At 32.7% G+C, this 72,089-nt stretch overlaps 1 protein-coding gene across 1 annotated transcript; it reads left to right on the top strand.

The window, feature by feature from the left end:
* Positions 1-14,820: 14,820 nt before the first annotated feature.
* Positions 14,821-50,060, top strand: LOC128171102 (neurogenic locus notch homolog protein 2-like). Its single transcript, XM_052836855.1, has 6 exons — positions 14,821-15,087; positions 17,393-17,447; positions 21,949-22,062; positions 23,185-23,298; positions 36,508-36,735; positions 49,721-50,060. The coding sequence occupies exons 1-6, from the start codon at positions 14,821-14,823 to the stop codon at positions 49,933-49,935; spliced, it is 993 nt and encodes a 330-aa protein (XP_052692815.1). The 3' UTR covers positions 49,936-50,060.
* Positions 50,061-72,089: the final 22,029 nt, after the last annotated feature.

Consider the following 72,089-nt stretch of genomic DNA (forward strand, 5'->3'; position numbering starts at 1 on the left):
CAATGAATCAATAAAGATACAAATGACTTCCCTGAAAAAAAAAATCTGAATTGAATTTAAAATGTAGTTTTCTGCATACTGAAATAAATGTATACACTTCTTTAAAGGTTGTTGATTCCTACTTTCTTTAAAAAAATATGTTAAAAGCTGAAAATCATTTAAAAGAAAAGATGACTGCTGTAATTTTTTAATAAAGCAAGTTCTTCACAAGTTACGTCTTTTTTGGCTTTTTTTAAAAGATATCCCTGTGTAAATATTCGACACCCTTTCACTGTGGCCCGACCTTTCATAAAGTACCATTCCTGTATATCAATTTCAAAAAAATCACCATGAAGCACCATAAGGGTTGCAATTAAAGATTTCATGAATTATAAACGAAACTATTAGGGTTCAATATTGATTGATAAACGCTACTAAAAGTACATCAATCAAAACTTTGCAAAAGCTTTGTTTTACTAAATAAAATAATAATTAGTTCATGTAATTGCACTGATACCTAGAATTTTAAGTAAAACGATCTTGTTTTTTTCGGGGGGGGGGGGAGGGGGGGGGGGTTAAAATAATCATCTCATATAGAGACATTCTCTGTAAATCAATAAAATGAATCAATAAAGATACAGATGACTTCCATGAAAAAAAAATCTGAATTTAATTTAAAATGTAGTTTTCTGCATACTGAAATAATCGATTAAATTCTCTAAAGATTGTTGATTCTTACTTTCTTAAAAAAAATATGTTAAAAGTTGAAATGCATTTAATAGAAAAGTTGACTGCTTTTTTTTTTTTTATAAAGCAGGTACTTTACAAGTTACATCTTTTCTGGCTGATCAGTTTCAGGAAAGAAGATCTTTAAAGATAACCCTGTGTAAAGATTTGACCCCCTTCCATTGTGGAACACTTTTTTTTAAAAAACAGCTTGATTTGAATTACTGCATTTTGCCAGGGCTAACATGAAGTCATTCATAAAACCTTTACGATGTATACTTAAGTGAATAAGGCTTACAATTTTTAATTGATGATTCTGTAAGTTTTACACTTAAACAACATGCAAGAGACCAACCCGTGGCATTTATTTCTATAACTACATAAGTGTCGTTTTTGTAGCAAAAGAGGATGAACGTAATATAGCGTCCCTTTTAAAACGATTTGTAATAGATTCAAACATTGCCGACATTCGATACCTTGGCAATGAAACTGTTTACATTTCGTGGAAATATATCCAAATGAATCAAGGGACTGCAGTAAAAGACTTCTCTGAAATCTAATTTAAAAAATGTATTATTTTTAAAAGATTCATTTCATAAAGTGCCATTCCTGTATGTCAATTGAAAAAAAAATCTCTATGAAGGACCATAAGGGTTGCAATTAAAGATTTCATGAATTATCTACGAAACTATTAGGGTTCAATATTGATTAATATACGCTACTAGGAGTACATCAATGAAAACTTTGCAAAAAGCTTTGTTTTACTAAATAAAATAATAATTAGTTCAGTTAATTGCACTGATACCTAGAATTTTAAGTAAAACGATGTGGTTTGTGGTTTTTTTTTTTGTTTTTTTGTTGTTTTTTTTTGGGCGGGGGGGGGGGGGGTCAATATAATCATCTTATATAGATACATTCTCTGTAAATCAATACAATGAATCAATATAAAGATACAAATGACTTCCCTGAAAAAAAATCTGAATTGAATTTAAAAGGTAGTTTTCTGCATACTGAAATAAATGTATAGAATTCTCCAAAGGTTGTTGATTCCTACTTTCTTTAAAAAAATATGTTAAAAGCTGGAAAGCATTTATAAGAAAAGTTGACTGCTGTATTTTTTTAATAAAGCAAGTTCTTCACAAGTTACATCTTTTTTGACTAATCAGTTTCAGGAAGGAAGATCTTTAAAGATATTCCTGTGTAAATATTCGACACCCTTTCACTGTGGCCCGACCTTACCCCGGGAATCATGATTTGAACAAATTTGAATCTACACTATCTGAGGATACTTCCACAAAAAGTTCAGCTTTTCTGACCAAATTGTTTATGAAACAATATTTTTGAAATATAAAAACACATTTTCAATGATTAATTACCTCACCTAGAAAATTAGTGTGAACCTTAGTTTTAAAAACTTGGATTCATTTAACTAATGATGCTTTGTGCTAAATTTGGTTCAAATCGGTTCAGTGGTTCTGTAGAAAAAGTCCGAAATTAAGAAAAACACCTAAAAACGGACAGACCGATGGACGGCGGAAAAAAGTGATCAGAAAAATTCAGTAGAACTTTCAGCTCAGATTAGCTGAAAACTTCTACGTCGATGTTCTTTTCTTCTAAACTGAGAGTAAAAATAACATGTTTATTAATTACACAAAAAGGTGGTTCATTTTTAATCGTGAGTCTTTGATTTCACCCTTTTTGCGATTTTTGTACTTTCTGATTCTGTTAAGGAGTTCATTAGAATGATGTTGTTGCTGCTGTTCTTAATTGAGTATGAACTAGCATCTCTTGATAATCCGGGAAAATTAAAGTGGAAAATAACAGACCACCGTTACATTTATAACACTTTTTTAAAAAAACAGCCTGATTTAAATTACTGCATTTTGCCAGGGCTATCATGAAGTAATTCATAAAATCTTTACGATCTATACTTAGGTTAATAAGGCTAACAATTTTGAATTGATGATTCGGTAAGTTTTACACTTAAACGACATGCAAGAGACGAACCCGTGGCATTGATTTCTAAACTACATAAGTGTCGTTTTTGTAGCAAAATAGGATGATCGTAATAAAGCCTCCCTTTTAAAATGATTTGTAATAGATTCAAACATTGCCGACATTCGTTACCTTTGCAATGAAACTGTCTACATTTCGTGGAAATATATCCAAATGAATCAAGGGACTGCAGTAAAAGACTTCTCTGAAATCTAATTTAAAAAATGTATTATTTATAAAAGATTCATTTCATAAAGTACCATTCCTGTAGGTCAATTTACAAAAAAAAAGCATGAAGCACCATAAGGGTTGCAATTAAAGATTTCTTGAATTATATACGAAACTATTAGGGTTCAATATTGATTAATATACGCTACTAGGAGTACATCAATCAAAACTTTGCAAAAGCTTTGTTTTACTAAATAAAATAATAATTAGTTCAGTTAATTGCACTGATACCTAGAATTTTAAGTAAAACGATGTGGGTTTTTTTTGGGGGGGGGGGGGGGGGGCGTCAAAATAATCATCCCTTATAGAGAAAGTCTCTGTAAATCAATACAATAATTCAATAAAGATACAAATGACTTCCCTTAAAAAAAATCTAAATTGAAATTAAAAGGTAGTTTTCTGCATACTGAAATAAATGTATAAAATTCTCCAGAGGTTGTTGATTCTTACTTTCTTAAAGAAATATGTTAAAAGCTGGAAAGCATTTAAAAGAAAAGTTGACTGCTGTATTTTTTAATAAAGCAAGTACTTCACAAGTTACATCTTTTTTGGCTGATCAGTTTCAGGAAGGAAGATATTTAAAGATATCCCTGTGTAAAAATTCGGCACCATTCCATTGTGGCCCGACCTTACCCCGGGAATCATGATTTGAACAAACCTGAATCTACACTATCTAAGGATACTTCCACAAAAAGTTCAGCTTTTCTGACCAAATTGTTTTTGAAACAATATTTTTGAAATATAAAATAACATTTTCAATGATTTTTAATTACATCACCTTGCAAATGAGTGTGACCCTTGGGTTTAACAATCTTGGATCTAATTTAACTAATGATGTTTTGTGCTAAATTTGGTTGAAATCGGTTCAGTGGTTCTGTAGAAAAAGTCGAAAATGTAAAACAAAATATAATAAAAACAGACAGACCGATGGGTGACCGAAAAAGGTGATCAGAAAAATTCACTGGAGCTTTCAGCTCATATTAGCTAAAAAAAACTTCTACGGTAATGTTGTTTTCTTCTAAACTGAGAGTGAAGATGAAATGTTTATTATTTACACAAAAAGGGGGTTCATTTTTAATCGTGACTCTTTGATTTACCTTTTTTTCGATTTTTGTATTATCTGACTCTCTTAAGGAGTTCAATAGAATGATGTTGTTGCTGCTGTTTTTAATTGAGTATGAACTAGCATCTCTTGATAATCCGGGAAAATTAAGTGGAAAATAACAGACCACCGTTACATTTAAAAAAAACTTTTTAAAAAAAAAACAGCTTGATTTGAATTACTGCATTTTGCCAGGGCTATCATGAAGTCATTCATAAATCCTTTACGATCTATACTTCGGTAATAAGGCTAACAATTTTTAATTGATGATTTAGTAAGTTTCACACTGAAGTGACATGCAAAAGACTAACCCGTAGCATTGATTTCTTTAACTACAAAAGTGTCGTTTTTGTAGTAAGAGAGGATGATCATAATATAGCGTCCTTTTTAAAAATGATATGAAATAGGTTTAACATTGCCGAAATTCGTTGCCTTGGCAATAAAATTGTTTACATTTCGTGTAAATATATCTAAATGAATCCACGGACTGCAGTAAAAGACTTCTCTGAAATCTAATTTAAAACATCTATTATTTATAAAAGAGTCATTTCATAAAGTATCATTTCTGTAGGTCAATTTAAAAAAAAATCACTATGAAGCACCATAAGGGTTGCAATTAAAGATTTCATGAATTATAAACGAAACTATTAGGGTTCAATATTGATTAATATACGCTACAAGGAGACATCAATCAAAATATTGCAAAAGCTTTGTTTTACTATATAAATAATAATTAGTTCATGTAATTGCACTGATACCTAGAATTTTAACTAAAACTAAAACGATACTGAAATAAATGTATAAATTCTCCAAAGGTTGTTGATTCTTACTTTCTTTAAAAAATATGTTAAAAGCTGGAAAGCAATTAAAAGAAAAGTTGACTGCTGTATTTTTTTAATAAAGCAAGTTCTTCACAAGTTGCATCTTATTTGACTGATCAGTTTCAGGAAGGAAGATCTTTAGAGATATCCCTGTGTAAAAATTCGACACCCTTCCATTGTGGCCTGACCTAACCCCGGGAATCATGATTTGAACAAACTTGAATCTACACTATCTGAGGATACTTCCACAAAAAAGTTCAGCTTTTCTGACCAAATTGTTTATGAAACAATATTTTTGAAATATAAAATAACATTTTCAATGATTTTTTATTGCCTCACCTGGAAAATGAGTGGACCCTTAGTTTTAACAAACTTGGATTCAATTTAACTAATGATGCTTTGTGCTAAATTTGGTTGAAATCGGTTCAGTGGTTCTGTAGAAAAAGTCGAAAATTTAAAAAAAAACAAGAAAAACACCTAAAAAACGGACAGACCGATTGACGGCGGAAAAAAGTGATCAGAAAAATTCACTGGAACTTTCAGCTCAGATTAGCTGAAAACTTCTACGTTGATGTTCTTTTTTTCTAAACTGAGAGTAAAAATAACATGTTTATTAATTACACAAAAAGGGGGTTCATTTTTAATCGTGACTCTTTGATTTACCCTTTTTTCGATTTTTATATTTTCTGACCCTGTTAAGGAGTTCAATAGAATGATGTTGTTGCTGCTGTTCTTAATTAAGCATGAACTAGCATCGCTTGATAATCCGGGAAAACTAAAGTGGAAAATACCAGACTACCGTTACATTTAAAAAACTTTTTTTTAAAACAGCCTGAGTTGAATTACTGCATTTTGCCAGGGCTATCATGAAGTAATTCATAAAATCTTTACGATCTATACTTAGGTTAATAAGGCTAACAATTTTTAATTGATGATTCGGTAAGTTTCACACTGAAACAACATGCAAGAGACCAACCCGTGGCATTGATTTCTAAAATTGCATAAGTGTCTTTTTTTAAGCAAGAGGGGATGATCGTGATAAAGCATCCCTTGTAAAATGATTTGTAATATGTTAAACATTGCCGACATTTGTTACCTTGGCAATAAAATTGTTTACATTTCGTGTAAATATATCTAAATGAATCAAGGGACTGCAAAGACTTCTCTGAAATCTAATTAACAAAAATGTATTATTTATAAAACATTCATTTCATAATATACCTTACCTGTATATCAATTTCAAAAAAATCACCATGAAGCACGATATGGGTTGCAATTAAAGATTTCATGAATTATATACGAAACTATTAGGGTTCAATATTGATTAATGTACGCTACCAGGTGTACATCAATCAAAACTTTGCAAAAGCGTTGTTTTACATATAAAATAATAATTCGTTCCGGTAGTTGCAATGATACTTAGATTTTAAGTAAACGACGTGCTTTTTTTTTTGGGGGGGGGGGGGGGGGGAGAGGGGGGTCAAAAATCGTCTCATATAGAAACATTCTCTGTAAATCAATAAAATGAATCAATAAAGATGCAGATGACTACCAGGACAAAAATCTGTATTAGAATAAAAAGGTACTTTTCTGCAGTATATAACTATCAAGAATAAAATATTTCAAAGTTTGATTATTCTTATTTATTAAAAAATATATGTTAAAAGCTGGAAAACTTTTCAATAAAAATTGACTGTTGTATTTTAATAAAGCAGGTATTTTACAATTAATACAAAGTTAACGTTTTATTATTTTTATAAGTACAGATTACAGCTCGCAAAATAAATAAATAACGTTTTGCTTAGAATTGGAAATATATGATTAAAAACTTTGAAATGGTACCGATAATGAAAATTTCACTTTCAGTTATTTAGAGGTACATTTTTACGAGACAATTTAGCATAACATAATAAAAGCATGTTTAATAAATTCGAGCTTATCGCTAGGCTAAAACCTAAAAAAACCACTAATTAAGGTTAACTTGACCCAAACAATAACCAACATCAATTAATGAAACTAAATGGCAGGCGATCTATTATTGTCTCGTTAATCTGCTCCAATAAATCCTTTCTAACTGTATAGTTTAATGAAAGTTAACCACTTTCCAACTTAACTTCTATTGTCCTAGAACAATGGAAATGTTTATTTATAATCTGCTGCGATGATTATAAAGCGTAAACTGCCCCAATCCAGGTTATAGAGTATAACGTGGGTAGATATTGAGTTTATTTCTTAAATATTGTTTGTTTATTTTTCGTGATATTCGTTTTGATATCAATACTGTGGAATCATTAATTTTCTTGGGGGCGAATTTTCCTGGATTTAGTAATGTAAAGTGAAATTTGCTACTTATCAGAATTGAGACACCTTTACTGTGTGAAGAAGTAGAAAAACTATTAAAAGATGTACCTTTTCAGCCTGAATTAAAAATGTATTCTTTTTCAGATATAAAATGTGCCTCTTGTAAAAATACGACATCATAATTAACATCATTAACCCAGTTGTATAAAATTACTCTTTTTTTATAATCATTACGTCCACGACAGTTCAAAGAAATAAATTTAACAGAAGTCATTTTTGTGTCCGGTTAATAGAGTTAGTAGAGACAGATTAACACGTGTACTTATCGATGCCTTGCTGCCTGGTTTTTACCGACGGAACGCGGCTTCGTTCGTCGTTTGTCCGCAAGACGGTGTAACAGCTTGCCGAACTTGTTCTGACCGGGCCATTTATCTGGAACAGTATGTGCGGATAATTGCTGTGTTGATATATATGAATATATTCGTGATTTTAAGGGGTGGTGCAAGACACATCATACAGCTTACATTAGAGTGGTTCATCTATATTTATATCAGTTAGTCTGTTAACAATTTGATACTTTGTGATATCTCATTTTTTTTGTACATATGTTCTTTAAGCCCTAAATCTTTAGATTTTACAATTATAGATGTCCCTGACAACCCTTGCTTTCAAAAATCGAAGTACTGAGAGTACTGAAAGACGGGGTTTTGAAAGTTTAAATTTGTATATGTCCGCGTTTTTCCTCGAATATGTTCCAAAAATTATGAGTTTGAATAGTTGTCTCAATCTAGTAATTTAAAATTCGGCTTTTTGCAATTACCTGATACTTTCCCTAAATTTTACTAATTCCCGGCCGGGACTGTACTGTTCTTCATAATTGTAGAAAAATGACACAACGGTTTTTTTTATGTAAAATAAGACCCCAAGGAAAATTTTTAAAATTTACAACTAACCAGGAAAATTAAAACATCTATAATTAGGTAGATAAATTAAATCATTAGATCTATTTAATTTTGTGATCCAAGGGAAAATCCACAAGTCGGACGGTATCTGTTATACAAGGTTTATGAAAACTCCGAAAACTCTCAAACTGCTGAATTACCGGACAAAGTTGTACATGATGTTAGAAATATTTCTTTTCACAGTAAGTTTATTCCAAGTACTATAACAATAAAAAGGTTCGTCACGGTAGCCATTTTGATTTTTTAGACCGACTTATCTGTCACGATTTTCTTGCAAAAAAAATTAATACATTCGTTCGCCACTTTTTTGTGTAAACTCCTGCATCTCCTACACGAATTACGATACAAGCGTTCGTTTCATTAAAAATCATACTCCGAATACAGTCAACTGCTTTTAAAATCGTCCAAAATAGAAAATGGAAACCAAAACTGAATGAATCACGTTATATTTTGGGGTAAACCTTTTCTGATTGACAGTGATATATGTCATTAAAAATGAAGCAACATAATAATAAAGACATTAACTGATAAATGTACAGAGATACGTCAGTTAAAGAACTGGTTAGAAAAAGGAAAAGGAAAATGTCCAGATCAGTACTTAGTGCTAATGAAGGAGAGTTGGTTTCATGTCTAGGAAAAAATATTGAATTCACATGGCAGTTATAAGTTTACTGACAATTGAGGAGCAATAATTATTGTATGATAATTGTGAATTGTTAATTTTAGCTTTTAATTCAAAATGATTTGATTTTAAAATTTCTAATATATGCAAACCTCATGCTTTTAACAGCAAAATTAACAAATGTTGTAGGGCATTGTCCTTTCAGGAATCTGTGTCCTTTTAATACACTCTTTTCTATTCAGCGCAAATTTTCAGGCATATCTTGGAAAAAAGGAACTTAGTTTCGAAAGCGATTTCAAACTTTTCGAAGAGCTACAATAAATGATTTTTTAATCAGATTTTTAAAACTACGATAAAAACTTGTAGTTTTTAATCTTCTTAAAATTGAGATAAATTATAAGTACTATTTATTTACATGTACTACCACACGGTAAATTAAAAATTCAAAACATAACAACCATGCACTATCTCTGAATTCACAGGTTTAATATTGATGCGACATATTTACCGATGGGAGAAAGAACAGCTGTTTCTGATGAGAGACATTAAGATATTGATGAAGAATTCTTTTTAATCATCAATATGACTGGTTTTGCCCGTTATAAAGTATAGAAAAAAGTAGAAAAAAATTGGTCTCATAACATTAAAAAAAGATTATATATTCCAACTAAGCCGGACAACATGAGCATTAACATTTACCTTGGTTCTTCAATCGATAAGATTGTATAAATTATTTAATCTATTGGCCACAATAAATGTATAATCTTTAAAGATTTTGCTTACAATGTTCAAAATTTAATTTCAGTTTAATAAATTAAAGAGTCAATGAACGAGAAGGCAAATTCAGATTTTTTTTATTTTCTATGTACAAAATTCCTTTAGAGATGAACAGCAGTCATACCGCAAGTAGACTCGAAGCCAAGGAAACACCTATTTATATGTAAGACATCTGTGTATAACCCGTTCAGATTTTAACCTCGGCTGGCGCATGAAGTTCGGTATTTTTCAGGCGAAAGATTGCTAAAATAGAATTCACAACTTTTCAAAAATGTCACATTGCGTTTGGGAACTTTACTGTCGATTCAACCTTTAACTTCTTCTATTGATTAATGAACTGGTCCACCAACTGAATCGTCGACGGCCATGTGCATTCAGTTACGTAACTCATTCAACAAATCGCTACAACTATTGAACCCGAGCAAGAATATTCTGATCAATAAAGCTAATTGTTTATTTTCTGTATAGAATTTGGTTTATACATAGAGGACCAAAAACGATTTAATGCGTGTTTTTATAGTATATATTTACTAAAATGCATGAAAAGTTTCTGCACAATTTTCTTACGCGTAGACTCAACTCATGTGTTCAACGCGTGCCTTCCGGTTTGAGACTTCGGCTGACAGTAAACTTATATACGGGGTCACGTGACCCCGTCTAAAAATAATTTGGCTTGATGTTGCTTATTGTTTTAAACTTGACATGCATTAGCAGGGATCTTCCTGCGGATGCTTAAATATAGTTTTATTTGGTGCAGTTTTATTGGCAGTGATTTGTTTATATTTGAGAGCTCATGTTTTGAATTGAAAATAATCCTAATCCTCCCTTGACATTAATTGATTTTTCTATTAAAAGAACAGATAAAAAAGATACATCCTGTGCCTTTATCATTGTAGTGCATTTTTATATTATTGTCTATATGACCCTAAAGAAACATGTGATGCTGACGTTTCAATTTTGTTATGGTATGGTTGGTGTAGATATATGTTAGTCTGGGTGAATTGGATTCATATTTCTAAGGAAATCTTTTCCCAAGCAATTCTTTCATTTTTGTTTTTGTTTCCATTGAATTTCTTTTATTATATGTATGCTTATATTTTGAAAACTATTTTATTTTCTCTAATAATAGTCATTGCCGATTTTACATAGCGTAATCTTTCTTTTTATAATCAAAATGTTAGGAGTCAGTCTAGCTTTGTTTAAAAATAAAACCACGCGGCTTTTTTTAAAGCAGCATTTCAGTATTTTCCAGGTCGCCGCATCAATCATCTTGATATTTCATTGTTATGTAACAATATACAGTGTTGCCTTCCAGATGTTCGTTAAATGCAAATGAGAGACAGAGAGAGAGACAGAAAAAGACAGAATGGGAGAGAGAATCAAATCTGGAATAAGACCAATGATGCATACTAGTTCCCAGATCAAGATAGGAGGTTGATCAATAGTCAACACCATACCAACCCGTTTATGGACCCCCTTCCACTGGTCACAGGGGTTGACAAGAGAGCCTTGCTGACCTTTTAACTACTGTCCAGATTGATTTAGTGTATGCAATAAACACAGGAAGCCCTTAAAAAGAAGGTCAGACACAGTACCATGTGACAGAGTCAAACCAAGTTTATATACATGCATTGGTTGATGGGGAAAATTGTTCTCCATAAAAAAAGATTCTGAAAATCCACAAGCAACATTGATCGATTTAACAGTACGCCCATAAAAATGACATCTCAGTAAAGTTTTTGTCTTTCTTTAATTAGTTCGTGGTTTTAAAAGACATGCATCGATATTCATGTAAAAATGCACAAGAACTATCAGTTATTTCAGGAAGTTTTACAGCTGAGAACTCGTATTAGAACCTTTAAAGAGACAGTACAGCTGAAAACACATGGGTGAATAACTTCAGATTTACCTATTGTATAGTTAGGAAATAAGAAATTACGTTGATTGTAATAGTTACGATACATGAAAATCCCTTTCACATACTTAATTAACGTAATTATGAGCTTCCGGAAATTCAAGGGTCGTACAAACCGGAATAATCTTATATCGTTTATTTGTACCACGTGGACTTTGATTGACAGTAATTGACACGTGCTGAAAACTACAAGATCTTCGTCCCACTACGGTCATCATGGAAAACGCGGTTAAAACGATTCCCTAAATGAAACACATCCTTTCTTACTCGATAATTTATAAATGGTTTACCAATTCAGGTTCATTTTAAAAAGAATAGACATATATATGTTAAATAACCCCTCAAGGGGCCTCATTTATAAAAATAGATTTAGGTTGTAGCAACTCCTATGATAAACACGATAAATACATGCTTACAAAATAATAATTCTGGTTATTTTTAAAAATTTGAACAGTTTTTACCTATGAGAAGTAAAAATGACATATTTTTATCAACAAACCTGTCCAGGAGATTCTTCGCGAGCCCTGCATGTGTTTTGTTTACAGTAAATACGCATGCGTAATAGTATAGAAGGCTGAACCCCGAACACGTTGCAATGTATTTATGTGATAGGTTATACGTAATTATTAATTTTAATGACATAATTAGATTTATTGCACGAAGAACTTTGTAATTTTCTGAAAGTTTATACATTCATGAGTAGTACAAAAATACCAAACACGATCGGAAAATTTTTTCAAGTCGGGCTTTTGATAAGATGCGCCGTACTGTCTCTTTAAAGAGTTTGCAATTGAAAGCTTAATGAGATATATTTACACCTACCAAGTAATACTCCATCTATTTCTTACGGAAACTTGTACTTATTCATAGCTCTATAGAAACAGCCAGACTAAAATCTACACGCCCCGTTTATCGATTGGTCGAAATCTACAGCGGCTAAAACTGACAAGAAACTGAGAGGACAGATATCGACACGCCCCGTTTATTGATTATTCCAAATCTTCTACGACCTAAAAACAATCACAGACTGCACGAAATAATCATAACAATGTCACACTGAAAGTCTAACAGAAGATGATTTGGCTGTTAGCTATTAGCTAACGTACTAACCTCCAATAACAGTGTTTTAGTGAATTTTACTTACTTTTTATAATCAATTAGCAAAAAGAAAGGTGGTGATATAAACAAAAAATGCTTTCTTTGATACTTCATTCGGGTTATGAAGGTAGCGATCATTGGAGAAAAAATTACATGACCCGCGATAGGTATTTTTTCTGCAATGTCGCTACATGTACCTCCATATCCTGTTACAGAACACAAAATGTTTTTTTTAAAACACAGATTAATGTATTTTACTTCACTTCGCAATACCTAGACTTGTACTTTTGAAGACACTAAGTCATACGATGGCGATATAAATGTTTAGTAAAACTATTTTTATCGTTCTATTGGATAGCTTAGCGTCGTAGCTCAGTGGTTAAAGTATTGGGCTTTTGAACCGCGAATCATCATTTCGAATCATCCTGAAGCTTTTGCTCATGTTTACTGAAATAAATTATCGAAAATGTAATTTTTCATCAAATATTGCATATTTTTATTTGTCTTAAATATCTTCTTATCTATTATAATATTTATCATAATCAAGTAATTTTCTGCGGATTTGAAAATATTTTAAGGTGTAGTGAGCCACTTTAATATAAACCCACTTGTTTTTGCATAATGCCTTCATTTCAACCTTAGTAACCGGTTAAAAAAATTGTAGTATAAGAATTCTCTGAATGTGTAGTAAAACTCTTTGTTTTCTGTATAAAATATTTATTTCATAAACCACCAATCCCTGTATACCAATTAAATTAAATAACCAATGAAGCATGGAAAGGGTTGGAAGTCAATATGTCCCTGAATGGTAAATGAAGCTATCACGTTTATTTATTAACTATTAACCATTACGTGTACATAAATCAAAATACATCTCACATTTTGCAAACACATTTTTTTTTCTTTATAAAGCAATGATTTTATTACGCAACATTCCATATATATCAAAATTATTAGAGTTTTGCTTTAAAGGGGCTTGGTCAGGATTTGTTTCTTTTTTATTGTTTACAATACTTTAAAAATGTATTTCTAAAGATCAACCAAAGTTTGAGAGTCAGCCGTAAAGTCAAAAGCAAGATACAGAGCTCATTACGGGCCGCCAGAAGGCGGGCCGTTATTTGATACACATTTAGATATTGCAACTGCGTATCTGCGGGATAGTTTTTTTTTAAAGAATTAATAATATGCTTATTTTAATGAATTTAAAGTAAATTTGCATATAGAAATATGTTTTATGCCTTTAAAGAACATCACATATTTTTTGTTTAACTCGTAAATGTAAGTAGGTCATAGGCTGACGTGTTAAGCGCGTTTTTATCGTGACTATAATCTATTCGGAAAATTTCGGAGTTTTTCATTCTTTTTCAAATTGATACACAGGGCATACTGAAGACCTAAAATACTGAAGACCTGGATGACATGAAATTTTTTGAATTCTCATGTTATGCGTCAAATAAAACTTTGTGTGTATATATATATATATATATATATATATATTATATTTCCATGTGAAATGTGGTGGAAAAATATCAGGAAATGACAACCATATCACATATCAATTACTTATGCAAAAATATAAAAGACCTGAAAATTTGAATTGACCTGAAAATTTGACTCAAATGATAATTTATACAACAGTTATATTTTTGCGGCCCATTTGACCCTTGCGTCAATGTGATTTCTTGTAATTATTTGTTAAGTAAAAAAGGCTTGTGCCATGCGCCAGTTAATGTATATCCAACTCAGCAACAAACACACAGGTATTAACGCAGCATTTATTAAACCGGAAAACAGGCGGAGAATGACAGACAAAAATATAAACACAGAACCCTACGGGTCACACTCTGCAAACCCGGAATACATGTTATTTAACATAATGGTGTCACCATTTTTTATCTGTTTCTTTCTCCTATACAAATGTAAAAAGATTTATATTTTCTCAGGAAATAATTCATCAATAACTTAATAAATTTATCTTATAACATGCATCAAAGACTTATGATTGTAACTGCTATGTTTTTCTTGCTTTTAAAATCTAGAGAATAAAATTGATTTTTTAAACCACAAATCAATATTGAATCGGTGTACCATCCCTTCCATATCATGAGTTGTTTATCATCATGTTAATATGAAAATGACAAATGTGTACGGATTGGTTGATCTGGAATAATGATTGATCAAACTTTTGCATAAATTCAATGTTCATGTCAAATATCGTTCAAAACTATGACGAAATAAGAGGTTGCACAATGAACGTCTTTGCAGCGAGTTCATATTTACTTTGTTTTATCTTGATGTATAGTTATGGACAACTGTTACCTTTAACTTCGGACTTTGTCAAGCAAGGCTATGTGTCCGAGAGCATGGATGAAGGTGTTTTTGCTGTACACATCCTGGAAATAAAGTCTCTTGTAGAGTGTGCATTGCGTTGTGGCATGAATTTACTTTGTAACGCTGTGGACTTTTGCTTTCTTGATGGTTTATACACCTGCCGATTCCGTTATGGACATGCTAACCTTTCAAACACCATTACACAGTGTGAGGCTTATGAAAACACAGCTGTAAGTACAATTATATTAAGGGTTTTAGAACATAGATAGATAATTTTTTAGATTAAGTACACCTTACTCACATTATTTGAATTTGGCGGAGTTTGTATCTATATGTTAATAATCTGCTGAAAACTTATTGTCTAAGCCATTAAATTAAAAAAAAATCATTCAACATAAAAATCTTCAGAAATATTTTGAACGTTTTTATTTTAATATATAATTAAGAAATAAAATAATTTCAGTCATAAGAGGAATTAAATCTGAGGAAAGAAATTCTGACTTAATAAAAATCTTCATTTTATTGCAGACCTCTTTCTCAAAAACTTTAAAAAAAGCAAACGTTGGATAGAAAAAAAATGAAATTAGAATTTTCAGCGACAATGCATATCTAAATATGTTTTATTTTTTTTATCTTTATATCTATTTGGTAGTGAAAGAAAAAATGTGCTGAAATTTTTTTTTAAGTATTTATTTTTCCGTGTTAAACATTTTTGAAAGGGAATAGAGAATGGGGAGTGGAAAATTAAAGAATCAGAATGTTCGGTTGGGCCTTGTGTCCATAATAATGAAAATAAGAATGTAACCTGATTTGAAATGTTACTTTTTAAAAATTTTAAAGTACTAAAGGGTATATTGAATTATCATAAATCCTGTTTGATCCTATTGGCGATAAATGTTTTTATTATTATTTTTTTAAAATAAAGCAATCGAATGTTATTAGTTTGTTAAACTCAAATTTATATTTAAACTAAAATTTAGTATACATGTATCATTATTGTTCGTAGAGCGATCGCTAAGTGAATGTAGTCCATACTGGGCTTAACATACTTGAGCTTTGCTTGTAATTCTGGTATTTTAAAAAGGGGGTGGCTCTATATTACAAGCTCATGAACCGCTCCTGAATTTTCATTGTTTGTTTCAAGTTAAAATCGACCAGGGACAATTTCACGTTCTCGGGCCTTTCTGGTAGAGTCATTTATGACTACCGCTATTCGTAAATAATTTTATATATAATAGTATATTCTATTATATATATATATATATATATATATATATATATATATATATATATATATATATATATATATATATATATTTATGAAATAAGGACAACATATTATCTAGGTGTTTCAACTAAACTCAATGATACAAGCTAAAACGGGATCATTAACGTCTCATTTCCTTTTTTGTACTTTCACACAACCACATAAAGATCATAAACCAATTATAAACATTCAAGACTGTCGAACCAGTTCTTAAAACGATAAGAAGCTACGCCATTTTGTATGATTTCTTAATATACCACGAGTTTAAAGTATTTGATGTGTTACATGTATCAGAGCTCTATCGGAAGTTCTGTAAAGGGTCGACGACTGGATCAAGGTTTTTTAATCATGGCGTACAAATTCAATTTGTGATGTTGTCATACGCAAAAATGACATTAACATTAATTATTCGTGATATTTTTTAATCAAGACAGATCTTACACATTTACAACCACATTGTTTGATCTAATGTAATCAATGCTAAGCTATGAAATTTATTCATCATTTGCGCGATACAATTCAGTCATTCGCTTAAGCAGTGGGATCCTATGGAGTTGAAACCCCCTCAAAAAATTGAATGATTACAGCTGAAATGACATCTATTGTGGTGCTAGAATGACAATCTTTTCTTTAAATCGTTCATAGAATTAAATTTGGGGTGTTTGATATATGTTTTGTACAATTAGAAAGCATTTGACAGAGTATTAAGTTGTAGTTTCATACATTTATACTGTGTTAACGACTTTCTCAATCATTATACTTGATTATTAAATCCGACTTTTTGCGTCAGTTGCTGTAGTAGGGACGTTATATGTTTTCAGAACAAAATACACATGATAACAGCATCCTGATATAAAAAGGTGTCTAAACTTGTAGCCACAGCAGGGTGTATCGCGGATGTAGTACAATTGTAGTACAATACATAGGCCAACTACATTATACACTGTAATCTTTCTCCTTTTACTCTCTAAAATCAAGTTTTATAATACTTTAATTTTTTTTTAATTAGACATCCAAACAATATGTAACCAAAACAATTGCTGTCTGCAAAGTTTGTTTACCTGACATGAATCAGTTTTAATATCTAAGCTCAATTTACATGTATATTACAAATAACTGTAATATATCTCAGTGATATATTTGATAACATTTACTTAAAAAAAAAGTGATTAAACGTTTATCTGTCATTGAATTCTGATTAATTAGTTAGTATTTCATTCGTTTATATATTAATGTTTAATGTATTGGCATTGTTTCTATTTTTACAGAGCAAAGACTGCCCGGATGGATTATTCTTAAGAGCTCAAGGAATATGCAAAATCAGTAAGTGGGTGCCACAAAGTAACAACACCATAATAAAAGTGATGTGTTTGTATTCATATAGTTAAGTAACAACACCTTAAAAACAATGTGTCTGTATTTCATATAGTTAAGATATATCTTAGCTCAATAATAAACTATCGGGGTTGCCGTTTCTGGTAAGACGAGGTTTAGCGGTTTATATTAGTGTCAGGTGTATGTATATATAATTTATATTTCACCTCTCTTTCATTTTGATATACCAGTATTATAGAAGCATATTATAGAAATGCCATAGGTGTTAATCTGGTTCTAGCATTTTTTAGTTTATAAGCAAAAAGTCTTAATTTATAAGATTTACCAGTCATACTTTTTTAGCTCACCTGAGCCGAAACTCAACTGAGTTATTCTGATCACATTTTGTCCATCGTTCGTTTGTAAACTTTTTACATTTTGAACTTCATTCTAAAACTGTTTGACCAATTTCAACCAAATTCAAAACAAAGCATTCTTACGGAAAGACAAATATAAGTGCAGAAATAAAAGACCGATCTTTATTCAAAACTCGAAACTATTCTGATCACATTTTGTCCATCGTTCGTCTGTAAACTTTTTACATTTTGAACTTCATTCTAAAACCATTTGGCCAATTTCAACCAAATTTAAAACAAAGCATCCTCAGGGAAAGACAAATATAGATTGCAGAAATAAAAGACCGAGCTATATTCAAAACTCTAAGCTGTAGCAAAAGGGGGGTATATTTTTAAAAACTTCTTCTCAAGAACTACTGAGTCAAATTTAATGTAATTTAGCATAAATACTCCTTATCGAATGGAAAATATAAATTGCAAAAATTATGGTCTAGTTCTGTTTCAAATCTGAGTTATGTGAAAAAAAAGAAAGGGCGTGTTGCCATCAGTTTATAGCTTCAAGTTCGGTATTCATAAGTCTAGCTAAAATGGGTAGGCAAAACCGGGCCAGGGCAAAACAAAAAATGGCAGTTGGCCCGGGGCATACAAATGATTGGCAGTTATTAAGCTGCCAATCTCATTTAAATTTTCAGGAAATTTTAAGAACCAGTATATTTGTTTTCGCTGTATATATTACTGCAAAACAAAGCGTATTTTGGAATTGACGATTGCCGATCTACCCCGGCTTTTTTTTGCCCCGGCCCGGTTTTGCTTATCAATTTTACCAAGACTTGTATTCCATACTTCTAAAACGAGGTTCTTTGTTCAAAGCAACCATGACAATAATGCGAAAATGGTCGATCAGAAAATGATAGATTTGTTTGATATTGTTGTGCAACAGTTTGCGTACGAAAGGAATCTTTGAAACATGCAAAATACATTAGTGTCGATTTTGTCAAGTAAATTGAGGTTAAATAGTATAATGCGTTGACAGTTTTCACATATGACGGTGGTGTTAGCTTTTTTTTTTCGTTCCGTTTTCATTATTTATGATATGTAACCTGGGAACTATCGCCTGTATTTTGTGATTTTTACGTTTCAAATTAAACTTCGGTAAATCAGACAGTTAACTGTTTACCTGCGCAAATTTAAGCAAAATCTCAAGTATTAAAAAGTACTAAACTACAATTCATTCTATCGATAAATCGGTATGATCTTTTGCATAATGGAAGACTAATGCAATATGTTTTGTTGAGATGCCTTGCATTTTCTCCAGTTTTTTTTCAGTTTAAATAGAGATTTTCTCCAGTTTATTCAGTTGAAATAGAGTTTAATATCGCTGACAGAAATATGTAGGTATATACATGTATCTGATTCATTTTGAAAAATTAATTGTTCTCTTTATTTATTATAGTGCATGTTTCTTATGTTTAATTGTTTACAATTTCTATTTACTAACAATATTCGAGTGTTAAGCTTCAAATTATAAGCAAGATGCAGATAATTGCTCACAATTCTATGTTTGTACACAGATCTGAGGCCATTCTTTTTTTACAATTTTAAATGCTGAATAGGAAATACCAAGTTAAAAATCTTAAACTGAATGTAAACAACTCATGTGAACAAAATGACTCAGAATTGTGAGTTCTGTATCTTGCTTATAATTCTACGATTGACGCTAATATGTTGGTTGATCATAAGACATTTTATATGAATTATAGTATATTAAATACTTGTACAAAAAAATTAAAGGATGATATGCTGTATATATAACTTCTCTCTGGGGCCCATCTTTATACAATGAATAATGTAAAATCTACAATAATTTTGATAGTTTTTCAGACACGAGTAAATAAAAACGACACCATTAAAACAGTTTCCATAGTTCTGACATATTTCTGTTGCGGGGATAAAGGAATTATCGTTATTCTTAGGAAAATATTACAGCGAAAAATTATCCTGGTTTGTAACCATTTGTTTTTTATGAAATAGGATGAAAATAATAGATGGGCCTTAGTAAATTAGAGTGATGTGCCTGTCAATACTGTAAAATTGATTTTTAAAATTCTTTTTATGTCACGTGAAAACATTTTTCATTCCAATGTATTCATCAATCAAGTGTGAATAAAGTTATAAAAGTCACACGAGTTTACTCGAGGTAAACAACAGTCATTTAATTATAATAGAGAAGACAAATTAAGGTAATTATCCATACGTCACAAAACAACGTCTGACGTAATTCACGCGTTATTACGTTTTTTCCGTGCCCGATCTAATCGAAACCTAACGCTACGGTGTACATGTGTTTCAAAACAAAAAAATCAAGCTGATCTAGAAATTAATTCAAAACAAATCTATTAAAAATCCTGAAAACTGCAATCAATTAGCCTATTACTCAGCGAAATGAAAATTTGACTGGGTTGTGTCGATTGAGTACTTGTTTTGAAATTATAGACCGCTTACTTTTGTCCTGCATAAACATCAATTCATTACAAGGCTGAACTTACTCCAATTCTTTGAACATTAATCCCTGAAAGTCCATAAACATCCAAAATGAAATCCTGACCGAGATCTATATATATTCCAGTGCATAAATAAGGGAGATAAATACACAAGGGGAAATAATTTGACTTATTTCATCTTTATCCTATATTCACTTAGCAACGAGCATAGATATACTTTCAACAACAAAAAATGTTTTTAGAATGAAAATCATGCGCTGAAGAAAAGTTATTTCATTTTAAGAACAGTCTTTAAAACCATTAAAAAAAGGTTGAATAGAGGTTCTGTCTTAAAGGCATATCAGGTAGTTAGCATTATCCACGCGTGTGACTGCAATTTCTAAATACCGATCTCGATCCATAATACTTACCGATATCCAAAGATACACTCTTTTGCGGTTTAAATAATACATATTAATCAACAGTTTGTTTAAATCATGTTTTCTAATTAACAATAATTTTAACATATTTTTTTAGAATGATGAAATAATAAACCTATGCACAATTTAAATTTTACGGATCTTTTTTCAAAATATATATTTTAATGATTTTTACCCAAAATACGCCCATTGTGATCCTGAAAAGGCCGGTCCCTTGGGTAAATTTATTTCCAGTTGATTAAGGGCGTTAGGGTTTAAATAATATCAAAATTTTAGAGAATTCTGTACGTAAATAAAATTTTAAGAGCTTAAATTCTCTTTGAAAATTTATTTCATTTTATCTCATTTGTATGCGGATTTATCTTTTTTTGATAAATAAGCAAGTGTAACATAAAAATTTTTGATTTGAAATAATAATTCCTTTATTTTACATAGGATATAAGTCAAAAAATGATTTTGTGAAATTCAAATTTCAGGCTTAGGCTTATATTCTCTATGTATGAAAAAGCGCCATTTTCTGCAATCGGTTCTATTTTTAGCAACGACCCTAGCTCTTATAATACCGATGGACCACCCAACAGGGTAAAATTTGATGAGAAGATATCCTCAGATACATGTTTGAAAAATATGAAAAAATTCTGTACGCATTTTATTTATCTAGTGGGGTATGGACCATTACCTTAAATGTTTAAATGTTTTTAATTTGAGGAATTGAGTGAATTGATGTACAATTTTCTTCTTTACATTTATAGGATTTTTAAAAAATGAAATACAATAACTATTATATTATATTTTTTTTAAAAAATGCAATAACTAGTTAGTAGTTGAAGAAGAAATGGTCACATTTGCTCTCGTATATTCTGATCGCTTTATAAAGTGGGGGAGGGGGAGCAGAACAAAATAATGGTGAATATGAAGTTAACGGTGAACCCTTACAAAATGTTAAGTTTTATTTCTTGCGTAGGATTTTCTTATTCTGTGTAAAAATGGTATTCATTGAAGGTACAATGTCAAATATTACGTGTATGCAAAAATAAGTGTAAAATTCCAATACATTACAATATTTTTTGTTTGTTATTTTACCGATGGGCTATATGGCACAATATCTTTTAACGCCCATTGTTTCTCAGGTGAGCGATGTGGCCCCATGGGCCTATTTATTTATTTTTTTAAAAGAGACAAAATGATTATAATGAATCACGTCCAGTTAATTTCAACATTCATACATTTCAAGATACTGATGAGTGCCAGAATGACCCATGTCTTAACGGAGCCACATGTACGAACACATCCGGCTCATTCAACTGTACATGTGACGCCGGATGGACCGGGATAGTTTGTGATGAAGGTAAACGACAATAAAATGCGTAAATTTTCACGTTTGTTTTTTAAAATCAAATGTAAAATAAGCACGTCTATAGTTGTGGAGGCAGCAAATGTTAAAATGTTCCTTCCGTTAAAATAAGGATAATTTTTGAAATCCAACTTAAAACCAAATTCTCCTTTGCAAAATTGTTATACGTTAAAGCTGACATAAATGCATAAAGCATTTGTTCGCCATATTAGTTACGATCGCTCCTCTACTGCCACTGGGGTATCTACAGTAGTTGAGAAAGTTACGGTCGGTTGCTTTCCGATCGAGGCATGGAGGTTGCACGGACTTGTAAATGCATGAACTACACATTGTAGTAAAATGTTTGTGAAAAAGAATAAAGGAAACAACAATCAATAAAATACAAGTTTTATTTATTCTTCAAAAGAATTTTCCAGGTATCAAGGTATCATTTTGCCCAGATTGCGCTCCCTTATGCATATCAAACATGTCTGCCGTTCATACGAATGCATAACGTATGCGTCTTTTTGAAAACCCTGGCGGAACTACATCCAACTCGGTAGCTAGATAATAGTAAATCCATGAAAGTAACACGTAACATCGTTCCATCGATTTCTACAAAAAGCTCAGTTTCTAAAATCCATCCTGTTATTGATATTGCTCGATCTGCAATAGTGTGTGGTTTGCGCATATGCGATGTTTAAGCAGAAACAACACAGGAAGCGGTCTACAATTATCGAGGATTTTTTAAGTATCTGTGCCTTGGTTTCAGTCTGTCTACTTCGTTGTTCGCTTAGATATACCTTGCAAGTTTAGTGGTTGTCATATTATTTTTGTTTAATACGTTTTTCTACACGTTTTTTCTTCCAAGGTTCGGGTGTATGAAATGCCTGAATGCAGTTATATAGGGGGTGTGTATCGATGAGACACAACTAATATGGCGGTAGTCGGAGATAAAAGAGAAATAATGCGTATTTATGAATTCATGTCAGCTTTAAATACGAGGACTATTACATGCATTTTTATGTATTAATTGATGTTGCTGTGTTGTATTTTTTTTATTGTAAGTTTTGATGTTATATTGTTTTTCTAGTATTTATTATGGATGATATAACAGGTAAAAATCATAACTTTTAGATATCAATGAATGTCTTGACAATCCTTGTCAAAACGGAGGAACATGCAGCAACAGCGCTGGATCTTTCACGTGTACATGCGCTGGTGGATTCACAGGGGCACTCTGTAACGAAGGTAAAAATATATTATTCTTCCTCCCTCTATCAATATTAATGTATATTTCTCTTTTCCCTCTATCAATATAAATATGTATGCCTTGCTCCTCTTTTTCTGTGTTTCTTTCCGACTCTCTTAATTTAAGTTGATGTTTATCTACTCTGATTGCTATTTCTGTGTATCTGCCTTCCTCTCTCATGTTTGTCATTATCTCTCTAAATGGATACTTATCTTTCCAGTGTTCGTATTTTTAAATACAAACATGTTATTACATCTTTATCTTTTCTATTTGTATAAAGAAATAAACTGTTATTTGTAGATTCTTTTTGTTGGATATAGTTTCTTTATCATATCAATACAGGGATGTTTGACGTTTATATTCTTTGTAAAGAAGAGGTCAGATCTAATTTTAAAAGGTTTACAAATTCATAAGATTTATTTGATGTTGACGTATTTTTATTTATACCTTATTTTCAAACATTCAAATAAAAGGAACTGTTGTAAAGTACATCAGGTATTTTCAAATTTAGGTCACTTGAGGCACTCTGATTACTTATTAGAATTAGTATTTCACCGTCGCCGTCCGTGTTAATGCGACGCTCGTCGTGCGTAAACATTTGCCCATTTATAACTTCGTAATAAAAATTACTTTGGCCGTTTCCATTAAAATGTGACATGATGCATCATAAATTGTAAATTTTATGACTCTTTGCTACGATTGCCTATGGGCAGGTCCAAATTTGTTATAATTTTTTTACTTTTTCTCTGCGTATATAAGAAAATCTACTGAAAATAATACATTCATATCTCTACCATAATTGTAAATTTCATGTGTTCAAATTTACGGGTTTCACCTCTAGGTCGATGCAAAAATGCTAGTTTAGTATCGTTGCATATAATGTTAAAAACTCTTCTTTTCACGTGTGGACACTGAGTAGAAATTGACTGTATATCAAGAAAGACTACAAAGCTTTTTACATATTTTTTTTTTTACATTTTATGACCTCTGGGTATAGGGTTAATAATCCAAGTCAGGGTAAAATGGTGATGTAGAATGATTTTATACACACATGTATTAAATATTCAAAAAATCGGTTTTTTCTTCTTCTGCTGACACTAAGTAAAAACTGACTGCATATTAAGGAGGCATGGTCACGGAATTGGCCAAAAATTATTTTCTTGATTTTAAAAATTATTTTCTTGATTCAGTAAGGCATTTTTTATAGGCAACCAAATTTAAGTGTCATTCTTTGAGTTATAAGCAAGTTAAAATGCTTACAATTCTTTGCTATGAAAACAAAGCTTTGTTTACATTTTAAACGTTGAAGTGGAAACTCCAGTTTTAGACCAAAAACGAATGTAGTAAACGTTAAGATCTGATTATTTATGATTAAAATTAATAAGAAGATGGAAAAATCAGCTTGACCGGTAAATTGAACTAATGTGAACAGAAACAGGGCAGGAGCCTTGTATACATGACAAAGAATTTTGAGCCCTGTATCTTGCTTATAACTTCATTACCAACTCTCCAATTTTATTTGGTCTTTGGAAATGCATTTAGTAAAATGTTATATAATGTTAAAAAATAATCGTTTTTACTTCTGCCGTCACTACACTGATCCTTATCCACATTATCTTTTCATCTTAGTTTTTGTTAATTTTTCCTTCACACTTTATAAATGAAATTGAATTAAGATATATATAAATGGTACATAAGCATTTTACAAAATTATTGCAATTTTCTCAATGAATATAATGCCATCCAAAAAAAATAATAATAATAATAAAGACGTTGTACATAATGCAACTCGTCTCGGATCCCTTTATCTTTTTGTAGTAGAACTTCTTGGAACAACTGCCAATCATTTCGTTGAATAACTGATCGTATTATTTACACTAGAAGACTAACAAAGTCAGTGTATGTAAAAGGCAGATTTATACTACTAATAAAAAAATCTGGACAATTAAGGGTGTTCAAACATGGGTAGAATCAAAGACCGTTACAGTCCCTGAAACGTTCTACTTTCCCACTTGAATGGATGAACGGTGAGCGCACTCTGAAAGAACGGTGAGCGCACGCTAAACGGAATTTAGTGAGCACTAATGAACGGTCAACGCACGATGGACGATATGTTATTAACGCTCTTTGAAAGCTAGATGAACGATTTTTTTCGGAGTGCCTCGTGGGTTATCCTTATATTGTATTTCGTCGGTAATCAGGAAAGAAATACTAGTAGCTAATAAACTATGTGTACAATGCTGCTACATGTATCTTGAAAGTTGTCAAAACAATCCTATCATATCCTATATCCTGTATCTTACATCTTATCCAGCAAACAAGTAATTGCTTTCCGAAAAGCTTGGCTGACAAAATTATTCAGTGGAGGAATGCATGGATCGATGATGTTATCTTTTAAGAAATGAATTTTAATTTTCGCTGCTGATAATAAATTCATAAACGGAACGTTTAATATTTAAAAAGAAACTTCAATCTTTTTCTTCAATCTAGTGCATGTACATGACTTGAAATTCAATAATTTTATATTATTCTAGGAATGTACATGCGTACTTAGTATATCATTCAAATAACTGCAAGTAAGCATGAAAGCGGAAGATTAAACAATCAAATTTTAAATTGATTTTGTTATATTAAGAGATATTAAGGAAAAAGGAAAGGATATTCAAGCACTTGCAATCTTCAATCGAAAAATCTTGACAAGCAATTAAACAAGAGGCCTATGAGGCCACATCGCTCACCTGAGCAACAATGGGCGTTCAAAAGATATTGTGCCAATGACCCCTCGGTAGAATAACAAAAAATAAATATTCGAATTTTACACTTATTTTTGCGTACACGTAATCTTTGACATTGTACCTTTATGGAATACTATTTTTACCCAAAATAAGAAAATCTTACGCAAGGTATAAAACTAAACAATTGGCAGGGATATACTGTTAACTTCCAATTCCCCATATTTTTGTCCCCCCCCCTTCCTTCCCCACTTTATAAAGCGATCAAAATATAAGATAGCATATATGTACATTTTCTTCCTCAACTACTTACTAGTCATTTTTTTTAATAAAATAAAATAGTTATTGTATTTTAATAAAAAAAAAATCATAGAGGTGTGAAGAAGAAAATTGTACTAAATGCGCTCAATTCCACAAATTAAAAACATTCAAAAATTTAATTTGTCTTCTGCATTATAATTAAATGACTTTAGTCATATTTCCGTCAGCGATATGAAACTCTACATATATTTAAACTGAATAAACTCGAGAAAATGCTGAGCATCTCAACAAAACACATTGCATTAATTCACCATTACGCATAAGACCATGCCGAATTTCCGATAGAATGAATCGTATTTAAGTAATTTGTTTATACATCAGATTTTGCTTAATTTGCGCAGGTAAACAGTTAACAGTCAGATTTACCAGAGTCTCTGTTTGATTTGATACGTAAAATGTACAAATTGCAGGCGATAATTCACAGGCTAATATGCCGTCATATGTAAAAACTGTCAACCCATTGAAATATTTAACCTCAGTTTACTTCACAAAATCGGCACCAATGTTATTTACATGTTTCAAAGATTCCTTCGTACGCGAACTGTTGCACAACAAACAAATTCATCATTGTCAGATCGACCCGTTCATCATATGTCATGGCTGCTTTAAACAAAAAACCTCGTTTTAGAAGTTAGGAATACAAGTCTTGGTAAAATGTTGTAGGCAGACTCGGCCCGGGGCAAAATAAAAGCCGGGGCAGATCGGCAATCGTCAATTCCAAAATACGCATTGTTTTGCAGCAATATTTACAGCAAATTCAAATATACTGGTCTGTAACATATCCTGAAAATGTTAATGAGATTGGCAGATTAATTATTGCTGATCTTTTGTTTTTGACCCGGCCCGGTTTTGCCTACACATTTTACCAAGACTCATGAATTACCGAACCCGAAGCTATAACTGATTGAAACACGCCTCTCCTTTTATATTATTTTCGTAAAAACTCAGATTTGAAATAGAATTATCCAATAATTTTTGAAATTTATATTTTCCTTTCCATAAGGATTTTTATGGAAAATTACATTGAATTTGACGTAGTAGTTCTTGAGAAGAAGATTTTTAAAAATTCACCCCCTATTTCTACAGTTTCGAGGTTTTCTCCGCTTTGAATTTAGATCTGTCTTTTTTTTTTTTTTGCATTTTATATTTGCCTTCCCATTACATGTAGAATGCTTTGTGCCAAATTTAGTTGAAATTGGTCGAGCGGCTTTAGAGAAGAAGTTCAAAATGTAAAAAGTGTACAGACGGACGGACAGACAGACGGACGAACAGATGGACGACGGACAAAATGTGACAAGATTAGCTCACTTGAGCTTTCAGCTCAGGTGAGCTTAAACAGGAGGAAATTCTCAAAATCATGAAGGAAAATTCTAATCCGTGGTGAGGGAACGGGGTTGAAGGAGGCGGGTAGTTTTCATTATAACTTCAATTCAATTCAATTAAAATCCCTTATTATCAGTGTCGTATATTACATGCTCCGACAAAAGTGGAGAATATGGTGCACCTATGACACTTCCTTTTTTTCTAATCAGTCAAGTTAAGAAAAGTGTATGCTGCGAAAAAAGTGTGGGAGGTAGCCCGCCCACTCACCCCCGATGCTGCGTGCTCTGGGGTATTCTCATGATCCCCATTTGAACTAGTTATGAATGAGAAATATTGTGGCGGGAAGCCTTGTTTAACCATTCAAGCAGCTGTTGAGATGGATGAACTCATCCACTGGCATAGATCCATTTGGAGGTGATCAACTGATTTTTTTTTTGTCCCCCACCGCAACGCGAAGCGGGGACATAGAAATACCGGACGTCCGTCCATGTGTCCGTGCGTCCGTCCGTCACACTTTTTTGTAATGTATACATGTATTTATATATTTTTAAATATCGAAATGATGTTGTTGTGCAAGTGAAAGATAGGTAATAAAACAATCTAAAACTGTAAAAAAAAAAAGTTTTATAATAATTAATAGTTAATTAAAGCATAAAGTTTTGTTAAAATGGAAAGGTGTTGTAGAGAGAGTAAGGGTATACTACTACTAGCATGTTTACGTTTTTGTAATGATGATTTTTTTCTTCCGAAATTGGATTTCTAAAAGTATTGAACAGGGTGGGTCAGATGAATTTGATCGTATATGAACTAGTAGAGTTTTAATTATAAAATATTTTAAAATATACATGTACTGTATTGACGATATTTTACAAAATTAAGTAGCTGCTTTATGGTAAACAGTTCATGTTCACAAGTGGCTATGAAGTTGTATTATAATAGCTCTCCGGAAAATTTTTATCAAAAATCTTCAATAAGTGAGTCTTTATTGAACTGACATTCAGGACGTCATACTCTTATCCCGTAAAAATTGCTTGAAATAAAAAAAAAATGCCAATTTTCACCAGCATGATAATCTTTTTTCCCTATGTATTGCCGACAATGCAAAATGAATAATTTTTAAAAATAATTCATATACATTTTAATATCACGACAGTTAACCTTAACTTTGGAATATTTTTTTTTTAAAGGGGGGTTTGCTTCTTATTTCTCATATTAATCAAAATCTCAAAACCAATGTCTTTAAATATTTTGTTTTTCTTATCGATTACTTTGCAACTAAGTTATTTAATTGACTAGTTGGCCGACTCTGTGTAATTTTTCGCGGTGGAGGGGTCTTTTCCCACCTTTGTGGTAGCGATTAGAAGCTTTTGGAGATATTTTCTTAATTCAACCTAGCTCTAGACTTTAACAATTTGTTGCATGTTTTTATATCTATATGCATGTATATTCAAGCAAAGTCATTATATGTAGTTTTTTTTCCAGTTCTTAAAAGATATCTGAAGCCGATCGAACTCTTCCCTCGCATCTTTTATACATTCTCTTGTTAAAATGTACACCAAGCTCATAATTTATTTTTCCGAAAAATAATACTTCCCAAGAAAGGTTGTTATCCAGAGATAATACCATTATAAGCCTACCTAAAATATATATATATATATATATATATATATATATATATATATATATATATATATGTATATGTATATATATATATATATATATATATATATATATATATATATATATATATATATATATATATATATTTCTTATTTATTCCGTCCCCATTACGGCAGGCCTTTACCTGCAGCTAGCCTTTTCTATCGTTGACGCCACTGTTTCCAAATATGGTCATGTCAATATTCGACAAACTTGTAGATTGAGCATATGTAGGAAAAATTCGATTGAAGGCCTGCGGGGTTAACTATTGTGTTTTATAGGTTACACGATCAAAATTACACTCATTCATACTCATGCTCACACACCAACATGATTGCATATTCGAATTTACAAGTTTACAGGTCTGGATATTTGAACACGATTACCCTCCATAAAAAAACAGATTCATAATTTTTTCACTCCAATGCCAGTAAATTTTAGAATAGAGGTTGACATAGTTTGGATGCAAAATAATTTCTTGTGTGTATTTTAATAATATCTAAAGTCATATTTAATATGAAGTCATTTAAGAAAAACTCTATAGTCTATAGCCTAATATTTCGAAAAAAAATGAAATGAAACAAAATTTTGCAGATCGGCTTCATTTTTGATTAACAACCATCAAAGTCAATACTATAGACATCGGCATTTTTCTCTGTATTATTACCGATAGTTCTGCCGATCTTCGCATTAGTTAAACCTGCCAATCAGTCGTCATCTTACTATTAAATAAATAGGCCCATTGTTGCAGTAAATGGCTTAAATATTACATTTACAGTTCAGTTTTATAACAACTATCACAGCTATTTCTCTATTGAGTTACTTATATCATCATAACTTTATCATGCAAATATTATTAAGGTCTTCCGTTTTCAACGGAAGACCTTGTACTGATTCTGTTGGTAATTCTTTTTATTCTTTTTTTTCTTCTAGACGTTTTTTAAAACTCAAATATCTTGCTTGTTTGTTGTCCTATAAAGTTCAAATTTGCAGAGCTTATTGGTAGTTACTATTTCTCAATATCTATGGAAAATCGTTGATATCGACACTTCCGGTACCGAGTTATTCCCCTTTTTCCCCAAAATATAGGCATTCTTGTGCACGCAAAGGCTCTGAAACCGCTCACAGCCTGTGTTACAAAGTCACAAATCTTCAAAATAGAGAGTTTGAACGTTGTCCTCCGAGTTTTGTTTTTACAATTTTCCTCCTTTAAAGTTTCAAAAAATTAATTTGAATTTGTGTTTCAAAAAATCCTGATTTTTTGTTGTGTTTTTGTTATGTAGCTCTTTAGTTTAAAATTTTCTCTAAACACATATAGAACAAAATATGTGCAAAATGTCAAGGGCTTTCACTTGACACCATTGAAAAAGGGCTGGCCCCTTAAATTAGGGGTCTAGAGCACTTAAAAGTCTTCGCTTTATAACTAAAAAATGGTTAATATTTCGCTATAGCTGTCGATAGAAAAGTTGTTCATTATTGTGTTATCAATGTCGTTACAAAACTAGTTTGTACCGGTAATGCGTATTATGAGTGTAAAAAGCTTGTCTTGTTAACATGTACCTGTATTCATTTGGCAAATAAGCGAATCGTCTTCGTGCGAATAACGTACATATATTAACAGCTGAAAGTGTTCCAGCATATACGGGATGCTTTGATTCATTTGAAAAAGTGTCTAAAAAGTATACGTGTACATGTTTTTCTTACAGCCTTTTTTTTGGAGTAACCTCTGTTTAGGTCCTATAGTGGACAACCGTTAAGAAAAACAAAAACGAGAAAATATAAACGTTCTTTTTCTTATCTAGTGAGATACATAAACTAGATTTTAAAAAAAATAACTTCCATGAAATGGATTTGAGTCATTTTACTGCAAGCATTTCAAATCGACCTTAATTCTTAGTTGTGTGCGTCATTACATAACCCATCTCGCCCGCGGCCGAGAAATTCGATCGCCAAGGTCGCGGCTGGACTACCTAGCGGTCAGCGGTTATCTAATACACAAGAATCGCGTCTGTCATATGTGATTTTACTTAGCAGCAAACACAAGAATCGTACACAATGACATTAAAGCTTACTCTTCTTAATTTGAATTAAACGATAGAATAAGAAATCGTTCTGTTTAATCATAAACTCGAACTGAAGCAGTATCAGACAGATAGATCAACTGTGGGATTAAAGGGGAAAAAAACTTATATTAATTAGAGTTTATTCATCATACTGCAAACATTGTAAATCTTCCTGGGTTCTGAGCTTTTTATGTGTGTTTTGACTTTACGTAAGTTATCCGATCCCTCATCCGCGGCCGAGGAAATCGGTCGCGGCTGCACTACCTAGAGGTCAGCGGTTATCTAATAACAGGATATATATACAAGAACTGTTTCAATTTTATTTTATTTTTGTTCACCTTCAATTTATTGAATGAAACATTAGAATGTGATTTGAGAAGCCCCTCTAAAAATTGATAAAAGCGATATTGTTCCAAATCAGAAACATCATCAGGCATAAATCAATAGTGAATTTGTAATTCTAAAATGTTCTAAAAACTATACATGTACTAATAATGTTATAGATAAACAACGAAAAACCACACAGATTAAACCTTCAAATGATCACCCCTAGAACATAGCCAAGGAGATCCCGCGCGAGTGGACAAGTGATCCGCGGTAGCTCGTGTTCTTCTGCATGTACTTGATCACACGTGCATGTTTATTGATATTTTGTACGATTCCAACTATTTGTTTATTCGAGATTTTGACCGGTACATGTAAGATTGACTTGTGTTTCAATTTAAGATTTTTTTTATTTACCCACGAATATTTCCGCTAGATACTGCTGAGAGGTTTTATAGATATCGTAGAAAGTAGTTGACGTCTTCATAAGGTTGCACATAAAATGAGAGAGAAGGAGAGAGAGAGAGAGCGCGCTCAAAATTGGAAGCATTATTTAGCCGAATTAAGAAAATGAAACAGTCTCCAAGCGTTCAAGGCAGGATAAAAAAAATCAAATATCAAATTAACACATGCGGTAGAGGCAATTGCAACTTCTCTGGCCTTTCTGGCAAGTTTGGAAAAACACCTCGAATGTATTAACATCACCGGATGTTAGAATATTATACAAAATGGAGTCGCTTCCCATTAAAATAAGTATCGGCAAGACGTTTTGTATGTCGTTTCTGTGTTATATTTTAGTGTATATTGATACCTTCAATGAAATATAGCTCACATCTCAACAGATCATAAAATGTGTTGTAATTAATACCAAGTTTTAAAAAAAGGGGGGTCGTCATGGACGCCTAGGTAATACATTCGAAGTGTTTTTCCGAGCTTGCCAGAAAGGACCGAGAAGTTGCGATTGGCGGTAGAGGCTGACACGATAGAATTGAGGGATTTAGTGATTATTTTTAGAATGTTCACATGAGTTTTTAAACAAGATTTGTTTAGATTATCACAGTGCAAGGGATTTTTTTTTTCAAAATGTGGCGAAGACCCATTTTTGGCGACTGCTTAACATGTGTACATTTTTCTCCTCAATGTATGTCACCTTCCCACCCGTGTGTTTATTCGGTCAGTCTATGCTAAGTCAAATGAATCCGCTCCACGTGCGACCGAAAATCTCGTGTCGCGTCAGCGCACATAGCCTAGAATATTGCCCCTGGGCTGCAGATCAGCAATTGATAAATAATTGAGTAACATTTGAAAGGATGCTTTCAATGCAGCGGTCAATTGTTAAACAATAAGTGTTTAAATATTCGATGTCAATCAACCTCACATTAAAGGTGCGATATCGTAATCTGAGAATGTGGCTAAAAAATTAACCTGTTGAACACGCTAAACTTCTATAGTTATGAACAGAATAAAATGTATATTATCAGAGACTTAAATAACTTAATAAGTTATTTATGTCTCTGGTTTTATAAGTTAACAGTTTTAAGTCAAATATTAAATAAAATTTGTTCTCAGGATTAGAAGTAATGATATACGACTACATTAAGCATAAGTCGGTCGATCGTCATAAAATCATCAGAGTACTGCAAGTGTCGACAGTTTCTTATTTCTTTGAAATAATTGTAGTAGTTCAAGCATTATTTAGCCGAATAAAGAAAATGAAACAGTCTCCAAGCGTTCAAGGCAGGATAAAAAAAATCAAATATCAAATTAACACATGCGGTAGAGGCAATTGCAACTTCTCTGGCCTTTCTGGCAAGTTTGGAAAAACACCTCGAATGTATTAACATCACCGGATGTTAGAATATTATACAAAATGGAGTCGCTTCCCATTAAAATAAGTATCGGCAAGAAGTTTTGTATGTCGTTTCTGTGTTATATTTTAGTGTATATTGATACCTTTAATGAAATATAGCTCACATCTCAACAGATCATAAAATGTGTTGTAATTAATACCAAGTTTTAAAAAAAGGGGGGTCGTCATGGACGCCTAGGTAATACATTCGAAGTGTTTTTCCGAGCTTGCCAGAAAGGACCGAGAAGTTGCGATTGGCGGTAGAGGCTGACACGATAGAATTGAGGGATTTAGTGATTATTTTTAGAATGTTCACATGAGTTTTTAAACAAGATTTGTTTAGATTATCACAGTGCAAGGGATTTTTTTTTTTCAAAATGTGGCGAAGACCCATTTTTGGCGACTGCTTAACATGTGTACATTTTTCTCCTCAATGTATGTCACCTTCCCACCCGTGTGTTTATTCGGTCAGTCTATGCTAAGTCAAATGAATCCGCTCCACGTGCGACCGAAAATCTCGTGTCGCGTCAGCGCACATAGCCTAGAATATTGCCCCTGGGCTGCAGATCAGCAATTGATAAATAATTGAGTAACATTTGAAAGGATGCTTTCAATGCAGCGGTCAATTGTTAAACAATAAGTGTTTAAATATTCGATGTCAATCAACCTCACATTAAAGGTGCGATATCGTAATCTGAGAATGTGGCTAAAAAATTAACCTGTTGAACACGCTAAACTTCTATAGTTATGAACAGAATAAAATATATATTATCAGAGACTTAAATAACTTAATAAGTTATTTATGTCTCTGGTTTTATAAGTTAACAGTTTTAAGTCAAATATTAAATAAAATTTGTTCTCAGGATTAGAAGTAATGATATACGACTACATTAAGCAATAAAGTCGGTCGATCGTCATAAAATCATCAGAGTACTGCAAGTGTCGACAGTTTCTTATTTCTTTGAAATAATTGTAGTAGTTCAATTGACTTGCAGACTATAATATAGCGACTTTTCTGCTCCCAAAAATGTATGCATTTAATTGCGATAGATATTTGTTCTTGGGGATTTTACTTATTGTTATATGCACATTGATAAAAAAAATCATTGAAGTTGTGTAATATGAGGTTGTAATGCAGATTAAAACTCAGCTGAATATTTTATTTTTAATCTAGCTTGTCAAAATGGGAGATTGTTAACTTGTAGCTTGTTAACTCTGAAAAAGTCTAGAACAGAAGAAATAAAGTCTTTATAGCTTTCGCTACATCTTCTTATTTATGTGTACGCGTACAAAAAGCTATTTTAGATTTTTTTTTTACTGTATAAAAAAGTGTTGTTTTTCCTAACCTTAAATTTAAATCTATAGAAATTCAATATCTACATGTAACATCTCAATAGCTTTGATAGCTTATTACCGCTTGGAAATCATTTAGTGATGCAAATTGACAAATGCCCATGAAAAGACATTATTTGACCCCAAGGGTTTCTTATCCTTTCCGACGATGATGAGAAGAACTCAAATGTGCATACAAATCATACATTTACATGTATATTTATATGTGATATGATAGAAATAATTGAAAAATATAGGTCTTTTTTGTGCCGCACAAAACGGGCGAAAAATCTGGGGTTAAATAAAAATCACCTTGTCCGTCCGTACGTCGTGTCCGGTCTATATCTTTCTGATGGAGAAACATTGGAAGTGTTCTTACTTCATACAAATAATACTCATTAACTGACGAAGCTTCATGACCTAAACCCAAGGTCATTTGGACAAAGTAAAGGTCACTGGCAGGAAAAGTGCAAAATTTGTTTCCGGTCCACTTTGGAATTTCTTACTTCACACAAAGATTGCTTATGACCTGAGGGTGTGTAATGATTTGTTCCTAAGTCATTTAAGGAGAAACATTGGGAGTTTCTATTTCATGTAAAGATTCCTGATGACCGATGATGTGTCATGAACTTGACCCAGGGTCAGTTGCGCAAGTTCAAAGTCATATTAAACATGTGTCATATCTTGTATTAATGGAAATGAGTAAAAGCTAGAGTTTGTCATAAAGATTACTTGTGACCTGTAAATATACCCTGCCTTGTCTGACTCACTTATTAATGAAAACGAACCATCCATTATTCTCTAATAGAGAAATACGTGAGTAATGACTTCTTTCTTAGCGGGGATATCATTTGTGAGCTTGCTAACAGTACCTTTTAGATGGTCCAGTGGGAGCAATGCCCCCTTTCTCTCAACCAAAATTTCCCATAAGTTAACGCTTAGAAAATTGATTTTTGGGTCATTTCCCCCACCGCCACATCCACACTTTTATTATAATTAAATTAATTATATACATGTACATAAATGATGTACTTTTTAAAGTTATCCTAAACTTGAAGTAAGTTAAACGAAGAACTTGCCCGGTATGAAAATAATACTTTGAAATTGAGTCTCGTTTTCGATTTCTTGAAATTACTATTATCATATTGATAATCCAGTATAATTAAAAACCATTTCCCTTCTCCTTACACTCGCCAGGTTCTGATAGACCTGTATCAATAACAGACTATACCCACTTGACCTCCACATTTGCATACAAATTAAATAAACACCTACTTAGCAAAGATATGCCTTTATCTGTTTAATGAGTAGTGCAATACTCAATCTAGAGGTTACATAGAAAACAGGTATGAATTAATTTTTATTGTCTCCATTTGAAGAGTTCCAATCAATTTTCTAAAGCTCTAATTCGTAAGAAGAAATTGTCATGTAAAGATGACCTTTTATCAATACAGGGTCTGTCAGGCTCTGACAAGTGTCAGGAGAAAGAGGTATTTTAATGAGACTGATGGACAATCCTTTCGCGACACGAAGTTGCGACGGAAGACCTACTCGTTGCTTTGCAACGAGCTCGGCTCTAGTTATTTATTGTAATTTCGTTGACAGTTCTGCCGAATATCGCATTAGGTAAACCTGCCGAACAGTCATCAACATTACTTGACTATAACGCCGCGGATGCAGTGGATGGTTACAACGGTACAGAATTTGGCGTGGACAAGTGGTGTGCACACACAGATGATGGCGACACAAATCCTTGGTGGAGGGTGGATCTGCAGGCTGTGTATTACATCACATCTGTCAGAATACTCAACAGAGGAAGAGATCAATACGGAGGTTAGTGTAAAAAGTAACAATATTGCAGGTTTTGATTGTGCTTTTTTATGTCCATACCTTATATTAACAAAAGAATAGATAGTTACATACAGGTAAGCGTAACTAACAACAACATTACAAATCGTTATATAGCAAATGTAAAGGAAAATGTTGCCTAAATTCGTTCATAGATTTGATCGAATGAAGCCCCCAAAAATTATTACTATTTTATTTTATCCGAAACTCTCTAAATTCCTCTTTTATTTTACACAGTGACTAATCATCTTTTGTAATTTGATTAGGGTGTCCTATAGATCTGCAATAAGGTTTCAGAAATTAAATTTTCATCAAAGGGGTCAATTAGATGCTGAAAATGACATTTATTTTGTTTTACAAAAAATGTAGTTCCAATAAATTAACTAGTTTATGCATAAGCCAAATCAACTTCTGGCATATAATTAGAGGCGTCGGGTTGATGTATAAGCACTGTCGTGTATCCGCGCCGGTAGTGACATGTTTGGATAACGTGAAAATGGCGTATCCATTGCAAAAACAATGAGTATTGTGTCCTTTTTTCTATCGACAACGAGGTAAATATTAATTAGAATATCGTAATAGTCGTTTATATATTTTTCTGAAGGTTTTGCAGTTGAAAAGAGTGTGCGTTATTTTTGTTCATCGTTAATAAAAACGACTTATTTGTAGAAAAATCAATCGTTAACGTGTCATTTTAACGCTAAAACCAAGAACTATTTCTAGATTACGTAGATAATATAACACATATTAAAAATCTGAAGCAGCCAAAATTTATTTAAAACATTAAATTAACCAAATAAAATCAAACCGATGTTTTTTTAATACATTAACATGTATAAAAATAGCAATAACTTCATGCACCTGCTAAAGAAGTAGTACGGTTTGGATCAATAAATTATTCCGGTTTGGATGCTAAAATATAAATTGTGCAAATGATACGGTTTGAATAATTTAAAGTTATAGCATTTTTGATATTTTAGACTTAAAGAGAGCAGTTTGCATTTTTTCGGTGTGCAACCGAAGATACATCTTTTTAAAAAAATATTGGGTCATTCAATTACACAGCTTCCTGTCCGACATTTTTATAAATGTGATGAAACCAAAATACTTCCACATGTTCGAAGGGAACTAAAACTGGATGACTAAGTTCATTTCTTTAGACAAGCATGTTTTTTCCTCTGATTAAATGGTATACAAATGTATTAAGTATATAATTGATCAGAATTGATTATTTAACAAATAAGGAATCATTCTTTGATCGAATATCATGAGTTGATTATTTTGGTCGGGGCGTGGTCAAACCCAATAAAGCTCGAAACGAAATTACACCACACAATATCGAAATAATGATTTCTTATTACTTATATTAATTTAATTCAAAGCAATTGTACTTTTAAATATTTGAATAAGCAAACGTCATTTGAATTTACTGGACTGAATATGAACAAATTGATACTTAGTGTTATCACATGAAAAAAACACTGAAAAATGTAAATATAGTTATATCAAGTTTTTTTTACTAACATTTCAAAAGACTACTTTCTTTAATTTTGAATTATAAAGAAAATATGAGTTGAAACATGAGGAACACAATAAAATGTAAAAAAAAAAAAAAGAAAAAAAAAAGAAGATTTTCACCTTTAGCCTGAAAAGCAATACATCATATTAACACCTTAACAGACAACTATCTACTACTTTTATGGCAAGCGACTATATGATGTGTTTTTTAGTTATGCTGAAATGATATAATCGTGAAGTACGTTTAACGGAGAGCGTGCTTAGTAATAATATTATGAAAGTGAGCCTCGTTTTCATTCAATACCAAGCCTGTACATCGCTAGACAAAGAAATTTCTACAATTATTTCACTCCCGGTGATATAATACAAAGTACCATAGGTGTCTGCCAAGTCATATATTTACTCTGTTGGTAGAAATAGTTGGTCCAAAAAATTCAAGTGATGTCGAGACCTAAGTAAACATAGCCATTTTGTATGTACATTTATTCAATCATAATTCTCACCAGAAAATCAAAACGATTAATATGTATCAATGTATATCAAGAAGTTTTGGTGACCCATGCGGGAAATGAATGTGGCGTTACTGCAGAAAATGTACAAAACCCGCGTTAGTATTTAACATGAAAGTATAATGATAAAAATTTCATAGTTAAAAATTTGCCAAAGCGCAGTTGTTAGGCTGTTGCAAAACTAAAAAGTTGTTTGGGAACGTTTCAATTTTTAATTTAAAAAATTAGACAAGTATGATATTTGATAAGTTAAATACTCTGTATCAAAAGTGATTATATTTTCATTTTCATGAAACCCATATCAGGATACCAATAATTAAAAATCCACGTTATCATGGTTTGTTCTGTGCAGTGCATCTATACATTATATCGTTTCAATTTTAATAGAGAAAAAAAAATATTTGTATCATTAATTGATTTTACAGACTTAAAAATTTTTTAAAGTTGGTATAATTCTGTATTTGACTGATCTCTTTTATATTTGACTGATCTCTTTTATTTTTTCACGTTTAAAGCCGATAACGTTATAGAAGCCAGTGGCGGATCCAGCGCCGGCGCGCCGGGCGTGCGCCCCCCCTGTTTGATTTTTTTTTTTTTTTTGTGGATGATTTTTTTCTGATCATATAAAGTCATGCTTTACTTTAATATCAAATTCAATTTGTAAAATGAAAAATACAAAGATTTATAATTTGTAGGCATATTCATGTAGAAGTGTTATTTCATTCGATATAGTTTAGTAATTACACCTATAATTGTGTACAATATTTTGAAGTATTTCTTGTTTTTATTTATTTTAATTATTTACGACCGACAAACTCATTGATGCAAATTTTCTCCTGGACAATTATGACAAATAACAATATTATTGAGTAAAATTGCAAAAGCCTACAAAATGAACAAAATTTAGTTAAAAGTCTTATCCCAGATACAATGAAATAAATACTTCTTATTTGTAAGAGCTCAATTGAAACTTTCTGCAGCTTTTGTTACTTCAAAATTAGATGTCTCATAACATTTTGGTAACATTTCTAGTGACTAAAATGACGGGAAAATAAGTAAAAATTGGCCCTCCAGACAACATGATTTTGCCTTTCAAAATATCTAGATTTCAGGATCTTCCGGGGGCTTCGCCCCCTGGACCCCCCCCCCCAGGCCTTCGCCCTGGGCCCACTGGGGGCCTCAAGGCGGCCCCCAGACCCCCTGCCTTTAACTGCCCCCCCCCCCCCCGTTTTCAAATTCCTGGATCCGCCACTGGAAACTGTCGTAAACACATGTGTTTTTGTGTCGGTAAAGATTTTGGTAAGGCTGAATCTTTCGAAATTAATATCGATGGAATGATTATACAACAGACTTAACATATTTGTAAAGCACTCTGTATGCCATTTTTATAAGCCAATTGCAAATTACTTGGAGCGTGTGTAAAATTTAAATTCAAATTACGGTATATTAAGTTTTGTTGGCTTAAATGCACAAGTCTTTTACGTGTATGTTTTATTTTTTTAAACAATGTGACTTTATATGTCTATCACATGATGATATCCATAATATTGAAAGCATGCTTTTCAATGAGGGCGTGTATATCGCACAGTAGCGATGCTATATCCCCTTTGCGAGGGGAAATTAAAGGAACTGTTTACACTCACATATTACTAACATCCAAACCGTATCAGATGCGTATCCAAACCGTTCCTATTTTGAAAAACAAGGTCATCCAAACCTGTTCCGTTGTTCAAAATTAATCGACATAAACTGCTTATTTACATAATTTTAACATAAACTTCGTAGAACTTTAAAGATTTTACACACTTTTAAATAGATCTGACGATCTTTTTCATGTAAAAGTAGACAATGTATGCCTTAAATAACACGAAAACTTTTCAAGAAGCAAACGGAGCCACCATTTTCACTTTATCCAAACACGTCACTACCGGCGCGGATACACGACAGTGATAAGGTCGTAGAAATTTTATTTTAACCCTGAGGGTCAAACAGGAGCAAAAAAATGACGTTTTTTAAAGAAATAATACTAAAAACTTCTAGAATTTTCTCTTGAATTATGAAATGGGATATCGGTTAGAAGTACAAAACCCTTGTGAAAAATTTTCATTCTGATGGGTAAATAGTAGCTAAAATGACATTAGTCCCCTCAACAAAAATTTTTCTGAAGTTTAATTAGATTGGCAAAAAGGTTTTAAAGTTAAAGTTAAATCCTTCTCCGTGCCAAGAAGGCACATAGGGCCGGTGCTTATCCCAGGTTTCCGTGGTGCTAAGCGGATGAGAGTCATTGACTCCCCCTGGATGGGACACCAGTCCATCGCAGGTTAACCCCCAGCGTAAGCCGATACCCATTTTCAGCTGGGTTGACGGAGACAATGTAGATAAAGTGCCTTGTCTAAGTGCACAACATCAAGTGACCACAGGTCAAAGGTTTTAGATGTTATAAAATTGGATTACTAAAGTGGTTAACCCCCCCCCCCCACACACATACACACACACACAAATAAAAACTACAAAATAAAATAAAACAAAAACAACAACAACAAATCCTTCATAGGCAATTTCGCCACATATGATTCTGATATGTTCTTTTCATATAAGAATCTTATCGAAATCACGTAAGAATGATATCAAAATTGATTCATACAAGAATTATATAATCCGTATCATATGATTCTGATATGATTTGAATTATATGATAACTACTTCATATGAGAATTATAATAAAATCATATCAAAATTATATAAGATTCATATCATAATGATATCATGATTGAGATTTACATCAAGATATTTCCAAAGGAAATGTATGAAAATCATTTTACATACCTTCGAATTCATTGCGGCATGATTATTATTGGTTTGATATGAAAACCTTTTTGAAATTATAAGCGAATTTAATATTTAATGAGTGGATTTCTATTGCTTTCAAGTAATGTAGGTAAATGGTGAATACATCTTAATTACTTCCTACATTTTTGTTCAATGAATAAAATCATTATTGATAAAAGGCATATATAATAAAATATATTTTTTTACGAATTATATAATCAACTTAAGCCAGGTGTAAACAATTCCGGAATGAAACCTGAATCGGATTCGATTTTGTCGTTCACATGTATACGTCATATTTTTACGTCACGAACGCAGAAGAGATCAGAAACTGCAGGATGATTTCAGATAAAAAGGTAAGGATTTACCAGTCTTATTTCTTTTTCATTTCCGAGCAATTATATTAATCAACTGACGGTAGATTGTGAATTAATCTGCACGTGCTTTAGAACTGTTGCTGTGTTTTCCCAAGAAAATTCGAGTAGATCGTCGATCGGAATCATTCATCATTTCTTTTTATAAAAACTACTATATTCCCTCTCTGGAGAGAGTCGGAGTGTTTATATAAACGTGTGATGAAATGCAGTTACAAAATTTAATGTAACAATAAAAAAAAATGATTTAAAAATTCAGACCTACGTGTTAAATTATAGGCCTATTTCCCACAATGTAGAGACAGATCTGTGCAGCTATAGCTAATTAAATTTGATTAAGATAGTACAACACTTTTGTAAAACAATCGCCAAATCAAAATATATGTCAATTAATGAAGTTCAAGCGCATTCTGAACACTAAAAACTTTCAAATTGAAAGTAGCCGAAATCTAGAGCAAAGCTTGATGTGAAGCAACGAGTAGGCCTCCTCTCAGCTGTCGAAGATCAACAGGGAAAGTCTTACTGATTATCTTATGTTACATGTCACGCATAAAATTATGTATAACTATTCATTAACATTATTTTTGTTATTTATTTTATTTAAAAAAATAATTTACCTGACAGATAATATAAGTAAATTTTACAAATATGTATATAATGTAATATTATATACTTTTGTGAAATCCGGTAATTTGATTGGTCAATACGAAGTCATTATTTTTTTATAATGACCGCTGAAAGCGAATATTGACTCGCACGAGCTGTCTCGTTTTCACTTTCGCTTCAGTCAAATATGGCGTCGAATACGAAAGCTCGCAGGTTTGCGAGTTTCAGTGAGGAAGATTTGAATGAAATAGTCAACAACTCTGAGGCCGAGAATACCAAAAAATTAACAAGGATAGCAGTAAACGTTTTTCGGAAATACTTACTTTCTAAGCAAATCAGTGCAGAATTCGAAGGCCTATCGTGTGAAGAACTGGATCGTCTGCTGGGGAGATTTTATGTTGAACTTCGAAATAACAAAGGGGAGATGTACAAAAAAAACTACTCTCTTATCATATCGTCAGGGTATACAGAGATTTTTGCAATCTATTCGACCAGACGTTGACATTATCAAGGGTCCATTATTCCGAGAGTCAAACAAATTTTTCAAAGGTAGGACTTCCGATTTCATTTAATTAATACTATCAGCTCATAATAATTTCCCGAATTATCTAGTCATTGAGCATACTCGTTTCAATATTTGATTATGAGGTACATTTAGAGGATTTAAAACTGTATTTATTTCTTGACAACAAATATAGGGATGACAATGGAGTTAAAGAGGCAGGGACAGGCTAACATAGACCATCACCCTCCAATATATGATGCTCTTAAAACTCTTCGAAGATCAGACTTTTCTGTTAGTACTGACGGAGAGGGATGTATGAATGTATGTATGTGGAGAAAATTCGAGATGAAAAAACAAAGAATCATCAAGATGACAGCTGCAAAGCAGAGGGCAGAATGTATGAAATAAAAGGTATGTTCTAATACTATATTTAAGTTGACAAAAGTTATATTAAAATTGAAAAAAAACCTGGTAATTATTAAAAGTTTTTTAGATAGTGACCGCTGTCCCTTCAGGAGCTTTGTGAAACTAATCCGAAGGTTGAACCCAAAGTGCCCTTTTTTATTTCAGCAGCCGCGTGCGGTACCAAAGGATAACGTACACTTCAATAATGTAGTGTTAGGCCACAACAAGATGGGTAACATGATGAGTGTCATCAGTGAGCCAGCCTCCTTATCGAGGCGTTATACCAATCATTCTCTCCGGGCAACCACTGTCCACATTCTAGACGAAGCACGTGTGCCGAGTAGACATATCATGAGTGTTACAGGGCACAAATCCGAAAATTCCTTGAAAACTTACTTGGGCCAAACAACGGAATGTACAAAACGTCTAATGTCAGAAACTTTAAGCGCATGTTCAGGAGTTGTGTCATCAAATTCCAAGTTTAAAGCATTGCAAGCGTTGGCTACCATGCTAACTTTGATATTGGGTTACCACTGCCAAAGCCCTGTTCTTCAACTTTGACGACTTTTAATGATGAAGCAACCTTGAATGATGGTTTAGACAATCTTTATGAAAACATTCCCATGCCAAATGTACCCGTTTTACCAACCATGTACAATTCTTCAAATGTAACAATCACCCACACTATCAGTTTTAAGAGTAATCAGTAGACCAAGTATATTGGTGAAATCTGTAAATGAAATAATTCAGGAATATTTATTTTAGTGTTGTTACTGTTATTAAATTTATTACTGTTATTGTTACACATTGTTATAAGTTGTTTTTTTGTTGAAAATATTGTCACTTTTCATTGCCAAGATAAAATAATACATATATGTGATATCTATTCTTTATTAATTTGTTATTCATGTTGTGATAGATTTACAATTATTGTTATTGATTATTGTTATTGTTGATTATTATGATTTCTGTCTTACAATATGAGGACTGTTGCTCAATGAAAAGAAACTCTGGTTGTTAGGTTTGGAAGTAATATTCAATAAACTTTGAAACATTTTCATTCAAATTGTGCTTTACAACATCAGCAAATCACTATCTCTGTAAACATTAAGAAGATATACATTGTACTCATAGATTTGGGATATTATATAATATAATAAATATGGACTCAATGCACGGTCAATATGCATTTATAATGACCCAGGATGACAGATATTGACCTCAGATACATGGAGGATATCGACCTCGGGCTAGCGCCCTCGGTCAATATCCTCCATGTATCTTCGGTCAATATTGTCATCCTGGGTCATTTGTTGGAAATGACCAGTCAGTCACATAAATGAGTATTATTTTATTACATTTTAATTAAAACAGGTTATTCACAATTTGCTTACATCTTCAAAATAGTAGCATGGCATTTATTTCTACTAGACCTTCAGTAATATTGTAGTATGAAAGTCAGTATTTTTTTTAAAATATGAATGTGTTTAAACTTTGTTTATATTCATCATTTTATTTTGTGTTTTATATTTTTCAGCAAATGGTTATTAAAATACACAAGCTTAGTATTAAGGTTTCGCTGGATGTAGTCTGAAGATGTATGACTATAATTTCAAGATCTTGGCATTCTCCTCACGTTCATAGAAAGATTGCGTCCTGTGTTGAATCTAGTATGATACATATGATACATATGATAACATGAAAATTAATTTAAAACTTAACTGCACTGTTAATACTTATATTTAAACTTTCCAGATTCCTTAGAATGATATTAAACCTTTTGAAAGCTCATTTAATAGTTAACAACACGTGAATGATTTTGCTTTTTAAAAGTTGTGATGTTCTTTGTCTTAAGCATGGCTAAAATGTAGTTGCATTAACATTTCAGGATAAAATTCAAACTTGTCTTGTGCTTTGGTTAACACATCAGAAAGGGAGAAGTGGGTGGAAAGACTTGAAGGGCTAAATGAATTTAGGGTAATACTTTACTTTGTCAAATTGATACTGTAGTTGGACATTTAATTTAGGATAGGAAATTCATGGTTTATTTGCATCAAATTGTCACCAAATCTGGTGAATAACATTGACACATCGTCGCATACAGAAGATACATGTGTACTATAACATTGTGCTTATTTACAAATCTTAAAAACTGATATCTTGATTTCTAAGTGTCAACATATGTTTCTTTTTCAGAAAACTAATGAAGCACCAAAGAACAAGAAGAATAGAAATATATAAATGTTATCATTTGCAGGAATTAAATTCATTTTAATTCTGAGAACTGTTGTGGGGGTTTTTTCTCTAGCTATAATTTTAGATAAACTCAAGTGGCTTGGAAAGGAAAACCAATGACATTTCTCAAGACCAATTGATGAGAGGTTGGAACAGCAAGTTGAGGAGTATCAACAAATGATTTTAAAGACTGAAAACATTTATTTTACACGTATTTGCATGTGAAATATGTGGATAGCATATATCTATGTATCTTATTACTACTGAGATTTAACATGTGTCAAATAGGGGGAATATTTTGCTTTGCAAAGCCATAGTTTGCACACATATTATATTCATACGATTCTCATATAATTTCAAAATTACATGATTGTCATATAAGAATTATATAATCATTATATAAGCGATCATATAATTTTGATATGATGCCCTTATCAAAAAAATCTCATATCAGAATTATATGATTCAAATATGATACCCATTGTATGATTCTGATATGATGCCCTTTTTTATCATCTCATATCAGCGCAATTATATAAGAATCATATTATTTTGATATGAGAATGATATGTGGCGAAATCCCCTGTGTAACATTCATTTTTTCCATAATTGTCAAAAATCTATTGAAATATTTTTGGTGGTCTTAAAAATACTATTAACTGGTAAAAATGGCACTTTTTCATTAAAAAAAATATAAACAATATCGTTTATTAACTTTAAAAATTTTATAAACGTTGGAGTTTGTTAGATATCCAGAATTCTTTATAATGGGGGGGGGGGGGTGGTCGGGGATCAGTAACATATACTCAAGTTATAATAATTGACTATATACGGTTAGAATGATGCACCTTTATTCCCATCCTACAGTATCGATCAGACCAAACATAACGGAAAGTAAACCTCAACTAAACCCTGGGTTTACTTTCTGGGATTACCCCGGGTTTACTAGAGTGGACCCAAAGTAAAATCATAGTGGACACAAAATGTAAACCCCGATCAGAAGTTTACCCCAGACAACAGACGGTACATGTGTGTTCAAAATATACATGTACAATGAGCGGGAATTACAGGCAGTAAGATATTAAGATGAAAAATGGGTCTGCTTCACACCTCAGTGCGTTCAGTTGACCCCAAAAGCAAGTGTAAACCAGGGGTTCAGATTGAATTTTAGAATTTTTTAGTTAAAATTTTAATACATTGTCATAATGAATTAGAACTTTATATTTGTGGTGGGTTTGCAGCAAAGATTCAGGTTCCCACAATTTAAAGGGTAAGGTACTTTTCAATTTGAAATACAGTTAGATCCATAAAGTGGAAATAATATCAGATTAGCTCGATCTCTTGATTTATAAAATGCAATGCAATTATATGCTATTAGTTATTGGTTATAAGACTGTTATTACAAAGTAGTTTTATTAATGTGAGTTATCTATTTTTTGCAAATTATTGAAATATAAAAGCGTCACGTCTAGGTTGTTTCCTACGATGTTCATAGAAACATTACATATAATATCTAAAATATTAATATTTTTAAAGAACTTTGCCGTGACCTTAACCCTTGGCTTAAGCAACCCAGTTCAAGCATTTTGTTTCTTTGAAATAAATATCCATTTTATATTGGTGTAGTATACAGGAAGTAAGTGAAGACGAGAAATATGAAGTAAGCTTTCACTTAGAAACTTGACGTAAAGTCAGCGCTGAGAATATGATAGACTGATTACTATCGGGCAAATACATAGTGGGGCAATAATTAAACTGCTTATAGTAACAAACGTCTACTATACAATTACCGTTTTCCCTAGTCATCACGATATAGTCATAAAAACACTATTCATTTACAACAATAATGATATATTTACATCCATCACGTATGATTCCCTCTACTTCTTACGAAACGTTATGGTAAATTTATAGCTCTATAGAAACAACAATACTGAAATCTACACGCCGTTCATTGATTGGTCGAAACCTACATGTACAGCAGCCTACGTAATACCACGGACTGCACAAAACAATCATGATGACGTGAGACTCAAATTCCAATAGGAGACGACTGTTACTTTTTGCTAACGAGTGATGTACACAATGTACATTAACAGCACTTTAGTGGAATTTACCTACTTTTTACAAACAATTTATTAATTTGTTAAAAATAGATGAAAATATTTATGTGTAATAAAAAACAATCATGATGACGTCAGACTCAAATTCCAATAGAAGACGATATAGCTGTTACTTTTAGCTAACGTTCTGGTGAACATAATGTACATTAAAGTCATTTTAGTGGATTTTACCTACTTTTTACAAACAATATATTAATATGTTAAAAATAGATGTAAATATATATGTGTCATAATATAAAATACTTTTTTGATGATTCTTGCCGGTTATAAAGGAAGCCATCATTGCAGAAAAAAAATCGTAATAACCCGCTAAAGAAAATGATTTAGCATACTTATTCCTGCCCCATCTTACAATTAAGGTGCATAACATGTGTCAACTTCCAAAAAAATTTATTTGTCAATATTAGGCACATTCATTGTAATTATGACCCGGAACAATATTATAATCGCCAAAGCAAGATCTCGTCAAACTTTAAACATTCTTATTTATTACATTTTTCTTGAAGAATTATCTCACAAAATTTCAACTTTTTCTTTTTTACGTTATAAACAAAATAATCATAATTTGATTAATGTGTAGCCTTTATGGATTAGTCAATCTTGCAAATTATGAAAGTAAAACTTGTTCTGGGAAGTGTAATTTAGGGGAAATACTTGGGTTAGGCTTTTTCTGTGTTATATTTATATGTAGTAGTTACCCTATATAATATTGTTGGTTATGTGCAGATACCCGATGGGCGTGGTCATATTGGCACGAGGGAACGAATCTGCACATAATCAACAATATTATATGGGGTAAGTCACTTGTACTATAGTTTACGATTATTCATTATATCTTATTATTATAGTAATATCGGGAGGGCACTTGCGTCTAATCAATACGGTGTCAATGCATTTGTCTTTATATATGTACATTGTACTTCGTGTATTTCCTAAATGACTTTCTATCCCCAACAAAGATTAATTATTCTTCATTTTTTGAAAACATTCATAACCCTAATGAATAGATCGACTTCTCATTGTTATATTTTTATTTCATATTCATTCATTTTCCGACTTATTGTACAGATATTTGCTTCAAAGAATTAAACTTATTAACACAATTTCATATGAACGAACCCTAAATTGGGCAATGCATATGTTTAAATAATTGAAATTAAATTTAAATTGATGAAGGTAATTAGTTTTTTAAAATCTTATTTCATACAATGTATCAATGTATGTTTTTTAAAAGTGGCTGAAAAAACATGTGTATTTTGAACAAAATCAATCACAAAGCAAAAAAAAAATTATTTGAGAAATGCATGTCGCGAAACCGTGATTGGGTAATTTCAAATTCGATTGGCTACCGCTATTCACTCAGTCCACAAAACAAGTCTTCTATTCAAACGCTTTCTTATCACGTGATTGACTTTCTATAAAACCTTTAAACATGATACCCTTATTTCATTTAACAAACGTTTCTCTACTTGTCCGAACATATGGAGAGGAATATTAAGTCTTTTTGACAAAGCCATTGCCGATATTGTTTTGTCTGGAGTTAAAAATGAGATTTATTTGACGACCTAAATTAGTCGAGTCATTTATCCGTGTTGAGTTTTGGCAATTTTGATCTGGAGGAAGCTCTTACTGTGGAGTATTATGGATGCGCTAAAAACAACTTTGTTGATGTTGTTTTTACTCGAGATAGTGGGCGGAGTTTTAAAAAAGTGTGGGGTATGTACATATAACCCACACTTTTAACAATAGATATCTCGCCAGGCTATGGTACAATTAAATATATTGTGCATATTTTTGTGACCATTAGGCCTACAAAACAAAAGATAACAGCATCTAGTTTACACCTATTATTTGACTTTTATTTAGATTTGTCATACCGACTTCAGGATGTTACCGTCACTGTAGGGCTGACAGAATCTGATGTCAGCACTCCCTGTGGTTTCTTTGCTGGTCCCGGTACCGCGTCACAGCTGGTCGTCATCGACTGTCCGACGTCACCACAAGGAAGATTCGTTAAGATCTCCAAGACAACTGGGTATCTCACTCTTTGTGAGGTTGACGTGTTTGGCGTCTCTGTCTAAAATTCATTAAAGCCGATTACTAAGCTGAAATGTTGCCGACTTCAGACACATGTATATTTTTTCGCATCCTGAGGAATTGATTAGCTGTTCCTATTCAATGTGACTTTTCAAATCGCTTCAAGTTAAAATTCTACAGTTGTTGCCCTTTTTATACCTATATATGTTTTTGCTTTTAATGTTACAGTTCTGTTTTTTATTTATAATGCTACTTACATTGGATGTAACTGTTAAGCTTGTTAATGTACCTTTAAACTTAATTTTAAATAACTTTGATCGATACGTATTGTTTTTTTTCTGCTTAATTGCTGTGGTGTCAATTAATTACATTTATGGTATATTTTGTTTTCTTTTTAATAGAACAGTAAACAGGGCATGGTAATTATTTGCACAACAAAATATATAAAACTTTTTTTCTAATGGTGTTTTTTAGATTTAGATTTGAAATCAATTTGAAACCAAAGCCTGTTCTGATTGCTCTGTGCAGATTTTTTAACATTTAAAATTGTGAAAACTAAAATATAAACCATTTGATTTCGTTACAACCCATCGCAAACCCGAAACTTTTTAAAGCTGAACACCGCTCGTAAACAGGCACTGTCCGCCATATTTCTTTTTCATCACCGCTGTCCTTACAACCCCTATATTAGGCACAGACCTCTAAACAGTTCAAAGTACTTTGCTGTAGAGGTCTCACCTGTGTGGACATGCATCCTCGCCGTGCTACTCGGTCTCAATGAAATTATCAAATTTTACACACAGCAGAATACTTACATCAAATTAATCGGTCAATTTATTATTTACAAACAGAATATGCACATGAATAAGAAATAAATGCATTAAATCCGAAGACCACGAAAGGAATACCACTCGTCGGCCACGAGTTTCATGTGTGCAATCGGGTGTTCCGAAATCGAAGGGTTTATACACCAGGTACTTGACATTGTGTGCCGGTGCCTATTTATGAGCGGCGTTCAGTTTTAAAGTAAATCTGTGTGAAAATATGTCACACTGACTTTGCAATATATTTTCTTTTTGACTTATATCCAATATCCATACTAGATAGAACTATCGGACGATATCATAGCATCATACTCTATCATTTCATTGGAAACATTAATTCATTATTCTTTGAAGAATAAGGAATGTATTATTTTACTTCATTCCCGTATAAAATCGTAATTGCGTTGATTTAATTCTCACGTATGCCGTTAAAATCCCCTTTTCTTATTATATTTCATTCACTTTTGAACATGATAATTCAAAATTTATGAAGAATAAATCAGCAAAAAAAAAAAAACCCTAAAAAACTGACGCAAATAAAAAGTACACATTTCACCCATGTTCGCAAATATTGTTACACGCGAAAATAACTAAATATTGGATATGTGTGAATATCAGACTGTTTAAGAGTCTTAAACCCAACTCAATTACAAAATCAAATATATTTAAAACAATGTTGCATCAAATGATTTCAGTTGGTTATATTAAGAATTTTGTAAAATAACAAAGGTTAAGGCTGTTCTATTGTTATTTTAAAATCTGCGTTCAAACCTAGGAAAATAGTCAGTGTGCATTAAAACTTAAGAATAACAAGCTGGTACACATTATTACATGATTTAAAGCTATGAGGTCTGTTTCAAAGACACTTTCTTAAAAGGTGTCATAACCGCAAGTGGTACATCTGTATCTCCTTCATATATATAGTCCGGCTGATTGGTGCAAAATTGCTCACTAAATGAAGAAAGCACCAACTTTTGCATGGTTGTATATTTCAGTGTACTAAGCATAATAAACAATGGACCAACTCTCAAAAATCAATGTGGCCGCCATTTTCAGGATGGCTGCCATATAGTTCATCGTTTTATAACTTTATTCAAAAGAATAACTTTTTTTATCCTATGAGTTCAAATTTTACACAGTTGATAGGTTGTGGATGCTTTAATAGACGTTCTAGCATTCAAAATGAAAAAAAACATATTAATATGACAGCCAAGTATATTATCTGTTACATTTTGGTTTTTATACCCCCGCTCCGAAGAAGAGGGGGTATACTGTTTTACCCATGTGTGTCTGTCTGTCTGTCTGTCCGTCCGTAACAAAAATTTCTGTCGCATTTATCTCAGCAACTATTTATCGCAGATGCTTGAAATTTTTACACAGTGTTTGTTAAGGCATGTCATATCGTGGGATATATTTTTGCACCAATCGGACGTCAACTTCCTCTTAAATGACGACTTTGCTTATTTTTTTACCAAAATGTTCAAACAAATTTTCGTCAAAGATTTCTCAGCAACTATTTATCGCAGATGCTTGAACTTTTACACAACATTTGTATAGGCTTGCCATATCGTGGGATATATTTTTGCACCAATCAGACGTCAACTTCCTCTTAAATGACGACTTTGCTTATTTTTTTACCAAAATGTTCAAACAAATTTTCGTCAAAGATTTCTCAGCAACTATTTATCGCAGATGCTTGAACTTTTACACAACATTTGTATAGGCTTGCCATATCGTGGGATATATTTTTGCACCAATCAGACGTCAACTTCCTGTTAAATGACGACTTTGTTTATTTTTAGCAAACATTTTCAAACAAATTTTTGTCAAAGAATTCTCAGCAACTGTATATCGCAGATGATTGCAATTTTTACACAGTATTTGTATAGGCATGCTATATCGTGGGATGTATTTTTGTACTAATCGGACGTCAACTTCCTGTTAAATGAGTACTCTGTTTATTTTTAGCCAAAATTTTCAAACAAATTTCCGTTAAAGATTTCTCAGCAACTATTTTTTTTATCGCAGATGCTTGAAATTTTAACACACTTTTTGTTTTGGCATGCCATATTGTGGGATATATTTCTATATCAATCGGACGTCAACTTCATGTTAAATAATGACTGTTTATTTTTAGCCAAAATTTTCAAACAAATTTTCGTCAATGATTTCTCAGCAGATATTTATCGCAGATGCTTGCAATTTTTACAGTCTTTGTTAAGGCATGCCATATCATGGGATATATTTTTGTACCAATCGGACGTCAACCTTCTGTTAAATGAGTACTTTGTTTATTTTAGCTAAAATTTTCAAACAAATTTTCCTCAAAGATTTCTCAGCAGCTATTGATCGCAGATGCTTGAAATTTTAACACACTATTTGTTTGGGCATGCCATATTGTGGGATATATTTCTGTACCAATCGGATGCCAGCTTTCTGTTAAATGTCGGCTTTGCTTATTTTGCATATTCACATCAGAGCGGAGTTATCACTAGTGAGCATTGGCTCACAGATATCTTGTTTATTTAAACAATATTTTTTTTATGATAATTCAAAATTCATTAACATTTATTAATTTTGGTTAAATTTGGACCCTTAATTGATAGTTAAATTTGATCTTTCAATATGATTGCGATATGTTTTCACACTGGTTTCATTAAAAAAAGATTTCAAACTAGAGACGAGCTCGTTGCAAGCAACGATTAGGTCTTCCGTCGTAGCTGCGTCATACTTGTGACGTAATACAAAAATTGATACCTGACCATGGTGCAATATTAGATGTATAAACACTGTGTAAAAGAAACAAAGTACATGTATGTAAGCAAATACAGATCTTTAAAAGTTGTCTGAAGTTTGATTCGTTTTTTAGCATGTGCATTTTATTTTGAGAAACTTATCTAATCATCATAATTGACTCAATATACACAGAATATGGACAACGATTATAATCACACAGTGGGTATGCCCGGTATGAACGTAAAAAGACCAAACATTTTACTCGCATTTTTTATCGAAAGCAAGGGCCAATGAATCTTTTAGAATGTATGCGGAGATCCTGGAAATTTTACAGGGGGTTCTGAAGAATAATTTTGTTTTTTGAGGGGGGGGGGGTGGGGGGAGGGGGCATGCGCGGATAAGAAAAATTTTCCTGGGGTGGGGGTTAAGTGTCTGACGGTTATTTGAGTTTACCTGGGGATGTCCGAGGCATATTTTTGTAATTTTATATTGTACATGTAATGGAAAGAAATATTTTGCGGGGGTTGGGGTGGGGTCTGGAACCCTCACCCTACTCTTCTAGATTCGTGCATGGGGAAGACCGATGCCGGTAATTTAACGGTAATTTTAACCATTTTTATTTAATCAATCATTTTCAAAATTATCGGAATTCCAATATTACCTTTAAACGCAGTTAAAACTTAAAATACGAACCATTTAGTCTCGGTGAGTATTCGGCCAACATGTGTCCGCGTACGAAAGAAATGGCAACATTCAAGAAATTTGGATGGACGATCTGGGTCCTAGGTCGTCCATCCGATTCTTTTTCAGACTAAGAGCTACAGAACTGCACTTAAAGAATGTCAAACTGATTATGTCAATTTATTTTGTCTCAAAGAATCAGTTTTTTTTAATCAATAAAGTTTTACCTTAAAAAAAAAAGAAATCGGGCACAAATTTCAATGTTAGCATTTTACAATTTAAAGGTCTAATAAAATTTTGAATAAAGTTTCAAGATACTACTCTTCGTTGTTTTATACGAAATATTGCATGGAAAAAAGATTTACATCGCATATATATTATAGAACTAATTTCTTCTCTTTTTTATCTACATCAAAATAAATCCAAGAAAAAATCTAATTTTTTTTTTCCTTTATATGTGTTAATGAAAACGTGGTCAGCAAGGGCCGGTTCTATGTCGTGCAAGCACCTACTTAATAGATTGTTACACGGATCTACCACGATGACAAATATGGAAAAGGCAATATTGTGGGTGAAGGATGAATGTGTAGTTTGTTTTTTAGGTTTATTTTTGATAATTATATTCATCTGGATCAATTTGGTCTGTTGGTTTGTTTTGTTTATTGAAAAGGGAAATAAAGAAAATGAGTAATATCCGATATGAAGTCAAGCATATATTTTCATATCATTATTGACTTAAAACATGTTGGAAAAAAGAAATATTGTATCAAGCAGTTAGTTATTATGCGCAGATCATGCATTCCTCTATGGTTTTCACAATTGCATGTATCAGTTACTATACGTATTTGCTTACGGAGAAATTAATTTCCAAAGAGATGATATAGTTATCAGTTAAGTTCCAGATTGTCTTCTGCACATGCAAGCACGTGTGTAATCCTGATTTAAAAATAGGTATAATGGCCGGGGGGGGGGGGGGTCATCGCAACAAAATTGTGTATTAGCGTTCTAGAGTGTACATTGTTAATTAATAATTGATGTTGAATTGTTATTAACAAACAAAATCATAAATTTATAATAACATACACTAAAATGCCAGGGAGTTCTGCTGGACGCGATTTTATTTGTCTTCAATTAATAGGGTGTAAGGATGCCTGCCTACTTAATACATATGCTCACGCGTCAACCGATTAAAAATGACTGTATTTTGGATTTATAAATCGTTCTAAAACATTCGATCTGATATATCGTTGTTAACAATTCAAAACTTTGAACGATTAAATTTGTTTTTATACCTACCCCGACCCTCACGGAAAAATCCATTCAGATCAATGGGAATTTCATTTACAAGACTCCGCGCCAGAATCAGAATGTCTCATTCATTAATTTTTCGTAGTTATAGTGGACGAGTCCAAAATAGGAATAGAATTGGAATAGGAATACCATGTGAACATATGCCGTGAATGCAGTTTACTTTGCGTCTATTTTCTTATTTTGAGAGTCCTTTTTATCATGCTTATCATGGCTTGAAAATGACGGAAGGCCCTTGAATGTTGTTATCTTTATGCAGGCACGTAGCATCCTTTTTGAAAGTGGGGGGGGGGGGGCAGACTCATCCAAAAAATCTTGACAAGCAAAAAAAAAAAAAAAAAGACTTTCCCAAAATCTTCAATATCCTAATCCGGAAAAATTAGTTGCTGTGAGAAAAAGTGTGGGGGGGGGGGGGAGGTGGGGGAGGGGGGGGCACCCACAAGCTTGAATTAATAATTGCCTGACGATGCATCTTTAATGTGTCAACATTTATATTCATAATTGATGAAAACGTTATATGGGATGTAATAAGCAACAATGAGCAAGAGTGTTCAATTAAAAGGGCTTTTCACATTGCACGTGTGTAATCCTGATTTAAAAATAGATTGCCATATTTGAAAGGTCAAAAACAAAAAAGAGGGAGGTGTCATCGCAACAAGATGATACACATTGTCTAAGTAGTACAATGTAAGTAATAGTTGGTGTTGGATTATCATCATTAACAAAGAATCATCAGTTTGGATTAATTAAAACAAATATAAATTCATATAATTGGAATATTTACTGGAGGGGCTACGTACAAGTAATTCGCCGAAGTGGGGTACATGTGACCCGATTTTCGATCAATTGGGCGATTTCATTCATCTGGAAAAGGGTTTCACTCGCGTGTACAAATGTAAATGTACATCAAACAATTGCTAGTCAATTAAGTGTGTATGTTATTTGGATAGATTTCTTCTAAAACATTCAATCCAAAGTATAATATATGTAGTTATTAGTTGACACCCTCCCAATGGATCTATGCCGATGGATCTATCTGAGATCTCAGCTGTTGCGTGAATGGTAAAGAAAGACTTCGCGCCATAATACGTCTCATTCATAATTTTGGCTCGCCGATTAGTGGGCGAGTCCAAGTTAGGCCAGAGCACATGATGTGTAGATGGTCTTATCCACTCTATTTTCTTAACTGGTCATATAATAAATAGAGATATCATGGATCTTTCACTTTTGTCGGAGCATGTAATAAATGGAACCAAAAAATAAAGTAATTCTAATTGAATTAAATTGAAGTTAAAATGTAAATACCCTCTCCCACCTACGGATTAGGATTTTCAAAATTCCCCATTTTTTAAATTCCTTGTCAAGATTTTTATTTGATGAAGCTGCCCACCTAACCCCCCCCCCCCCCCCCCCCCACACACACACACACTTTCAAATAACGATGCTACATGTACGTGTTTGAATATCCTTTCCTATATGGTTAGAAATAACAAAATGTCTTTGATTTTGCATCTAATATATAACAAATTCAATTTTCAATTTGGCTGTTTGAGATTATTCGATACATGTACATTCCTAAAATGATTTAAATTAATGAAATGATTTAATTTCCAGTGATATACAGGTACATGCACTCGATCGAAGAAAAAGATTGAAATTGCTTCTAAACTCTGCTCGTTCAGTTTAATAATTTATGATCCGCAGCGAAAATTAAATTTCATTTCTTATAAGATAGCCTAATTGATACATGCATGCTTCCATTGAATAAATTTGGGTAGTCAGGCAAGCTTTTTGGAAAGCAATAGCTTGTATAATATTAAGGTCAGACGCGACCTTCATGTATCTTCCATTTTTTCCTATCTCCACATTGTGAATTAAGATTTCCACTTTGTTATTTCATAATTAAATTTTTATGTAATATGATTTTTTTGGTTTGAGTATAAAGTGTTCAAATTAAAATATATAGTAGGACTTTACTTATAAGCATTCAAATGCATTTTGCGTGCTATTTTAAGGAAAGTTCGAAATATTCTAGCTCCAAAACGAGCCTTGTAATGTACTCTAAATTTTTTGGAATTAACAGGTTTAAATGTTAATAAATAAGGAATGAAATATCAAGGAAAATTATATAAAATTGAGGAACGTCTCATCTGTCCTTAATTAAAATTATATAAATAGACATCATAAATCCCATATCAAACAACATATAACCACTTAAATCTGCACGTCTTTTAATGAATTTATGAACAGCGGCAAATTCTAAGGTAATGTTAGCTGCAAGTCTGTATAGCCCTTGTATGAAAAATTTCGGATGGTACTCAATTTTTCCAGACAGAGAGCTACATATATGCAGCTAAGGTAACTAATAATGCTTCCGATGAAATACTTTGTTTAGTAATGCAAGGTTTTAAGAGAGCAATACTTATTTGTTTAAAAAATAACACCCTAATACTTCGCATTTCATTCGCTGTTTGTAGAACAAGCAGAACCAGTATCTGAGTTCGATCCCTACCGTATGTACATTGTCCGAATTTAATAGCCCTTGCATTGCATTGCTTTGCATGTACAAAATATCTTTTAAAAATTCAACACTGAAAGTGTTTATCTATATGGCTATTAATCTATATGTACATGTACACATAGCGTACACATGTGATTCAAAATACCCCAAACGGAAAAATTCACTTATTGAGTCTACATTTTATAGAATTTGCAAAAAATACATTGCGGGTCTGAATGTTTGTTAATGTGTCAATCTATCAATATACAGTTTGTTAATTATTTTCGATTGCTAAGGCTACATCGTTTTTGATGAGCATTGAACAACATTTTTTCCATGCCATTATTTCCACGGAAGATAGCGAGTACAATTATAAAGCACAATTTATTTAAATATCTCTTTAATATTGTGTACTAGTATGTAATAAATAATTTATAAATTGCTGCCGAAGGTTGTTTGGTATTTTCGTTTGTAGATGCATTGCAAGTAAAAAACGTGAAACGCGGGGCAAGTCATAATTAATATCCCTATTAACCGTTACTTAAAAATAGCGGCTAATATTATCGTATACGAATATTAAGTTCACTTTTTAATATCATCTCCACGATGATAATATTATATCCATCGGAAATCAGTATTTCGTTTTTCTTTAAAAGAAATGTTCTATCGGGAGCAATCCCGCGTTTGTTTAAATTGCCGGCGTACATTTGTCATGTCAGTAATACACATTGTACTTTATATGACGGCCGTGTATACGTACTGTAGAAAAGTTGAGTTTAATTACCATGCATTCGAACCATTTTATTAACACATCTCCCAGTACTGAAACAATTCAAAATGTCTCTGTTACAGTAACACAGTGGGGCGTTAAACATGTGTACGTCCACTCAGCTCTACAAGCATATGCACTGTCGTCAAGGCGACGGCCTGAATACAGCTAGCGACTCTTCTATCAATCGGTTACCTGAGTCTCGTAATGCATCTAAATATAGAAAGGGGCACAGTTATGAAACAAACAACAAAAATAAGGTCAAAGACGTTCATCTTTATGAAATGAATATGTACATATGAATAAAAACATTTGGGAATTTTATGTAGAATTATTTTTGCGCGCTGCATGTATCAGTTAGTGCATTACAAAAAGCCCTTTCATAACCTCCTAAACGTGCGCACCCCCACAAAAATGGACCGAACTGACAACAATTGTTTCTGCAAATACTGGCTATAAATTACGAAAACATTAAATTGAATACCACGGAAGGATTTAAAATTAATTTCTTTACAACTTTGCTTCAATAATGCATTAGAAATTTTTATTCCTTTACAAGTTATTGACAAGAAACTTTTGACGCATCTAACTCCCTAATTATAGGAGCCAGCCCCTTTTTCTGTATACCGAATGAAAGGTCTTGGTAAGACCAAGATCTTTTAAAATACATGTTATAACAAATTTTTATCAGGTAGAAAACTAACACGGAGAATACGCGAATTTTTTTGAATTTTTTTCTTACCTTTGTTTCAACATCTATACCACCCCTTTTATTTGCATTTAAATAATAAATAAAATATATCTCGCACAAATTCAATGTATTAGCTTCCAAACCAGCCTATCTTTGAGACTCTGCCAGTCATCGTTATAGCTAAACCCCCCTGGACAAAAGAAGTCGTTAAATTTTACTAAAAGGGGAATAACTCAAAACCGGATGGGGATTTTCCTCAACTAAAATATGCAACGACAACATCACGCGGCATGTTATCAGTCCTGAAAATTTCAAAACAATCGGTGAACAAACGAGCGAGATATTAAGGATCAAAGTTGGCGTCTAGAAGAAAAAAAAAATAATAAGAAATTTGAAAATTTTTCAGAATAATAGTAAGGTCTTCCGTTGGAAACGGAAGACCTTAATGAGATCATTGATGACTTATATGAGATGAAATTGAATTACATAAAATTTTTTATTTAATTAGAATATAAAAAGTTGATAAAATTTACTGAACTCTTTGTGCCAGGACCAAAATCTCAGGACGAATTTATTGCTCACCGCTTTGCTTCTGGCTATATTTTGTCCCCGGGAGCTAATATAATCACTGTTGCTCTTAACCGCAGTCATTTTTTGTATTATATAGAAGATGTACATGAATATTTATTCAAATATTATATTACATAACAACGCTTATACAGCAACAGCAAAAGAACAAATATTTTTAAAAAAGTTAAAAGTTCCATCATTAAAAAAGTATGGAACGCCATTACAGTAGAAAAGTAGCATAATATGGTAGGCTATTTTGTTATATATGTGTAAGTTATTCCTTGCGAACGACCATCCAAACTATGCTAGATGGTTTCCTGTTCACTAACTAGACATGGTTATGCTACAGGATAATGTAACAGAAGTGGAGAAGAAGTTTCAGAATTGAAGATTTGCTGCGAATAATCTTATAATAGATTTTTTTCCATATATCCACAATCAGGCACATAAGCAATATTTTAACAAGAGGCCCATGGGCCACATTGCTCACCTGACAACAGTTCCTTGTAACATTCTATTTCATAGCATATGTTATTTCTATTTTAAACTTTGAACCCCTTTATGGAGCCCCAGTATTGGTCCGGGGTTTATGATTGGCTTTAACAACTACATTATTGGAGGATCCTTGTATTGTAATCTCACAAACTATAGCATTGTAGTTCTCCAGAAGAAAATGTTTAAACATTTTCCATATACATGTATATTTCTATGTTAAACTTTGAACCCCACTTGGGGCCTCATTATTGATCTGGGGGTCTTGGGGCCCCAGTATTAGTCCGGGGGTCACGAGTTTACCAATTTAGAATCTACAATATCCAATGATGCTTGCAGAGTATTCTCACAGACTTTTGCACTGTAGTTCTCGAGAAGAAGATTTTTAAACATGTTCCCTATATATTTCTATCTTAATTTTGAACCCCTTCTTGGGCCCCAATATTAGTCTGGGGGTCACGGCTTTCACAATTTAGAAACTTTACAATTTGAGAATGCTTGCATAGTAATCTCACAAATTGAAGCATTGTAGTTCTTCTCCATAATATTTTTAAACATGTTCCCTCCTATCTTTCTATGTGAAACATTGAACCCTTTCTCCTGGGGCCCCAGTATTAGATCGCTTCTATAATTTTAAGTTTTTACTACATGAGGACCCAAGTAAAGTAATCTCACAAAGTATGACATTGTAGTTCTCCAGAAGATTTTTTTAAACATGTTTCCTCTATATTTTATGTTAAACTTTGAACCCCTCTTAATGCCCCAGTATTAGTCCGGGGTTCATGATTTTAACACTTTCGAATCTACAATTGCCAAGGATGTATGCATAGTAATATCCCAAACTGTTGCATTGTAGTTCTTAAGAAGAAGATTTTTAAACATTTTTCTTATATATGTTAAACTTTGAACCCCGCCTGGGGCCCCAGTTTTTGCCCGGGATCACAATCTTAACAATTTAGAATCTTCACTATACATACAAGCTTATGTATAAATATTGGCATTTCTGGTCCAGTGGTTCTTGAGAAGATTTTTCAACATTTATCCTATTTATTTCTATGTTAATCTTTGAACCCAGCCTGGAGCCCCAGATTTAGTACGGGGGTCATGAGTTTTATAATTTTGAATCTTCACTATACATACAAGCTTTTGTACAAATATTGGCAATTCTGGTGAAGTGGTTCTTGATATGTAGATTTTTAAACAATTTTCCTACACATTTCTATGTTTAAGTTGTAGCCCGGCCCGCCTGGGGCCCCAGTTTTTGTCCGGGTGTCACGATTTTAACAATTTAGAACCTTCACTATATATACAAGCTTTAATGTAAATGTTGGCATTTCTGGTGCAGTGGTTTTTTGAGAAGGAGATTTTTAAACATTTATCCTATGGATATCTGTGTTAAACTTTGAAAACCGCCTGGGGCCCTAGTTTTGGTCCGGGGTCACGATTTTTACAATTTAGAATCTTCACTAATTATACAAGCTTTTGTGTAAATGTTGGCATTTCTGGTGCAGTGGTTTTTTAGAAGAAGATTTTAAAACATTTATCCACTGTATTTCCATGTTAAACTTTGAACCCCGCCTGGGGCCCCAGTTTTGGTCCGGGGGTCACGATTCTTATAATTTAGAATCTTCACTATATATCAAAGCTTTTGTGTGAATATTGGCTTTTCTGGTGCAGTAGTTCTTGATATGAAGATTTTTTAATATTTATCCTATGGATTTCTGTGTTAAACTGTGAACCCCGTCTAGGGCCCCAGTTTTCGTCCAGGAGTCACGATTTTTATATTTTAGAATCTTCACTAAATATACAGGCTTTTGTGTTAATATTGGCATTTCTGGTGCAGTGGTTCTTGAGAAGAAGATTTTTCAACATTTTTCCAATGTATTTCTATGTTTAATTTTGAACCCGCCTGGGGCCCCAGTTTTGGTCCGGGGGTCACGATTTTTATAATTTAGAATCTTCACTATATATACAAGCATTTGTGAAAATATTGGCATTTCTGGTGCAGTTGTTCTTGAGAAGAAGATTTTAAAACATTTTTTCAATGTATTTCCTTGTTAAATTTTGAACTCCTCCTTGGGTCCAAGTTTTGGTCTGGGGGTCACGATTTTTACAATTTAGAATCTTCACTATATATACAAGCTTTTGTGTAAATATTTGCATTTCTGGTGCAGTGGTTCTTGAGAAGAAGATTTTTAAAGACATGCACCCTATTTTCACTGTTTCGTAATTATCTCCCCTTTAAAGAGGGTTGTACCCTTTATTTTAACAATTTAGAATCCTCTTTTCATAAGGATGCTTTGTACCAAGTTTGGTTAAATGTGGCCCAGAGGTTTTTGAGAAGAAGTCAAAAAATGTGAAAAGTTTACAGACGGACGGACAGACAGACGGACGGACGACGGACAACGGGTGATCAGAAAAGCTCACTTGAACCTTCGGTTCAGGTGAGCTAATAAAAAGGAGATGATGGAACAATGAGCCTTTGAGAGAATAAAGGTCAGTTTCAAAGGTGGATGGTAGCGGGTCCTACACTGATGATGTTCTTAACAACTCCTACATTGATGATGTATTTGTAAACACCTACACTGATGATGTGTTTGTAAACTCCTACACTGATGATGTGTCTCAGAACTGCTTCACTGATGATGTATTTGAGAATTCCTACACCGATGATGTATTTGAAAAATCCTACACTGATGATGTGTTTGTGAACTCCTACACTGATGATGTGTTTGAGGACTCCTACACTAATGCACGCAGGGGTGTTAAGGAAGCAATTGGGCAATTTAGCGTCTTATTTTGACTGTTATATTCAAAATCTTGAAATTAAATTAGAATTTCGAAGAAGATCAAAAACTTAGTATTATCCTTTAAAATATATGTCAGTGCAATAAAATCAGGTAGTGCATAACTGCCACATTGGTGCATTATCACGTGACAACTATAAATAACTTACGTATACTCCTTAACATAAATTGTAATAGAGCAACACTACCCCGCGGTTTCGAAAATAAAATAAACAAACCAAGTGAAGGCAAAACATCTCAATCTAATCAAAACCGCTGCTAGAATTCTCTGTTCTTCTTTATTTAATAGCTATTTATCCAGCTCTCGTAAAACCTTCCCAACATTTGTAAAGTTTGCACGGAGAACGGTATGTTGCATCGAAACAACACAAAACATGGGATTCTAGCAGCACTTTTCAATTTAAGCATTGATCAAACTAACGATACGTATAAAATTTCAAGTTCAATAGATACGGGGTAGTGTTGTTCTAGTCGGATTTTTATATCGTAAACAACGACAGAGGAAAGCCTGGCCGAGAAATAAAAGCATACCTTTTACATACCTTTTAGCGAATGATTGATAAAATTAACACGAACCTTCGGTTCAGGTGAATAAGGTTCAGGTGAGCTAATAAAAAGGAGACGATGGAACAATGAGCCTTAGAGAGAATAAAGGTCAGTTTCAAAGGTGGATGGTAGCGGGTCCTACACTGATGATGTGCTTAACAACTCCTACATTAATGATGTATTTGTAAACTCCTACACTGATGATGTGTCTGAGAACTCCTACACTGATGATGTGTTTGTAAACTCCTACACTGATGATGTGTCTGAGAACTCCTACACTGATGATGTGTTTGTAAACTCCTACACTGATGATGTGTCTTAGAACTCCTACACTGATGATGTGTGTGAGAATTCCTACACTGATGATGTGTTTGTGAACTCCGACACTGATGATGTGTTTGTGGACTCCTACACTGATGATGTGTTTGACGACTCCTACACTGATGCACGCAGGGGTGTAAAGGAAGAATATGGGCAATTTAGCGTCTTATTTTGACTATTATATTTAAAATCTTGAAATTAAATAAGAATTTTGAATAATATCAAAAACTTAGTATTATCCTTTAAAATATATGTCAGTGCAATAAAATCAGGTAGTACATAACTGCCACATTGGTGCATTATCACGTGACACCTATAAATAACTTACGTATATTCCTTAACACAAAATGTGATAGAGCAACACTACCCTGCAGTTTCGAAAATAAAATAAACAAACCAAGTGAAGGCAAAACATCTCAATCTAATCAAAACCGCTTCTAGAATTCTCTGTTCTCCTTTATTTAATAGTTATTCATCCAGCTCTCGTAAAACCTTCCCAACATTTGTAAAGTTTGCACGGAGAACGGTATGTTGCATCGAAACAACACAAAACATGGGATTCTAGCAGCACTTTTCAATCTAAGCATTGATCAAACTAATGATACGTTAAAAATTTCAAGTTCAATAGATACGGGGTAGTGTTGTTCTAGTCGGATTTTTATATCGTAAACAACGACAGAGGAAAGCCTGGCCGAGAAATAAAAGCAAATTTACATACCTTTTAGCGAATGATTGATAAAATTAACATCTCTCCCAGTATTCTTATGTTCAATTCTCAATAAATCACACCACAATACTTTATTAGAGTTTTTAGATTAGTTATATTTTAAACATGTTTACAATGCGTTCCGATCAAATTCACACGACATTCAACTTTTAGTCATGACGTCATCAATATGTAAATCTACGTAATACAAACTAATTTCTGAAGAACAAAAATCATCTTTAGTATTTTTTATTTGTTTTTGGTCTACGTTTCGTTGCTTAGTTATTTAAATATGTACATTATAATTAAGATTTGTGATTTCACGGAATTACATGAAGCTCAGATTCCATATGCTTCGTTAACACCCCGCGCATGATGTGTTTGAGACTCCTACACTGATGACGTGTTTCAGAACTCCTACACTGATGATGTGTTTGAGAACTCCTATACTGATGATGTGTTTGAGACTTCTACACTGATGATGTGTTTGAGAACTCCTACCCTGATGATGTGTTTGAGAACTCCTACCCTGATGATGTGTCTGAGAACTCCTACCCTGATAATGTGTCTGAGACTCCTACATTGATGATGTGTTTGAGAACTCCTACCCTAATGATGTGTTTGAGAACTCCTACACTGATAATGTGTTTCAGAACTCCTACACTGATGATGTGTTTGAGGATTTCTACACTGATGATGTGTTTGAGAACTCCTACACTGATGATGTGTTTGAGGAATCCTACACTGATGATATGTTGGAGAACTCCTACACTGATGATGTGTTTGAGGATTGCTACACTGATGATGTGTTTGAGAACTCCTACACTGATGATGTGTTTGAGAACTCCTACACTGATGATGTGTTTGAGGAATCCTACACTGATGATATGTTTGAGAACTCCTACACTGATGATGTGTTTGAGGATTGCTACACTGATGATGTGTTTGAGAACTCATACACTGATGATTTGTTTGTGAACTCCTACACTGATGATGTGTTAAGGGACTCCCACACTGATGATGTGTTTGAGGAATCCTACACTGATGATATGTTGGAGAACTCCTACACTGATGATGTGTTTGAGAACTCCTATACCGATGATGTGTTTGTGAACTCATACACTGATGATTTGTTTGTGAACTCCTACACTGATGATGTGTTTGTGAACTCCTACACTGATGATGTGTTTGAGAATTCCTATACTGATGATGTGTTTAAGGACTACACTGATGACGTGTTTGAGAATTTCAACACTAATGATGATTTGTTTGAGAAGTTTTTCAGCGGTGACGTGTTTAAGAATTCCTACATTGATTTTCGTTCAGAACTCCTACACTGATAATGTGTTTGAGAATTCCTACACTGATGATGTGTTTGAGAACTCCTTCACTGATGATGTTTCTGAGAACTCGTACCCTAATGATGTGTTTGAGACTCCTACACTGATGATGTGTTTGACAACTCCAACTCTGATGATGTGTTTGAAAGCTCTTACACTGATGATGTGTTTCAAAACTCCTACACTGATGATGTGTTTGATGATTTCTAAACTGATGATGTGTTTGAGAACTCCTACACTGATGATGTGTTAAGGGACTCCCACACTGATGATGTGTTTGAGGAATCCTACACTGATGATATGTTGGAGAGCTCCTACACTGATGATGTGTTTGAGACTCCTACATTGATGATGTCTTTGAGACTCCTACACTGATGATGTGTTTGAGAACTCCTACCCTGATGATGTGTATGAGAACTCGTACCCTTATGATGTGTTTGAGACTCCTACACTGATGATGTGTTTGAGAACTCCTACTCTGATGATGTGTTTGAGAACTCTTACACTGATGATGTGTTTCAGAACTCCAACACTGATGATGTGTTTGAGGATTTCTACACTGATGATGTGTTTGAGAACTCCTACACTAATGATGTGTTTAGGGACTCCCACATGGATGATGTGTTTGAGATTCCTACACTGATCATATGTTGGAGAACTCCTACACTGATGATGTGTTTGAGAACTCCAATACTGATAATGTGTTTGTGAACTCATACACTGATGATTTGTTTGTGAACTCCTCCACTGATTATGTGTTTGAAAATTCCTACACTGATGATGTGTTTAAGGACTACACTGATGATATGTTTGAGAATTTCTACACTGATGATGTGTTTGAGAACTCCTACACTAATGATGTGTTTAGGGACTCCCACACTGATGACCTACTTTTTGAGTAAATGGCCATTGAATATTTTTTGAAAAATCAAGAAAAATCCGATAAAATTTTACACTACAATTGAAATTTTCTTAATTGTAAATATATTTCAGATAATAAAGCACTTTAAAAATTGTAATACATTTTATGAATGACAGTGCCACTAAATAGGTACAAAACATTAAGATTTCAGCTACAATTTGAAAAAATATTCCAGTCCGAATTTCCTCTATCAGTTTTCAAATTCCTACCCATTTTTGATCTAAGTTTACAAAAAATTGAATGATGATAATACAAAAACATTTATAGCATTGAACTACTTATATTGACCTTATTCTGTTGGCATAAAATTTATATGAGGTCAATTATCAAAATTTTGAGATAAGGTGTCTTTTATCGTTTTTAAGCATTTTTAAATATTTTCGCAATTCGTGCCATACAATTATTTTAATGAACTAGATACGATCTCGTTACGAGTAACGAGTAGGTCTTCCGTTCAATTTTTAAACGATACGATTAAAATATCAATAAAATTTCTGAATTCCACCTCAAACACTCCCTTTCAGATAATGTATACGATTGTCAATATCCTTTAAAATGCATAACAAAGTGTTTTGCTTTTTCACATTTTGCATATTAAAGATTTAAGAGTTTAGTCCCCTAAAATCAATAATTACGTCATCAATGGGTGTGGCAATGCGTTTTACAAACTGATATAGTTATGATCAACAACTTTGTTTCTGTAATGCATAATAAAATCTTTATGGTTTTTAAGGTATATGAAAAAGACTTTACGAGTGGCTTGGCCCCTAATTTAAGGGTCCAGCCCCTTTTTCTTGAATTCGGTCGAAAGGTCTCACAAATTCTAACATTTTTTGTTATTACACGTATCTAAAATTGTTGATCATATTTGAGATACAAATGATTGAATATTTAAGGGGCCAGCCCTCTAGATCCTTAATGGGGACAGATATTGGTGTTTTGATTGATGGAATCGATTAGAATTATCAACGCAAGCAATTTCTCTTTTACAAAGCTTAACAAAATATGTCTCCTTCTCTAGATATATTGTCTCAAAGTTTAAGTACTTTGGCCCCTAAAAATCCCTAATTACGTAATAAATGGGCGTGGCAATGATTTTTCCTGATAGATATTGTTACGATCAACAACTTTGCTTCTATAATGCATTACGAAATCTTTATCATTTTTAAGTTATCTGTAATAGAGTTAACGAGTGTCTTGGTCCCTAATTTAAGGGGCCAGCCCCTTTTTCTTGAATTCAATTGAAAGGTCTTACAAATTCTAACATTTTTTGTTCTTACATCTATTAAAAATTGTTTATCATTTTTGAGATACAAATGTTTGAATATTTAAGGGGCCAGCCCTCTAGATCCCTAATGGGGACGGAAATTCGTGTTGTGATAAGTGGAATCGATTTAAATCATAAATTCAAACATTTTCTCTTCTACGATGTCTAACAAAATATTTTTACTTTTCTAGTTATATTGCGTCAAAGTTTAAATACTCTGGCCCCTAAAAATCCCTAATTACGTAATAAATGGGCGTGGCAATGATTTTTTCTAATAGATATTGGTACGATCAACAACTTTGCTTCTATAATGCATTACAAAATCTTTATCGTTTTTAAGTTATTTGTATTAGAGTTTATAAGTGTTTTGGCCCCTAAATAAAGGGGCCAGCCCCTTTTTCTTAAATTTGTTGGAAAGAACTTTTGATTATCTTCCACTTTTGTTATATATGTCTTAACAAAATATTAACTGATAAAAAGATACAGATCAAAATGTATGAAGTTTTTGATGCAAAATTCGTATCCAATTTTCGAGCCTAGGCGAGCTCAAATGAATGGCGCCACTGGCGCAAAAAAATACGTTCTGCACATCTTCAAACTATGGTCTACCTATCCTGAAAATTTCATATTTATATCTCTTATAGTCTCTGAGTTTATGTCTGCACAAAATGGGTCGTAAAAACTTACAAAATCGGCCGTAAATCGGAACCGGAAGTGACGATTTCAAAATTTCAAAAAACTTCTAGAATTATGACCACTGGCAATCATCTGTGAAAAAATGGTCGAAATCGGCCGAATAGTTTTCGAGATATCGCGTGCACAAATTTTGTGGAAAAAAATAATAATAATAACTAGACACGATCTCGTTGCGAGCAACGAGGAGGTCTTCCTTGTGTTTTCGAACATGAAATACATGTACGACCTTGGTTTTGCTATTTAACGGCTAAACGTGATTTAACATATAAGACAAAGGTCTACATTCTAAGGGCCAGATACTATTTTGTTTTAGATGTATGAGTTTTGGTTGAAAACATTAAGATCTCTAATTCGAGGGGCAGCCTCTTTTTCCTCGTATTAAATGAAAAGTCATTTACTTTTAAAGAAATATTGTTAAACAAGTGTATAGAAATTTGTTACCATTCTTGAGATATCTCAGAAGTGTATAGAAATTTGTTACCATTCTTGAGATATCTCAGAAAGAGCGTTTTAGGGGCCGATCCCTTATCTCCTTATTGGGGTCGTTTAACGAAATTTTGAAGAATCCATATTGTTTAGTAGATCATTTTGAGTATCTTTTCTTCTATACTGCATTTCAAAATATATTTTTCCTTTCTGAGATATCGGTGATCAAAGTTTTGGATTTTTGACCCCTTAAAAACCTTAATTACGTACCACATTATAAAATCATGACACTGCTTGGATACATAACTGTAAGATAAACATCTTTGCTTCTATAATCTTTCACAAAATATATCTCAGTAAAGGGGCTATAGATGAAAGACTTGAGAGCCCTTTGGTCCCCTAATTTGAGGGGCCCCTTTGTCTTGATATCAAATAAAAGTTCTTATAAATATAAAAAAAATTAACATTATATGTTTTAACAAAATATTATTCAGAAAAGAGATAAACAAAGAAAACCAGAAAAAATTATGATATTTGTTTAATCTCAATTTTTGGGTCCAGGCGAGCTTCGGCGCTTTTTGCGATCGAAATGATTTTAAACCTTTATGCACAATTTCAATCTTCCGTCTACCATCACTGAAAATTTTAAGTGTATGTCTGCTATAGTTTAAAAGGAGTACTGCCGAAAAAATACCTCTCTGAAAATCGACAAAACGACTATATCTCAAAACCTGAAGTGACGTCATCAATAAAAAAAATTTGCAATACGGTTCACATCGTCATCTATTAGATCGACAAGTTTCATAAAAATCAATTGAGTAGTTTTCGAGATCTTGCGTGCACAAAATTTGTAAGAAAAAAAAATAATAATATAGAAGAATAGGGAAAAAGGAACAAGGCAATAACAATAAGGTTTTCCGTTGGAAACTTGTACTTCAGTCCAACAACCCCTTTATTTTGAATATCTTAGTTAGAAAGACAAAAAAAAATGGAGAGAAGGAAATAGAGAGAAAGAACAAATCTTGGCTCCGGCGAGATTCGAACACACAGCCTTTGCATGTGTCATAACAGTATTTCATCGTAGACTGGTCCTCTGTCTCTATCGTACGAAATATATATAGGCATTGCCAGTCTATATTTCATCATCGAAGGTTCACGTCAAAACATGGCTGACGCGAAATAATTCCCGATTTTCTCTTTGAATTTGGGGCGTTTCCGCCCGGGACAGGAGCTGAATTTTTGTATGAGATGAAAAACAACGTGTAAGATGTCTCACTACTCAGGTTTGGTAACAGTGCGAGGTCATTTGAAATATTGATGCGTGTTTGTGTCTGGAGGGGGATGAAAAGGACCGAGCTTGATTTTCGTCGTAAATAAATCGAAAGTAGAATTTTGAGGTGTGGATCTCGGATTCGGTTAACGACAATTAGGGGAAGTCCTAAAACAATGACTGATGCATTTTACACATGTATTTCAGAGTAGAGATTTTTTTTGTGTCGTTTACTATTATGTTTGACTATTTTATATCAACAGGATTGATAAAATTCTTATAAATGTAGAAATAACGAAATCAGTAACACGTAAATTTATTCATAAAAAAATTGATGACAGTAATTTCCACAGTTCTAACATTCATAATTAGTTCACACGGTATCGTAGGTACAGACTAAACGGAAAACAAGAAATATACATGCAACAGAAATATTACGCGGCTGCTTACATCCCTTGCACTGTGTAAATTTTAAGTCCCCGTACAGGCTATACTCGCGGCTTGATATCGGGAATTTCTTCTTAATTGTTCAACCCGGTGCAAATTTGGCAGAAAAACAGAATGAGGTCCGAGGTACATTTACACAAAATTTCATGAAGATTGAGTGAAGGGCTCGGGAGTTAGAATTTTTTTCTACAGTACATGTCAAACACGAAAATTAAAACTCAAATGCCAAAAAGTTCATAACTCTGTTAATAATGAACGAATTGGTCTGGTAATTAGTGCGGTAATCTAGAATGGTACTAAGTTGAAATTAAAGGTCCGAGATCAAAGATCAAGTAAAATCGGGCCAGAAAAACTAAATGATTTTATGAAGGGTGGGGGGGGGGGGGCGGTGGTCGGTGACTTCTATATTAAACGGAAAATACTAAATTCCCAATATCACTAGAGTTTGAGATACATGCTTGACCCTTATTTTGCTATTTACCAGCTAAACATGATTTGGAAATAGAATGAAAAATCCTTTGATTTTAAACAGACTCTTTTCTTCAATATCTATATCCTCTTTTTCTTTTACAAATAAATCAGAAATGTATTGGACTTCTCGCCCTTGTTTTGTTTCTGATATATGTATAAGAGCTTTGATTGAAACATTTAGATCCCTCTTATCATGTAATTTGAGGGGCTAGCCCCTTTTTCTTGATATCAATGAAAGGTCCCTTAATATTAAATACATTTTGTTCAAAAAGTGTTTGGAAATTTGTGACTGTTTTTGAGATATTAGGGAAAGATTGTTTTAGGGGCCGACTCTTTATCTCCTTATAAGGACCATTAAACGAAACTTTGGTGGTTGAATATTATTACGAATATTATTCTGAGTATCTT

This window comes from Crassostrea angulata, chromosome 2, assembly GCF_025612915.1.
Source record: "Crassostrea angulata isolate pt1a10 chromosome 2, ASM2561291v2, whole genome shotgun sequence".
NCBI lineage: Eukaryota > Metazoa > Mollusca > Bivalvia > Ostreida > Ostreidae > Magallana > Magallana angulata.

Bases quoted from the DNA above. Each gene is read 5' to 3' on its own strand.
- LOC128171102 (XM_052836855.1), top strand. From the start codon at position 14,821: ATGTATAGTTATGGACAACTGTTACCTTTAACTTCGGACTTTGTCAAG. The intron at 22,063-23,184 runs GTAAACGACAAT...CATAACTTTTAG, and splicing joins CGGGATAGTTTGTGATGAAG to ATATCAATGAATGTCTTGAC. The intron at 23,299-36,507 runs GTAAAAATATAT...TTTCGTTGACAG, and splicing joins AGGGGCACTCTGTAACGAAG to TTCTGCCGAATATCGCATTA.